Source organism: Callospermophilus lateralis, chromosome 6, assembly GCF_048772815.1.
Source record: "Callospermophilus lateralis isolate mCalLat2 chromosome 6, mCalLat2.hap1, whole genome shotgun sequence".
Classification (NCBI taxonomy): Eukaryota; Metazoa; Chordata; class Mammalia; order Rodentia; family Sciuridae; genus Callospermophilus; species Callospermophilus lateralis.
In genome coordinates this window covers 127,883,228-127,955,316 of record NC_135310.1, presented here as the reverse complement: position 1 = coordinate 127,955,316, position 72,089 = coordinate 127,883,228, and the positions used below count along the sequence as shown (strand labels likewise).

The 72,089-nt window shown below is 40.4% G+C and overlaps 3 pseudogenes; 1 reads left to right on the top strand and 2 right to left on the bottom strand.

Annotated features, from left to right (window-relative positions):
* Positions 1-14,338: 14,338 nt before the first annotated feature.
* Positions 14,339-20,871, top strand: LOC143402060 (saoe class I histocompatibility antigen, A alpha chain-like; annotated as a pseudogene).
* An 18,600-nt stretch (positions 20,872-39,471) lies between these two features.
* Positions 39,472-44,475, bottom strand: LOC143402059 (class I histocompatibility antigen, B alpha chain-like; annotated as a pseudogene).
* Positions 44,476-51,930: 7,455 nt separating this feature from the next.
* On the bottom strand, positions 51,931-57,076 carry LOC143402057 (class I histocompatibility antigen, Gogo-OKO alpha chain-like; annotated as a pseudogene).
* Positions 57,077-72,089: the final 15,013 nt, after the last annotated feature.

Sequence of the window (72,089 nt, the reverse complement as noted above, 5' to 3'; positions counted from 1 at the left end):
CCCTATTTACCTCTCTTATTGTTTCTTTTGCTGAGAAAAAACTTTTTAGTTTGAGTAAGTCCCATTTGTTAATTCTAGTTATTAACTCTTGTGCTATGGGTGTCCTATTGAGGAATTTGGAGCCTGACCCCACACTATGTAGATCATAGCCAACTTTTTCTTCTAACAGACGCCATGTCTCTGATTTGATATCCAGTTCCTTGATCTACTTTGAGTTAACTTTTGTGCATGGCGAGAGAAAGGGATTCAGTTTCATTTTGTTGCATATGGATTTCCAGTTTTCCCAACACCATTTGTTGAAGATGCTATCCTTCCTCCATTGCATGCTTTTAGCCTCTTTATCAAATATAAGATAGTTGTAATTTTGTGGATTGGTTTCTGTGTCCTCTATTCTGTACCATTGGTCCACCCGCCTGTTTTGGTACCAGTACCATGCTGTTTTTGTTACTATTGCTCTGTAGTATAGTTTGAAGTCTGGTATAGCTATACTGCCTGATTCACACTTCCTGCTTAGCATTGTTTTTGCTATTCTGGGTCTTTTATTTTTCCATATGAATTTCATGATTGTTTTCTCTATTTCTATAAGAAATGCCATTGGGATTTTGATTGGCATTGCATTAAACCTATAGAGAACTTTTGGTAATATCGCCATTTTGATGATGTTAGATCTACCTATCCATGAACAGGGTACATTTTTCCATCTTCTAAGATCTTCTTCTATTTCTCTCTAAAGGGTTCTGTAGTTTTCATTGTATAAGTCTTTCACCTCTTTTGTTAGGTTGATTCCCAAGTATTTTTTTTTTTTTTTGAGGATATTGTGAATGGAGTGGTTGTCCTCATTTCCTTTTCAGAGGATTTGTCGCTGATATACAGGAATGCCTTTGATTTATGCGTGTTGATTTTATATCCTGCCACTTTGCTGAATTCATTTATTAGCTCTACTAGTTTCTTTGTAGACCCTTTTGGGTCTGCTAGGTATAGAATCATGTCATCTGCAAATAGTGATAATTTGAGTTCTTCTTTTCCTATTTTTATGCCTTTAATTTCTTTCATCTGTCTAATTGCTCTGGCCAGTGATTCGAGAACTATGTTGAACAGAAGTGGTGAGAGAGGGCATCCCTGTCTTGTTCCAGATTTTAGAGGGAATGCCTTCAGTTTTTCTCCATTCAGAATGATGCTAGCCTGAGGCTTAGCATAGATTGCTTTTACAATATTGAGGTATGTTCCTGTTATCCCTAGTTTTTCTAGAGTTTTGAACATAAAGGGATGCTGTACTTTGTCGAATGCTTTTTCCGCATCTATCGAGATGATCATATGGTTCTTCGTTTTAAGCCTATTGATGTGGTGAATAACATTTATTGATTTCCATATATTGAACCAAACTTGCATCCCAGGGATAAATCCTACCTGATCATGGTGCACAATTTTTTTGATATGTTTTTGTATCCGGTTCGCCAGAATTTTATTGAGGATTTTTGCATCTAGGTTCATTAGAGATATTGGTCTGTAGTTTTCTTTCTTTGAAGTGTCTTTGTCTGGTTTAGGAATCAGGGTGATGTTGGCCTCGTAGAATGAATTTGGAAGTTCTCCCTCTTTTTATATTTCCTGAAGTAGCTTGAAAAGTATTGGTATTAGCTCCTCTTGTGACTCCAGATCATCTGAAGCATGTATATCCTGAATTCTTTATCTGACATTCCATCTGCTGCAGATATTATCTCTTCTAAAGTTGAGTTGACCTACATTGCTTGTGGTCCTTTCTTTCCTTTGTCTTTTCATACTGATCGCATTTCTTTCTACTTGGTGAAACTGTTGTGTTATTGATTTTTCCCCCTATATATTTATATTGCTCTTGTATAGTTGCAAAGTCTCCCTCGCAGGCTTTGGCGGTGGTTCTGCCCCTCCTCCAATTGGGGCAATGTGCCTACCACGCCGGCAGGCCGCTGGGCCTGTACTTTCGGTGGGCCTGTTCTTTTGGTGGTCGCAGGTCCGCCTACCTTGCAGGTGCTGGCGGCGGCTCAGACCCTCTGCAGGCCACTGGGCCTGTTCTTCCAGTGGGTCGCAGGTCTGCCTACCTTGCAGGCGCGAGCAGCGGCTCTGCCCCTCTGCTGGCCGCTAGGCCTGTTCTGTCTGTCGGTTGCAGGTCTGTCTACCTGGCAGGCGCTGGTGGCGGCCCTGCCCCTCCCCCAACCGGGGTGATGTGTCTGGCGGGCCACTGGGCCTGTTTTGTCGGTGGTGACGGTTCCGCCTACCTTGAAGGCGCATGGAGCAGCGGTGCCCCTTCATGGGTTGCTGGGCCTGACCTGCCAGTGTGTGGCAGGTGCGCCTACCTTGCCGGCCCGGGGGTGGCTCTGCCGCTCTGTGGGTCGCTGGGCCTGATCTGCTGGTGAGTCGCAGGTCTGCCTACCTTGCAGGCGCAGCGGCTCTGCTGCTCCCCCAACCGGGGAGATGTGTCTGGCCGGCCGCTGGGCCTGTTCTGTCGGTGGTCACAGTTCGGCCTACCTTGCAGGCACGTGGGGCAGCTGTGCCCCTCAGCAGGTTGCTGGGCTTGACCTGCCAGTGGGTCGCAGGTCCGCCTACCTTGCAGGCGCGGGGGGTGGCTCTGCCGCTCTGTGGATTGCTGTGCCTGTTCTAAAATTCTATTATTAATACATTATTAATTATTAAGAATTGTAATGCAAAAAAATAAATAAATATATTTTTTAAAAAAAAAACTGTAATGCAAAAAAAATACTGTTACCTTAGATTAAGTAGAGGGAAGTGAAAGGAGGGAAAGGCAGTAGATGTGGGGATAAGAAAGACAGTAGAATGAAGCAGACATTATTACTTTATGTATGTATGTGACTGTATGACCAATGTGATTCTACAATATGTTTATTCAGAAAAATGAAAAATTATATCCCACATATGTATGATATATCAAAGTATATAAGTGCATTCTACTGTCATGTATAACTAATCAAAACAAATAAAATTTAAAAAAAGCAAAAATAAATAAATAAAATCCTATTCTTATTCTGTATGCTAGGCATTTTCATTATAATGTGACTTGGTGTGGGTCTGTTGTAATTTTGTATACTTGGAGGTTCTTTAAGCCTCTTAATCTGATTTTCCATTTCATTCTTTAAGTTTGGGACATTTTCTGATATTATTTCATTGAAAAGATTGTGCATTCCTTTGTTTTATATCTCTGTGCACTAATCTATCCTGATAAATTTGGTCTTTTAATGTTATTCCATAGTTCTTGAAAGTCCTGTTCATGGTTTCTTAATATCTCTCCATGGTTGACTCTGTTTTCAAGATTATATATTTTTGTCTTCATTGCCTGAGGTTCTGTCTTCCAAGTGATCTAATCTGTTGGTGATACTTTCTACTGAATTTTTAATTTGGTTTATTGTTTCCATCATTTCAAGGATTTCTGCTTTTTTCCCTCCAAATCTCTGCCTTGTCATTGAAATGATTTTTCACTTCCTGTATTTTCTCTCTGATTTAATTTCTTATACAAAATTTTACTTCACAGATCAGTTTAGCTATGGAAGTTCTGAACTCCTTCTTTGACATTTCTTCCACTTTGATGTCAATGGATTCTGTTATTAAAGTATCTTGGTTTGTTTTGGACAAATTGTTCCCTTGCTTTTTCATACTGTTTGTGTGTCCACCCATGTAATGTTATGGATCTGAGGCAGTAGAGTTTTTATCTGTGGACTTATACTGTCCCTGAAGGTTTCCACTACCTCATTGTTTAAGCAGAGACAAATAATAACAACAACCAATGCAAACAATATACAGCACTAAACCAAATAGTTCCTACTATTTCCTGTTCTCCACATTTCTTGGTCTTGGGTTCAGTCTCCAATCTCTCCTGCCCCTGTCCTTTGAGTTCCCAGACAGATTTTTTGTTTTTCTCAGCCAGTTCTGAAAGCAGTTAGATTGGAGGGAAAAGGGTCCAGGTGGGTTTCCACCACCAGTTGTCCCCTGTGTAAACCTCTTTCCACATTTGATTTCTCCTGGTCATTTAAGCATGCTCTATGCCATTCAGTGTGTTTACTGGGCCTGTTTTTCAGGCCAAACTCAGGTTTGCCAAGAATTGGGCCCCCTGTACTGCCAGGCCCCATGCCATGGCTGCAAAAGTCCTTTATCTCTAAATGCTCCATATTCCCTGCCTCAGGCCTCCCCAAAATGTGGGTTCCTTTAATTTCCATTTCCCTCCACTATGCTCATGGAGGAAACTCTCTGGCTGGTGCTTTTTGCCTGGCCACTGCAGCTGCTGTGCTGCTGGGTTTTTTCCCCCTTACTTTTTTATATCCAACCTCTTGTGTCCCTGGTCTGCTTTGAATGTCCAGTTTTAGGTTCCAGTAAAGTCCCTCCCTTTTTTTTTTCACTCACCTTGCAGAGAAGCTGTCTGCTTTCTTGGTTTCACACCACAGAACAGCCCAGAAAGCAACCTCCTCTATTCCACCATCTTGGGAAAAAAACCCTGCTTTGGCTAATCTTGATTTTCCTTCCAAAATAATTTCAGGACCATTTTTTTTTTCGTTCTTTGAAGAAAGTCACTGATGTTTTAATGGAGATAGCACTTCATCTGTATAGCAAAAAAAACATGAGAGATCTTTCCAAATCCTAAGTTCTTCTTCACTTTTTTCTTCAGGATTTTCAGTTTTCATTGCAGAGATCTTCACTTCCTTTTTAGATTTATTCCTAAGTATATTGTTTTTAGGTTATTATGAAAGGGATGGTGTTCCTGATCTTTTTCTTATTAAAGGAGTATTGGGAAACTATTGATGTATGTATGTTATCTAGTATCCTGCTACTTTGATGAATTTACTTATCAGCTCTAGAAATATTCTGGTGGAGTTTTGGGAGTCTTCTAGATATAGGATCATGTCAACCACAGATAATTTGATGTTTTTCCTATTTATATTATTTAATTTCCTTTTCTTACCTGATTGCTATGGCTAGAGTTTCATGTATATGTTGAATAGGAGCAGTAAGAGTGGACAACTTGTCTCATTTCCGATTAAAAAAAAAATGCTTTCAGTTTTTCTCCATATGGGATGATGTAGGCCTTAAGTTTGTCATATATAACTTCTATAATGTTTAGGTGGGCTGGGGATGTGGCTCAAGGGTAGCACGCTCGCCTGGTTCGATCCTCATCACCACATACAAAGATGTTGTGTCTGCCGAAAACTAAAAATAAATATTAAAAATTCTCTCTCTCTCTCTCTCTCTCTCTCTCTCTCTCTCTCTTTAAAAAAAATGTTTAGGTAATTTCCTTTTATCACTAGTTTCTTCAGCATTTCTAACATGAATGGGTGCTGGATTTTATCAAAGCCTTTTCCTGTATCTATGGAAATGGTCATGTGATTCTTGACCTTAATTCTACTTATGTGGTGAATTACATTTATTGATTTGCATATGTTGAACCAGCCTTGAATCCTGAGATAATAACAAGGATGCTTCCCTTTAGCTAAAGGTTCCAGTCATTCCTTTGCCTAAAGCCCCAACTGAAGCCTTTCCTCTATATTACAGTTCACATGCCTTGATTTTGGTTCTACCCTCAGTGAGTCAAAAGTTCCCATCCCTCATAAGTACGGGGATCACTGACCCTTCTCCTTCAGGCTGAGCTCAAGTGTCACCTCACAGTAAAGCCTATGCTGAGGATAATCATAAAAAATGATAACCATCTCCCCCATCTTCCCTATTTTGCTTTTTTTTCTCTAAATCAGTCTACTTTCCGATGCTCCTAATTTTGACTACAGGCATGTTATTATTAATGTTTGTGTCTTCTATCTGAAGGTAAGTTCCACCAGGGCAGGATTTGTTACCTTGGTTTGGTTCGATGTCTCTTCCATGTGACTTGAATAGGGCTAGGCATATAATAAACACTCAAACACTTGATATGTGTGAATAATTCCAAGGACCAGAACACCTTAAATCTGAGTATAAGGTAGGATATGTATGGATAGTCCTGGATGTAGTTGGGGGTCCTCTTTGTGCATGCATATATGGGTGGCTACTTACTACCTAATTCCATACCAGGAGACCCTCACTCAGCCAACTCTACAGCATTCTCCACATACTGGGCACAGCATCAAGTCTGTGGCCAAGAGAGAAAATGTGACCAATAGTTGGGATGTCAGCCTCCTGCAGTCAGAAGGAGTAGCTCCAAACAAGTTGCAGGATGCAGAGGGGTGAAATCCTTTCAGTGAATCCTTCCAGAATTTATTACTTCCTTCTTCACAGCTGTGGGCCACTGCATCATGTGGAACATCAGGAAGCTCCCAGGCCACAATCTCCAAACTCTGGGGCCACACAGCAAAGGTCAAAATAAGATTTGGATTCAGGATCACAGGATGATTGATTTGGGGGAATGCAGATGCCAAGAGGATGAGGGCTGAGGATTGTAGACAACAGGCTCTTGTCTGGTTGGGTCTCAAAGGGAAATAAAAAGAGGAAGGCTGCCTGTGTTCTGGACTCTCAGAGCTGTGTTCGAGCAGCCCTCCATGCTCAGAGATAATGAGTGATTGTCAACCAGGAGAAGGGTGTACCTCTGGTATCCAGGAATGTGGTGGTTGGAAACCTGGGTAATGGAGATCTGGAGAGGTAGAGAGGAACCACTTTTAGATTTCATATGAGAAACTGGACAGAAAACTGGGTTCACAATCATCAGAGACCTGGTGATTGTAGAGAAATATTATCTTCAGTTTCTGACACTTCTACTGTGGACCCTCCAGGTATACTCTTTCCATGACCACTAGAAAAGTTGTCAACTCCCAGTAAAAGCCCAAGTTTCCAGTAGAAGCTCCCACTGACTAAGATATCTGAGAAGCCAAGGCTTAATGCAGGTTTCCTGGGGCCAGATTTGGAAACAACCATGACATCATACCACATCGAGAGTGACTCTGGGAACCCCAGAATGAGGAACCAGGGTAGAACACTTCATCATGTGGTACAGTTTTTAACCTTTCCTCGTCCTTGATTCTTCGTGCCCACCCAGCATGAGGGGGCCCTGGCTCTAGAAGAGGAGAAATCCCCCAAACCAATTCCCCTCTCTCATCTTCTTTTCCCATTTATCCCATGTGTGTGTTTGAATTATACCTGTAAATACAGAGCACTGCTTAAAAATTACTATAGCCTACTGATGAATGACAGAGCTCATAACTATGTAAGTACCACCCTAGTGATAACCAGAGACCTCCTCTGGCACACAACCCAAAACCCCTGAGCCTGTCCCCAATCAGAACTCATCCCTCCCCGACAAGAGTTCACTAGGCTGTGCTACTGTCCCAGGTTCAACCAAACTAGGACCAGCCATTGTCACCAGGTGGTTACTTGGCTTGGAAGTGAAGTCCTGTTTGTGGTATTCAGAAAAGATATCTTGGTCATCTTTAAGGCCCAGATGGCCTCAGATTGAAACTCTGTTTTTTATAAAATGGATGTTTAATAAAGAGATTTTTTCTTGGTTGTGTTCACAGCACTAGGATTGTGTTTTCTTGTATAGTTTATATTTTAAAACCTTTAATAGGAGTGCAGTGCTCCTTACACAAATACAAAGGGAAGAAAAACTAACATTTCAGGCTATGCCTTAGTTGTAGTGCTGGTGACAGATTAACAACAACAACAACCAATTTATAGGCTGCCTCTTTCCATGGACTTTTACAGTATAATTCCTGCCCATCCCTCTTTGGCTTCCATTGCCTTAATGTCCTGATTTCCTCCCTGTTTTAACATCTTCATGGGGCTCCCTCATCTTCCTAGACCAACACTACAGGGGGTCCTTTTATACCTGCTTCATTCTAGGGTTGATGAATCCAGGTTTTATTCTTTGAATGGTGCCCCTTTATCCCAGGAACAGCAGCAGAAAGAACTGTCAGGGACTCAGATGGTCCATGGCCACATCTAGGAGACCAAGAGAATCCACTGTGTGTGATCCCCTGTAATCCTGGATACCAGAGAACTGTTTGTGATATTCAGAAAAGATACCTTGGTCATCTTTAAGGCCCAGATGGCCTCAGATTGAAACCCTATAGGGAGAGTTTCAATGGGGAGGAAGTATTCTTCATCTGTGTTTGTGGTAACAGTTGGGACTCTGGAAACTGACACAGTATGAAGTATGTAAAGCATCTGGGAGCTCAAATAGATCAGGCATTTTCCCAGGTAAGGACAGAAAAAACAAGCTCAGATCTTCTGTACTCTGCCTTGTAGCCACATAGGGGAACTGCTGGACTACATTTGAAAGTGTCTGAACAACTCTGGAGAGGACCAAGCTGTGGAAGGAATGAGGCAGAGATGTCTGATCCAGGGGGTGCATCAATGTGGGGATGAAGATGCTTCTGAGCAGTTCTGGGACCGTACAGGTATTATTTCCCACAAGGAATCCTTCAGACTCCTCATTCTTCTTCTCAAATTCTTTTCTGTGTTTTCTTGATAATAGCCTGGAAAACTGAGAGCTTCACAGATTTCTTCTCTGTGAGACTAATTTTTTTACCCCCCCCCTTTTTCATACTGTAATCTTTGGAAGTCACTATGTGAAGCTCACACTTATGAGGTATCCTGCTATAAATATTTGCATGTAGATTTTTGTTTGAACATAATTATTCAAATTAGTTGGGAAAGACCTAAAAGAGTATGGTCACTGGGCTGTACAGCAAGTTTACATTTAGTTCTAGAAGAAAATGTTAAATGTCTCCTATTATGGCTATACCATTTTGCATCCCTGCCAGCAAAGAATGAGAGTTAATGTTGCTCTGCATGTTCATCAGCATGTAGTATTACCAGTTTTTAAAAATTTTACACATACTATTGTGTGTGTGATGGTATATCGTTTCTGTTTGCATTTCCCTAATTACTAATGACGATGCACATATTTTCATGCATTTATCTGTCATCTGTAAATATTCCTGGGAGAAATGTTTTTTTTTCAGACTTTTGCCCATTTTTCCTCATATTTTTTGTTAGTCCATTATAATTCTACATAATCATGAAATTTGTTTTTACGTAGTTGTCATGCATACAAAATAATAATATAATTTGTTTTGCCTAGTTTAAAATAAGTTTTTTTTTTCCTTATCGATCAGCTTTTAAGGTATACTTTCTGTATTCTAGATACAAATCTCTTATTAGATATGTCATCGTCAAACATTGTATCCCAGTATGTGGTCTTTACTGACATAACAACACTAACAATAGACATATATTTTGGGAATAGAAATGAAAAATTGCTAACTGGAATAGTTTCATGGTAGGTGAACTCAAGGACAAGGGATGACATTGGAATGGGGAGCAACATGAATAACTTATCTTTGTATATTCTGGAGTACCTTTTGAAATTTTTTTTGTGTGCATAAATCCTATTTTTTAAAATAAATACCATTAACATCCTTTTCATTTGTGACATGAATAAGACTAGGTGTGTCATAGGCTATGCCATCTGTGTTCGTGGAAGTATACTCTAGGATGCTTGCACAATGATGAAATGACATAACAACATATTTGTTTTTCTTATTTATTGGTGCATTATAATTGTATCTAATAGTGAGATTCATTATGCTATAATTATACATGCACATAACTTGATCAATCTCATTCCCCACTATCTCTTCTTTCCCTCTCCTTCTCTGTCCCCCTGATCCTCTTGTTCTACTCTATTGGTCTCTCTTCTGCTGTTAGTATTGTTTCTAAGTTACTGCATTATACTTATATTACAAAAGCAGGATTCATTGTTCTATAGCTGGACATGGACATAACCTAAATTTGGTAATTTCATTTCCCAGTACTTCCCCATGTCCTCTCCTTCTCCCTTCCTCTTAATCCCTCTTTTCTGCTCTGTTCATTTTCCCTTCTATTGATTCCATCTTTTTTTCTCTCCAGTTTTTTACCTTTCAGAGAATATTTTCACTTCTTCTTGAGTTTCACTTAGAATGATGTTCTTTGGTTCCAACCATTTTCTGGAAATGACAATGACTGAGTAAAACTCCATTGTCTATATAAAGCACATTTTCCATCCATTCAACTAATACACACCTAGGCTGGTTCTATAACTTATGCATTATGAATTATGCTGCTATAAACATTGGTATACATGTCCCAATAGAGTATGCTGATTTTAGTTCTTTTGGATACACATCAAGGATTGGATAGCTGAGTCATATGGTGATAAGGAATCTCACAAAGTGGTTGTATTAATTTGCAGTCCCACCAACAATGTTTTAAGGTGTCTTTCCCCCTGCATCCTCACTAGCATTTGTTGTTATTTGTATTCTTGATGATTGCCATCTACTAGGAGTAAGATGAAATCCCCGTGTCGTTTTGATTTGCATTTCCCTGATTACTAAGAATGTTGAATATTTTTAATATATTTGTTACCTTTTGTATTTCTTCTCTTGAGAAATGTCTGTTTTTATTTATTTTGCCCATTTATTGACTGGGCTATTTTTTTCTGCTGTTAAGTTTTTTGAGTTGTTTATATGTTCTCAATATTAATCTATAAGAGTATCTGGCAAAGATTTTCTCTCATTCTGAAGGCTTTCTCTTCATATTCTTGTTTCCTTTGATGTGCAGAAGGTTTTTGATTTGATGCCACTTATGAATCCTTGGTATTATTTCTTGAGCTTTAGATATATTATTAAGGAGGTTGATGCCTGAACCAATATGTTAGAGTGTTGGCCCTGTTTTTTTCTAGCAGTTGCAGGGCTTCTTGTCTAATTCCTAAGTCTTTGATCCACTTTTGGTTGATTTTGTGCAGGGTGAGAGAGAAGGATTTATTTTCATTCTTCCATATATGGATATCCTTTTCTCCTAGTACCATTTGTTTAAAAAGCTAGTTTTCTCCAACTTGTATTTTTTTGACATGTTTGTCAAGTATCAAATGACTTTATTTCTGTAGTTTTGTCTCTGTACCATCTATTCTATTCCATTGGTCGTCATATCTGTTTTGGCTCCAATACCATGCTGTCTTGTTACAATAGTTCTGTAATATAATTTGAGATTGGATATTATGCTGCCTCCAACATTGCTCTTATTGCTCAGAATTGTTTTCACTATTCTGAGTCTTCTATTCTTCCATGTGAAATTTAGGACCATTTTTCCTAGTTCTTTGAAGAACGGCATTGGTATTCTGATGGAGATTACATTGAATCCATAGATCACTTTGGGTAATATGACCATTTTGACAATATTAATTCTGCCTCTTCAAGAATGCAGAAAGTCTTTCCAACTTCTAGTGTCATCTTCAATTTCCTTCTTCAATGTTTTATAATTTTCTCCTTTTTTGCATGCTAATAATTTAAAATTTTAATTTTCCTTATAACGGTATTAAGTAGCAAATAGAAACTGTCATCATAACAAGCTGTACGAGACCATAGAGGAAGGTAAAAACACATTTAATATCTTTAATGGTACTGTTTTTCTAATTTTTGAACAAGAAGTACACAACTTCATTATGTGTATTATGTAACCAGTCCTGTTTTTTCATCACTCTTCCTTCTGAGGCAAGTCTCAAGCCTTTCTTTATCCTAAACCCCTTCCTTATACAGTCTTTGGAGGATTCCTATTAATTGCCACTGTTTTGAAGGGCACCACTACTCTCCTGCTTCCTCTATTGCTTCTCTTATGGAATCTAGAGCTGAACCAAAACTGAATTAATGGGCTCCACAGGTACTAGAGGAAGGCCATCTGCAACTATGGAGGATGACTTAATTCTCAGTTTCCTTCTAACCTTGACTTGTCTTGGAGAAGAAGTCAAATGCTGGAATGATGCTGTTGAATTTCCCTTGAATCGTTGCATATTTATAAATGCTCAAAATGTAATGACTTAATTAATTTAAAATGGGAAAAACATTTAAATTAGGGAAAATTTGATACAGCATGTCATTGTTATAAAGCATACAAACAAAAATTTAAATAACGAGGCTGAACTATAAATGGTTAGCTGTGGAACTGCAAAGGTTAGAGGTGCTGCTATTTTAAACATTTTTCATTAGAAGTGAACCAGTATAGATGTTGTACTGGCATATTTAAAGCAACTAAATATGCTATTAACATGAAGCTCAGATTATGCTACTAAAGGCATTGTTTTCTTTTGGGGAGGCCATGTTAAGGATGAAACCTTGGGTGTCTTGCATACTATGCCAGCACACTACCACTGAGCCACATCCTTAGGCCTCCAAAGACTTTAGAGCACTAATATTTCAAGACAGCTCTCACCTTCTTGTTTAGATGTTCTCTCAGGTTTGTTTGTTTGTTTTTTCAGGCTATTTTGAGTGAAATTGTTATCCTTATTTATTTCTCTGTAGATTCATTATTAATATAGAGGAATATATTGATTTTTGTATGTCGATCTTTTGTCTTGACACTTAGCTAAAGTTATCAACTCTAGAAATGTGGTGTTTTGCATCTTGTAAGTATAGAATCAAATCATCAGCAAATAGACATTATTTGACTTCTTTTCCTATTTGTGTTCCTTTAAATTATGTCTCTTGCCTAATTGCTCTGGCTAGAGTTTTAAGTACTACATTGAATAGGGATGTTCAGAATGAACATCCTTGTCTTATTCCTGATTTTAGAGGAAATACTTTCAGTTTTTCACCACTTACTATGACGTTGGCTTTGAGTTTGACATATATACAAGTAACTTACCTCAGCAAATCCCTTTAAGTTCCTCAATCCTTAGTTTCTTCAGTGTTTTTAACATGAATGGACACTGGATTCTGTTGAAGGTTTTTCCTGAATCTATTGAGATAATCATGTGATCTTTGTCTTTAGTTCTACTTATATGATGTATTTATTGATTTTCATATGTTGAACCAAACTTGCAATTCTTGATGGAGTGCACTTGATTGTGGTGTACAATTTTCTAAATGTGTTTTTTAATACAGATTGATAATATTTTATTAAGGATTTTTGCATCTATGTTCATCAAGCATATTGATGTATAGTTTTGTTTTCTTGATATGTCTTTGTCTGTTTTGGTATCAGGGTAATACTGACTTCATAGAATAAGAACACATTTCTTCAAAAGTATTCCTGTTGGATGGATGTATCACCATAATGTATATTCAATACAGAAAAATTATAAAATTCTGATAAGTATAAATGACAAGTTAAAAATAATCCATACACTTAGACCAGAAATTTTTTGTTGTATTTCTTTCTAGTCTCTTATCACGCTTCTCCTACAGACTGAATGCTGCATGTTTCTCTTTCTCTCTCTCTCTCTCTTTCCCTCAGATAATGAACACTAGCTTTAGTGGTCCTAGCACTGCCCTCTTCAAATGCCATTTCCCAGGTCAGTGGTTCTGTGGTCCTCTGAGGGGGCAATTTCTCTGATTCTCCTCCCTTATCACACCTCAGTACTATTTCCCCATTTCTTACTCCCAGAGGAGGAACTTTCTCTTTTCACTTGGAAAAAAAGTAGTTCTCAAGTAATAACTTCCTCATAATCCCTCATCACAGCTGAAACTGTCTCCTCCATCTTCACACCAGTGATAATGGATGATCTGTTGCTGCCTCAGGCCACCCCAGCACTTAGGAACAAGATTGGTTCCTCCCTCCTCTGCATCATCACCTTCTAACTCTCTGGGCAAATTAATTCTTATATTCAATTATGATGCAATATTTCCCATTAGAAGAAACACAGATAAACTCAGTAAATAAAACAAAATCCCTTCCTAAAAATCTACCACCTGATCACATGTCTTCCTCTAAGTACTACATCATTTATTTTAATTTTTAATTTTTAATTATTATTTATTTGTTTGTTTAAATACATGACAACAGTGGAATGCATTACAATTTTTATTACACATATAGAACACGATTTTTCGTATCTCTGTATATACAGTATGTTCACACCAATTTATACCATTATACATATACTTTTTTTGCATTACAATTCTTAATACACATATATACCACAATTTTTCTTATCTCTGTTTGTAAATAAGGTATGCTGACACCCAATTCAAGTCCTCAAACATGTATTTTGTATAATGATGACCATCAGATTCCACCATCTTCCTCTAATTATTGCCTCATTTATTTTTATTTTTAATTTTGTATCAGAGATTGAACTCAAGGGCCACTGAGCCACATCTACAGACCTTTTTTATTCTTCATTTTGAGAAAGCATCTCTCTAACTTCTTTAGGGACTCAATAAGTTGCTGAGTCTGGCTTTGTACTTGAGATCCTCCTGCCTCAGCCTCCCAAGCCACTAGGATTATAGGTATACACCACAATGCTGAGCACTGCCCATTCCTCCGATATACCTTACAGAGTGATATCTGAGTCTATTCTCTCTCATTGTCTTTTTAAACACTGAATTTTAATTTTTATAGTGGAATCATGGATGTTTTGAAATTTAAAATATTTCTACAAGGCTCGGTAAAGAGACAAATTATCATAATCTTCCAAAGCCCTATTTTCTGATTCTTAAAGGCAACCTGCTTTACTTTCTTTATCTGATGCTTTTATTGTTACCTTTGTGCCCCTAAATAAAATGCTAACAGGATTCCTCTGTTTTTCAGTTTCATGTTGCACTATTAGTGGACAACTGCCATTCACATGCCCTTATCCTCACAACAGTCATTTTATCATTTTGGTTAAATCAGTGTTTTTATATTGTTCTGACTATGCAAACGCTATTCATGACTAGACTTATAGCCATGATTCCTTTTATTTTCTTAAACTGCTTTTTAACTTCCCTGCAGTTAATAAAAATGTTGTTACTTCATTTGCCTAGTTGTTTTTGTTTGTTTCTTTTTGGGGGGGGTTAAGGGGGGGAAGGGTACTTATTAATGGAAGTTTCACAAACTCTCCCCTTGGGTCTCTGCTATGGTTTCAATGTGTGCTCCAAAGTTCATGTGTTGGAAAATTGATATTTAATGTGGTGGTGTGCGGGGATGTGTCCTAATGGGAGGTGGGTGTGTCATGAGGGTTGTGCTCTCCTAAACAGATCAGTACTGTTATCTTAGGAATGGGTTGGCCCCTCCTGCCTCTCTTGCTCTCTTTCTTGCCCTTACACCTTCTACCTTTGAGAAAACAGAAGAGGGGCCCTAGTTAGTTGCCAGTGCATTGAACTTGAATTTCCCAACCTTAATAATGGTGAGAAAGTGCATTTCTCTTCTTCATGATTTACTTAATATGTGGTGTTCTGTTAGAACAGTCAAATAAACTAAAACAGTCTCCTTGAGTATATTCAAGCATATGCAGTGTTCCACCAATTTGGTCTTGGTGAAACACCTACCCTAGAGCCCTTAGTCCTGCCACACCTGGACTGGATTTCTTCACACCTAGAGAGGGGGTACTGACACCATGGTCTCTTTCATTTCATCAGGGAAGCTTGGCTTCCCTCTCTGGTGCTGTCTCCCTTCTTACCTGCATATCATGTTTCCCCTTTCCATCATTTTCTCCATCATTTTTGTTTCTTACTTCATTTAGCCATATCCTACAGGAACATGGAACAGAACATATTGAAACCAAAACATCTAGCTCTTAGGTCAACTTCATCTTAGTGGAATTCTGTGTTGTTGAAAATATTTTTGCTTGGAATGCACATGATATTACTTTGTTTAGCTACCAAAGCTGTTTTTCCTGTCTTACAATGTACAGGATCTCTTCTTTTCTATGAACTTTATGAAATTTTATTTAATGCATCTTGGCATACATCTGTGTCTGTTTGTTTTGAGGTCATTCAAATATAATTGAGGGGGTTGTAATTGCTAGGAGAATTTATTGAGATTTAAAAATCTTTTCTTATTCTCAATTATTGTGGAATTCCTATTATTCAGTTTTGGGAAATCCTTTATTGATAGCTAATGCTCTTAGAGTTCTTCTGTTTTCCTTACCATTATTTTTTATATTGTATAACTTCTTTTCTGATACAGATTTTAGTCATCAAAATCATCTATAGATTTATCATGTATATGATCAGTATTTAATTCCTAAAAACTTCTTTTTTTTCTGTATATAATTGAGCATAAGTCCATTATTTAAAAAATATCATATATTTTACATGTTATAGCAATTATTGAGAATAGTTGTAGTGGATCAAGCAAAGAAGTTGGGACCAGTTGGTCCACAGTTTACTTAGAACAGCAGTTCTCAAAGTGTAACTGTGGAGTCCTTGGAGCTATTCAGATTTTTGCACATGATTCACATGATTAAAAACTATTTTATAATGCCATTAAAACATCACTTACACTGAAGTAAAACTTGGCAAGATGGAAGCCAGGGTACAAAACTGCAATAGTAGTTATTGTATTTCTGAGCATCTTTTAACTGCACAAGGGAAAATGCCAGTTCACTTGAACATGTCCTATTTGAAGTAATAAAAATTATTAACTTTATTAAATCTCCGTTCGAGTTCACACTACAAAAATATTTATTCAATAGAATGGGAAGTACAAATAAAACACTTCTGCTACATTACAAAGTAGGGTGTCTGTGTAAACAAAAGTCATTTGGTGAGTTGTACTAGCCCCATTTTTATGGGATACCATTTCTGCTACATAGAATGAATGACAGAGAAACTATTCCTTGGACTTCAATATATGACCAACATTCTAAAAAATGACCTGAGCCTGTCCCTTCTAGATTGTCCACTAACAGTAATATTTTCAATGATAAAATGTACAGTCTTAGAAGAAAATCAGAATCTGGGAAAATCTGAATCTACTATTATGAACTTGACAGAGTCCCCGATGCTTATAACACTTTCTGGTGAAATCTGTGATATTATCAACATGTGACCTCTTGATTAGTTGCACTGTAATGTATGTACACTAGAAGGTGTATATAACTTTATAGAATAATACATCTTTTAAAAAATATATCATGCATTAGCACAAGAGGAATTCATTATACAAGACACACCCACAGTGTTTCATGCAGCAAAATATAAACTATTCAAAGATTATGTTTCAGGGTCTATATGGCAAAGAACTTCTAAGAAGCTAACACGTGTATCAATATAATGTGGTATCAAAGATGAAGAGCCAGAATTGCCTAAAACATTATTTTAAAAGATTCCCCCCCCCAGATATTAGTGTGAGGCTGCATGTTTTTGTCTCAAACAAAATCATTAAATGCAGAAGATATGAACATGTAGCAGTTTTCTAAAATAGACAAATTAAAAGGACTTTCAAAACTGTAAAAAATAAAAAAGATCCACTCTTCTAATTAAATCTTTGTTTTGGAAAACAGTTATTTCTCTTGCAAACTATTCTATTGACATGAAATTGTTTATGAATACTCTGAAGAATAAAGTACCTTCTTTAAAATGGAATTAATTTCTAATTGTTAAACATACTCCACATAAACATGTTTACCTTTTAAGCATACAAATATCCTGAAACCAAACCCTTCTAGAACTCCCTGAAACAGGAATCAGAGTACCTTGTGATGAAGAGCACTCTGTGAAGGAGAAGTGGTCCGGGCAAAGTCCCAGGTCCCTAGGTGTGACTCTCAGGGTCTAGAGCTGTGTCTGGGGTGTGGATGCAGAGCACTGAGGATTCCCCTTTTCCCTGGCATTTTTCTTCTCCCTCTCCCAACCTGAGCCAGGTTGTTCGGCCCAGACATTCCTGAAGTGGCCCCAGGTCTGGCTCCCATTGTGCTTTAAGCTCCCAGAGAAGCCAATCAGCATTACAGCGGTTTGGGTTTTGAAGTCCCCACCCACTGTCCAGGACTTAGAACCTCCACAGAAGTGCAGGCTGGAGGTGATGGCGTCCCAAACCCTGTTCCTGCTGCTATTGGGGGCCCTGTCCCTGATGGAGACCTGGGCGGGTGAGTGTGGGGTCAGGAAGGAACCTGATTAAGCTAGGGAGTACTGTCCCCTTGCTCCTCCTGCCCAGGGAAGCCTGTCCCTTGCTCCTGTCCCAGACCATCCCCAGTGTGGTGCAGCTAGTCCTGGCTCTTCACTCAGCCTCTAAATCCTTCTCTCTTTAGTCCCACCTCCCTCTTTGCTTCTCTGGAGCCAATTCCTCTCCTCCTGGATCCTGGAGCAGGGTGCTGGGAGGAGGATGGACTTGGTCTCAGTATCCCCGCCTACAGGCTCCCACTCTTTGAAGTATTTCAACACCTCCATGTCCCGACTGGGCCGCAGCGAGCCCTGCTTCATCTCTGAGCAGTTACAGCACTTTGACAGCGACTCTGAGACCCAGAGGATGGAGCCAAGGTCGCCCTGGGTGGAGCAGGAGGAGCAGGAGCATTGGGATCGGAACACTTGGAATTCCAAGGACTCCACAAAGAATTTCCAAGTGTGCTTGAACAACCTGCTGAGCCACCACAAGGAGAGCGAGGGCGGTTAGTGGCCCAGGGCCCCTGTCTGAGTGAGGTCTGAACCTCTTCCTGTCCCGAAAGCACCATCCCAAGTCCACAGGGATTCCCCGATTCTGAGGGAGCCATGGAGTCCCCTGACCCAGAAAGCATCCACTGGGACTGTGATGGGTTTTGTTTACATTTGGGGGGCAGGGGAGGGTGCTTCAGTCTGGCTGTGCACAAAATAACCAAGCCGCCACACAGCCTTGTAGGTTCAAAAGAGGAACTCCTTCATTCTCGCACTCCCTCACCACTCATGCCACCTTCTTCTGGGACACACCACACACCAACTGGAAATCCTCCTCCCGCACTTCCCCAACCAATGGGAACTCTCCCCAGGAATCCCTTCGACAACTCCAAAGTAGCAGGCTGAGGCGGACTGCAGGGATCTAATATACAATTGAATAGACAGCTTAACATAACCATTATCATCTCAATGGCTTGCTGGCATCACCTCTCAACCACTCCATTCTGGCAAAAATGCTGTGGCTCTCAGCAGGAGGGGAACACACGGGTTGGTTGGGGTGAGGATGCCCCTGACAGTGGGGGTGGGGACAGGCTCTTACACCATCCCGAGGACCTATGGCTGTGAAGTGGGGCAAGATTGGTGCCTGCTCCGCAGGTTCTACTGGTTGGCATATGATGGGGAGGATTACCTCGCCCTGAATGAGGACCTGAGCTCCTGGACTGTGGCAGACTTGGTGGCTCAGATCATCTAGCGATACTGGAAGGCACCTGGTGTCACGGAGCTCCACAAGGTCTACCTGGAAAACACTTGTATGGAGAAGCTCCTCAGATATCTGGAGAGCAGGAAAGAGTCCTGCAGTGCTTAAGTATGAGGGGCTGCAGGACACCTGGCTGAGCTCCTTTAGATCTCTCCACCTGCTTCCCAAAAGAAGTCAAGGAGAATCATGGCACCCACTCTAGAACACTGCCCTGTTCCTTTTCCAGAGGGAAGTGGGTCTGCCTGGATTGCAAGGTACTCTACTAGAGAAGAACTGAAGGCTGCTTTCTCTCAGGATAAGTAAAGGATCCAGTCTCTCCCCTGGCTGGTGGGAAAGACAATAAATAACTGACCACAGTTCCTTGGCAGCAGTCTTGGCATCAAGGATAGATTGGAGGTCCATTCTAGCCTAGTGTCTTTGGAGGTCTGACTCCAGCATTTCTATATCACTCAGTCTCCACCCAGAGATTTAAGTTCCTCTGAGACACTCGTAACCTCTTCCATTGGGTTGTCTTAACCTGATTCTAGAACTTTGCAAGGAATGCCATCATGCCAGAAGACTGAGTCCAAGCTATGTCTAGGTTTTGTGCTTGCTCCCTCCCTGACCCTAATTGTGCTGACCATTCTCTGGATGATGGCCAACTGGAGGTAATGTCCAAATGTCTGAATTTCCTTGTTCTTTCATTCAGATCCCCCAGAGACACAAGTGACTCACCACCCTAGCCCTGAAGGGGATGTCACTCTAAAGTGCTGGGCCCTGGGCTTCTACCCTAAGGAGGTCATCCTGAACTGGCAACAAGATGGGGAGGACCAGACCCAGGACATGGAGCTTGTGGAGACCAGGTCTACAGGGGATGGAAACTTCCAGAAATGGGTGACTGTGGTGGTGTCTGCTGGAGAAGAGCAGAGATGCACATGCCATGTGCATCATGAGGGGCTGCCTGAGCCCCTCACCCTGAGATGGGGTAAGGAGGGGATGAGGGCACAGAGCCTGTTGTCAGGAAAGCAAGAGGCTTTCTGGAGACCCTCAGCAGGGTAGGGACTGAGAGCTGGAGATCAGGGCCTTTCATCTAACTTCACTTCCTCTCCCAGAGCCACCATTCAGTCTACCATCCCCACCATGGGAGCTGTTGCTGGTCTGGTTGTCCTTGGAACTATTGTCATTGGAGATGTGGTAGCTTTTGTTTTTGGGAAGAAGAAAAACACAGATAGTGAAAATGCAAGGTCTGAAGTTTTCTCCCACTGGTGATTTGAAGCACTTGGGAGAAGTAAGCCTTAGCTTTTTAAAGGGAAGTAATATCTTCACACACGTTTCCCCAGGCTAGGAACCTATTTATTCTTTGTAAAGCAGGTAGAAAATATAGGACAAATTTATTCCTCTGAAACTTGTGATGATGTGACCTGATTCCCAGCATTTGGAGGCCACCAGGGAATTTCCCTGCTGAGGACAGACACCCAGGAGAGCAGTTGGCTCCATCTTTACCCATATCCTTTCTTCTTGTCTCCTGATCCTTCCCTACATCTGCAGTCACAGTTCTGGAAACTTTCCTGAGGTCCAGAAAATACCAGTACCTCTAAGACCTGCCTCCAATTTGCTCTCTCACAGGATGTTTTCTTCCCACAGATGGAAAAGAAAGGACCTATGCTCCAGCTGCCCGTAAGTTTTATTAACAGTGATCCCTGGGACCTTCAGTGTAGTGTAGAAGGGAGTGATGAGAGAGCTGATCCATCTCATAATTCCTCCATTAGCCACATCTCCTTGGGCTCTGACCAGGATGACTTTTTGTTCCCAGGTAATGACAGTGCTCAGGGCTCTGATGTGTCTCTCAATGCTTAAAAAGGTGAGACCTGGGAATAACTGAAAAGGGAATGGAATTGAAGCATGGGGAAACTCTTGGGTTACAGGCCTCTCTGTATTTGGACTGTTGAGCATGCAATGGGTCATTCATAGTGTATCCACTTAGAAAGACTGAGATAAATTTGCTCCTAATATTTTATATTTTATTTTTTGTCCTTCTATTTTTTAAAATTTTTTGTTTATTTTTTATTATTAGTTGTTCAAAACATTACAAAGCTCTTGACATATTATATTTCATACATTTGATTCAAGCGGATTATGAACTCCTGTTTTTACCCTGTATACAGATTGCAGAATCACATCGGTTACACATCCACTTTTTTACATACTGCCATACTAGTGTATGTTGAGTGTGAGCAGGCTTCTGTGTGACTGAGCGACATAGGATTTGTTTGGTTCTCTTCCTGCTCCCTACTATGACTTCAAGAGATACCGACTACTTTTTGTGCTACTGGCATCTAATCGTATCTATGTATCTGTTTTCCTATCAGCTTAAAGTGAGGAAATGGAAAGAAGAACCTCTCCCTGGGTACCAAGACCCCTCCCCACACCATCCTGTTCTCTTCTTCAATCAACTTTCCTATATACCAGATGTGGGGCTGGAACATCTCCATTCTTCACTTTTCTTTGTTGCCCTGAGCTGTAGCTTCTTCCTGCCCTACTGAAAAACAGGATCCGGATATTGATTTGTATTTCAAATTTGTGCCATAAAATGTGGTTGATGGATCAGTTAAATGAAAAGAGGAGTCCTAAAATTTCAGAGAAAATAAAGTCTGAAACCTTGAGAATCCACATGTTTGCTGTGCTGAGGATATTGCAGGTGAGGACAAGAGAGGGTTTGAAAAAGCTGAGGGTGGACAAGGTGGCACCCAGTCTGCACTCAGTACATCCTGGGCATGGATGTGGTTACTCCTCAGCTGGTTCATCTTCCCTGCTCCTTGGTCATTGTCCCTTCAGTTGAACTTCATCCCACCAGGACCTCTGATGACAGGGGCTTATGTAAAGAGGTTAGAATATGCTCAAACATGAGTCTGACCTGCTCTCATCTTTATGTTTGTTTGTTTGTTTCTCAGTTTCTATAGAGAATTATCACTGTCCTTGTTATTAAAACTCAGAGCAGTTTCCTGTATTGTGTTTTCCACCACATTTCTCTAGTATTTTAAAAGGAACCAGATTATAAGAATAGTAGAGAGGAAAAATATCATGATTTCTTATCTTAGATAAATTCTTCCTAGTGTCCCATTTTCTCTACTCAGCAGTTTCATTGCCCTGAGCTCTACTACTCCATTTCAGATTCCTGGATTGATAAACAGAGTCTTATAGAAATTTCTTTTAGCTGAAAATTATGACTCATTAGTCAAGAATCATCTTTCCTGAAGATCAAAACATACGTGGGTGGTGTGGAGTGCTAGAGGGCTGGTGTGGAGGGAGGGAGGGCACCATGTGTGAGAAAAGCCCAGTGACTCTGACCTCAGTGTGAGAAGCCTTGTGCTGCAGATGCCACAGCAGCATTTGGTCTGAGGCTCCATTAATAAAGATGGTGTCTCTAGAAGAGGGAGGGGCTGACACTGAACATTCATTCAGCTCTCATTTGTTGAGTACTGAGTAGATGACACACATTTTGTATCCAGGATACATAAGGGAACTGAAAATAAGCCCAAACTTCCACCCTTGTAGAGCCTGTGTTCTATAGGAAAGAGGAAGAAGATACACTCTAAACACCATAAATGAGGACACTTGTTCATATGAGGTGGTGAATGTTGCAGGGCAGGTGTCAGAGTGGGTGTGTGTGGATAGGGAAGATGGCTGTTTTACTGGGGTGCTCAGCATATATCAGAGTTTTTAGCCTCCCCCCCTTTCCTCCTGACCTGTGGGAGAGATGGGGAAAGCACACCCCGACCAGGAGGATCAAGAAAGGCAAAGGTTGACCGCCGCCCGCACCCAACCCTCCCTCACCAGAGGACAATCAGACGCACCAGGAAGACGAGTCAAAGCAGGATCTCAAAGCAGGATCTCCTTTATTGAGAAAACACACACAGCTAATATAATGTTCAGGAACCAATCAGGGTAAAGGTCAGCAGGGTGGGGAGAGTTCACGTGTACACCCATCCTACAGGCAGTAATGGGAGATACACAAGCTGTCCATGAGGGCAGAAGGGTTCTGAGCCTATCCTAGAGGTGGTCCAATTTCCTTCACAACAATTGATTGGCACAAAAGAACCTTCTTCATAGCTCATACCTCCTGGCCATATAGGAATCTCCTCAGATGATTAGCCACTAACATGGCAGATGCTTACCCAGGAATGACTGGCCCAAGAGAGAACAGAGCAAACAGAAAACCCCAGTTCTTTCTCTGTGTGTATGCATACTGTCACTTCTGGTTTATTTTCTCTACTAGAGGTGAGTTTATTAAGCCCAGACTCATTCATGAGAAAGGAAATTGTCTCCTGCCCTTGGGTATCAAGGGCTTCATTTTCAGTTTTTGAAAACTACCAAGTCATCCTTTGACCACAAAATTTTAATATTCCTTCCACATGTACCCTAAACTGTCTTCTATCAAATGCCTCCAAAAATCTCATTCCATCTCATACTTAGTGTGAAGTCCAGACTCTCATCATCTGAATGAGGTCCAGGTACAGATGCAGCTCCTAGGATGAAGTGACATGAGTGCAGCTCTTCACACATGCTTCATAAAAGTTCACTCTCTAACTCACACGATATGCAATGTTGGGGCATAGGAAATCACCATGGACTTTCTAATAGAGGGTAAGTGAGAGGCACAAAGGAGCCCCAGGTCTGCAACATTGTTCAAATACAGAAAGGCAAACATTGGAGGTTTCTTGATTAGGTCTTAGTGTTATTTCTTCTGAGAATAGTTCCTGGTTCTTGACTCTATACTCAGATCTATTTTTGTGCTCTTGGTGATGCTATGCTTGTTTGTTTGTTTGTTTGTTTAAAATGCATTCTATGTTTGCAGGTACATAATTTCTTCACAGCTTTATGCTAATAGAACTTGATGACTTTCTAAATTTCTTTTCATTTCATACTGTCTCTGTCCCTTGCATTGATAAGTCACAGTGTTTCTTTTACTCTAGTTCTCCTAAAGAGTCCCCTCAAAGTCCTTCTAAGTCTACTAATTGCCCAGTTCCAAAGCCACTCCATGCTTTTAAAGTTTTGTTATGGCAGCACCCATTTCAAGTGTTAATGTCTTTTGTAGGTATCTAATGCTGTGGAACAAATATTCACAAATATTTATTATATTTATTATATTTATTCAGTCTTATTATTTAAAAGAAAATTTCTCATTGGTAATAACATGGATGAAACATGGGACTTTATGGTAAGTGAATTAAACCAGGTCCAAAAAGACTGCATGATCTCACCCTATGTGGAATCTGGTGTAGGGCAAGGTACTGGTCAAAGAGAACAACCTCCAAGATAAGGAAGATGAAGAAGTACTGGAGATGTAATCTGTGAACATACAGCATGGTGATTGTAGTTAATAATACTCCATTTTTTTCATAAAATATTCAAAGAAGGAAGATCTTAAAAATTCTAACCACACACAAACACATGAATAGAAACAGGTAAAATCTGTTAGTACTTATTCAGTTGAATTTGTCATTTTATTATTATTTTCTATGTGTCTCACATTTTTGTTCCTCAATACTTACTGTGTTTATTCTTTATGTGCCAAGTGGATATTTTATAGTATGTTAAGTTCCTTAGTAGATTTTCCCTAGAGTTTTCTTAATGCTTGCTTGGAGGACTTACCAAATACATTTGTCTTACTAGAAACCACTTTGGAAACTACTATATAGGAATAGAGGATGCTACCTCCATACCTAGTTTCTCTTCCTCCTCAGTCTCTGATTATTGTTAAAATGTTCTACCTGAATATGTCAGACACATCATTTATGTTGTAAAAATTATATCTTTGTATAATTAAGGAAAGTTTTTGTTTATATGCCATCAAAGACAATGATCTTTTCTACAATACAGGGTCTACCATTAATCTATCTTATATTCAGCATATTTTATATCTCAGACATTTCATTCCTTGAAGTTTGACTTTGATTTTTATGTATTTTTGGTGTTTCATTTAACTTATTGAACATACATTATGTACTTACAATAAACATTTAAAATTATCAGCTTCTAATTTTAACCTTAGTATCAGATCTAGGTTGGTTCTAATTGATGTTTTCTCTGTCTTCTGAATTGCATTTTCTTGTTTTCATTGTATTCTTGGTGACTTTTTATTTGATGCCAGACATTATGACTTGACCAAGTTAGGTGCCAAATATTTTTGCATGCCATATTTTTTTTTTTTTTTAGAAAATAAAATCATGTGAGAACTATTTGGTCCTTTTTGCTCTTTTAGCATCTCTCAGGTAAATCAGAAAGAGTTGAGGTCAGTCTTATTATTCACCACTACAGACATGAGACCCCTCTGAGTATTTTATCTAGTGCCTAGAAAACTGTGAGCTTTTCCAGTCTTGCTAGTGGAAATAGACACTGTCATTAACCCTGTGTACCCCAAGGTACCATTGTTCCCTCTAGGCATTTTGGATAATTCTTTCCCTCTCCTTGAGTAGTTTTCTAATGCTCATTTACTGATGAGATGACAACTGAGGGGAGCTCTCTGAGGACCTCCATTGCTTTTATTTTTAGGGACCTTCTCTAGGTGCCTTCAGTTTGCATATTCTGGCTGCCCTGCAATCTCCAAATTCACAACTCTCACCCTCAACTCCCTGATCTGGCTGGGCTGTGTAGGGCTCCTCCTCCCTGCACTGTGTCCTGGAAACTCCAAAGAAAGGAAGAGGGACAATGGCAGGCCTCACCTCCTTCATTCCCTTTGTCTCAGAAATTTCAGTCTTTGGGGTAGGGGCACAGAGCAGGTGTTGTACAATCTGAATAGCTGCCTATTTTTGCATATATTTTCTGTATTGTGTTTAAGGTGTGAGAGTAAATCTGGATTTTGTCCTTCCATCATGGTGTTAGCTGCTAGGGAGGCTCTTTTAGGGCAGCACCTGCACTTGTGGGGAAAAAACCTCTGCCCATTTATATGACTGCAAATATATTTTTTTTTCTTTTTTGTTTTTGTTTCTTTATTTCAGAAAGGCCCTCAAGAGTAACCAAGAGGAACATATTAAACCACCCAAAGCTGCCCAGCCCCTCCTGTAGGTGACTTAGAATAAACTTTACTCACTATAATACTAAATTTTTTACCCTCTTTGTTACAGGCCAGAAGAGGTACATGCAGAAATGGTGAGCATAATCAAGAAAGCTTCTACCTTACCTTAGGGAACAGTCAAGCAAACTTGTGCACATATATCAAGTCCTTGAGTCTGCTAAGAACAGTTTGAACATCAGATGTCAATACACCAGTTTGGGTAGAAAGGAAATTACACCAGCAGGGTGTTTAGAGTTTGTGGGCGGTCAAGGAAAAATAACGAATGAATGTTATTAACACAGACCATTCATGGATCCTTAGCTATCTTCCAGACTTGGGTTTTCAAATCCTAGCAAAATAAAAAAGCAGGAAGAAAATTCATGGAATAATAATTTTACTATGCCACTGTGTCACTCTGAGAACATAAATTGGAGTAGAAGAAGAAACCTGGACTCCAAATTGAACTATTAGAGGAATAATTTGGTAGATATTATATAGAACTTAGTCAATGGAACTCTGGTGACTGTGACATGCTGGATCAAGTTCCTTCAGTTCACTGTTCCAGGATCTGAAATTAGTGATTCCATCCTTCAACCCTCTGCTCTAGCACTTGAACTCACTTCTTAGAGAAATTCCACACATACACAATAGCAGTAGGAGGCAGAAATCTTTTCCTTGCAAAAAAAGACAAAAATCCACTTTTCTTAACATTATTGCATTTGAGCATTGTACCAGGCTTGGGATCTACTGGTCAGGTGACACATGTACCAGGCTCATGACCATGATGGGTAGACACAGAACAGCTGGCACTGTGCACAATGATTTGCAAAGGTGGCATTAGTGGCAAGAATTGTGCCTAGATTCCATGAGCAGTAATGGCAGCAGTCTTTGCTGCAGAGTCCAGTGGCCAGTATAAGGTCTCAGTGGCATCTGAGTCTGGCACCAGGGTCAGTGGTTCCCAAAAGAGGGAAGGTTTGTGGATTGTTTCTGGCTATGAAGCTTCAAGCCTGGTTGTCTGACCTAATTCAAAATTATATCAGCTCCCTTAACACATGTAAATTCCTTTATGTTTAAACTAGAAAAACTGGCACTCTTTTTTCTTTCTGAAAGAAGGGACAGATAAATCATGTCTGGGGATTGGTTTCAGAGGTCAGCATTGGGAGTTATACATTATGCTGAGTTGAGTCACCTCTTTAATCTTCCATCTGCCGGTACACAAAATGGCACTTATCTGCTACATTGTGTATAATAATTGATTAGATTTATCTTCCATTTCCTTTATAGGGAAAACCACCACATTTAAATGCAAATGTAAGACCCCTCTCCACCCTGAACACTCTGATCAATGACCTCAGAAGTTCCCACCTGTCCTAGTAGCACAATTGTTGGTGGGCTCAGCACGGAACACTCAGCCCTCTCCCCAGACCTTTAATCTCAATATGATGCACAAGCCTAAGAACTGCTTATTGAGGGGCTGGGGATGTGGCTCAAGTGGTAGCGCACTCGCGTGCGTGCATGCGGCCCGGGTTCAATCCTCAGCACCACATACAAACAAAGATGTTGTGTCCGCCGAAAACTACAAAATAAATATTGAAAAATTCTCTCTCATCTCTCTCTCTCTCTCTCTCTCTCTAAAAAAAAAGAGAAAGAACTGCTTATTGAACAAGCATGAAATGAGTTTTCCACTCACAGTCTGGGAATCCTCCTGTGCCTCCTTACCACTGCAGTAAGAAGTGTGACCACAGACCAGCAGCATCAGCACCACTTTGTCTTAAATATGCAATCTATTGCTTAATTTTAGACCATCTACTTGTTAAGAGGACATACAGGTGATTCCCATGCAGGAAAGTCTGGAACTCCCTGGTCTACCTGCTTCTTGACATGGTGCCAGTACTGTGCCGTATGCTCTGGGCATGGGGTCTGATCAGGTCACTTGCACTGGAGCTCTAGGTCTCAGTCCTTGTTCCTTTCCCCTCTGTACCCAATCACTTCCTTGATGACCTCATCAGTTCTCAAGGCTTTAACTATCATTTATATGGAGGCACCTCCCAGATATAATCATCCAGTCTAGAAATTTCTCCTAAATGTTTCCACGTTGTCTATCCCAATGCCAGTCAGCCACCCAACCTGCATTTATGGTGCACATCTCAGCACAGTATCTCCTGCACTGAGTGCTTTGAATATATTCAGTTATCTCCACCTGTGCTCCGACAGAGTCCTCCCCTTATCTGCTAAGAGCAGTTCCATATTTCTCCAAGCATAGTCCAAAATCCTTGACTGCTCTTTCTCACACCACAGATGTAGTCTATCAGGAAATGCTGTCAAGTCCATCTTCAATGTTGTGTAGAATGCAGTCACTTCCAGTGTTTTCACTGCCACAACCCAGGTGAAGTGATGCACATGTCCATCCCAAAGGACTCCTTAGTTTCCTCCACTTTTCCCCACCTTCTCACCTCTACCTGTCCTCTCCATACTGTTCTCAGCAGAGCAGCCAGAGTGAGTCCTTGAAAGGAGAAGTTGTCCCTGTCTGTCTTTGCTCCAGACTGCCTCACTCACAGTAAGAATCCTTCCAACATCTCCAGGTCCATATGTTCTGTTTATACTGATAGCCTCCTCTTGAAAACCCTGCTCAAATCACACAAGCCTCCTTCTTCTTCCAGAATGCATAGACACAATCTTTCCCTAGTGCATTAGCACTGACAGTTCCCCTGCCTAGAAAACAACTCCCTAGAGCCCTCATAAAAGAGCTCTTCATGTTTTTCAAATCTGTCACTTCCCATCAGGCCCACACTGACCCTAGTGAAACTGTCATCCTCCCTGTCCCCCTGCACTGCACTCTGGTTCACACTCCCTGTAACACTGACCACCTTCTAACATGAACAGAATAACTTTCCTCACTCTGCTTATGGTAGATCATCTCCCTCTTCCCAGTAAAACACAAGTTCCATAAAAAATAGAAATTTTTCTCTGTTTTTAGTTCCAAGATAAGTTGGAAATGCAAAATTTTTTTTTTGCCATATACACAGTACTCAAAAATGCCAGTTAAATGGTCACTGTAGAGCACCTCCCTAACCTAGTGACATAGCTTCATTGAAGGAACCTCACACCAAAAGCTTCTCTATGGCAGCTGCAGCACAAGGTCCTCTCACACTGAGGTCAGGATCACCTGGGATTTTTCTCACCAGTGATGCTCGCCCTCCCTCTACATCCCCTCCTACATCTAGGCTCATGGGTCCTGATTTCCAGACAAATAAAAATCTAAATTAGACTCTGATTCATAAATTATGGATTTGGATAGGAGCCAGCAGGAAGATTACTAGGATTATGGGCAGGAAGAGGTATAAATGAGCAGAGAAGATGGAACCCTGGAAGAAATTTATCTAAGTAAGAAATTATGGCATGCTTCCTCTATGCAAGTCTCACAATCTGGTTGATTTAAAAAGATTGGGGAAAAGATGGGAAACACAGTCTAGAAAACAGTCCTGGAAGGAGGGCCAACGCTGGCCAATAAAAATTCAGTTCTTGATATCAGTGAGACCTGTGTGTACAGAGGCTTCTCCGGGCTTTGTGGGGACCATTTTGGGGAAAATGACTCCAGGGTCAGTCATAGGCAGGGGACACCAGAGGAGAATGACACCAGAAGTCACAAAAGAACAAGAACAGGAAATATCTTCCCTGAAAGAAACAAAGAAAATAAATATCAACCCAGGAAAGTTGGCAGCAAAGAGCCAGAGTCAGGACTGATCCTAGGCTGACCTGACCATACAAAGTTCTTGCTGCCAAGGTTCTGGAGACTGGGCAAGGCCTGGACAATGTCAAAGTCCCTGTGTTCACAGTGTGGTGGGACAAAGTTCTACAGAGGGACAAGTACAAAGCAGAATGGGTGATGACCCCTGAGGACTGACTCATAGGTCACAATGGACTAAAAACCAACTGGGCACAACCCATCAATATTTGGCTCCTCACAGCCATCACCTGTCCTCACCTGCAAAGAACTCAGCACAGAAAGCACATGGGTTCTAGAAAGTCCTCAGGTTCAATTCTTCCCTCAAGTTTTAGGAGTCTTTCTTCATTTCAATTAACCCATCAACCACATCTCGTGACAAGAATTTTACTTTTAGTAGATGAGTAGAAGTTGCAGCTCAGTGCACCATGAAATTGAGTCAGGGATGGAGACAACCCAGCCATGTGAATGCTGGAACAGGAAGGTTGAAAACAGGCAGGGATCTATGTGGGGAGTGGGTCTTCTTGCTCTGGGACAACTTCTCATTTCATACTGACAGACAGACAGACAGACAGACACACACACACACACACACACACACATATGGGAGTTGCAAAAGAATTCAGGAGCTCTTCATGTCACAGTAGGGATTGGAACAGACTTCACCAAATCTTGTGTTGTTCAGATACTACAAGGCAGCTGTCTCACAGTATAAGAAAAATAATCCTGAATGAATTCAGATCAGTCTCTATAAGAGCTGACACTATGAACAGCCCATCACATAAAAGTCCATACCCAGAGTCCCCTTTACAGAACTGTGTTCCCTTTACCCCACCTGTGTGGGAGGCCAACCTTATGGGTGACTGAGTTACACTCCCCAGCTGGGTGCTGAAGTGCTCAGTCACAGAAATGGGTGTGTCTTGCTACAGCCCCATGGGTGAAGCTATGCTCACCTGTTCCTTTGTAATATAACCCCTTGCCCTGTTTAGGATAGAATCTTCCATGGAAGTGCCTTATGTGTGTCCCCTTTTCTTACTGTGCCCTTGGGGTGTGGTCTACCCAGGTGTCAGTCAACCTGCTGACAGCTGACATCATGAAGATAGACTCAGCCCCCTGAAACCTGACCTCTTGCCTTATTTGAATAGCTTCTCCTCAGTAAAAGGGAGAGCTTGTGCTCTCTCTCTCTCTCTCTTTCTGCAGACCCTTAAGGTCAGAGGAACCTTCACAGCAACCCCAAAGAAAAAGGTATTTGTGTCTCTTGTGTGGTTATTTTGTGCAGCCCAGTTAGCCCAGTTTAACTAGAGTGACCCCTGAGCTTTTTAGTCCTGAGAACAGAAACCTGGAACACCTGCCCTCCCCCTTCAGAACCTCCAAGGACTCACATTTACAAGCCATTAGAGAGGCTTTGGAATGAAAGCCACTGTCACTATCTGGGGTAGAAGAGATTTGGTCAGAGCCCACCAAAGATATTATTAAAGGAAGAATTGCTGGGTGGTTGAACACCCCCAGGGGCTCCCATCTAACTCACTCAGAGGATCAGGATCAACTCTACTCACTCAGGTAGCCTGTCCATGGCTCCCCTTTTTTCCATCTGTGAGAAGAAAACAACTTGGGAGAAGCCAGGGAGGAGGCAGGCCATGAGGGCCTAGAGGAACCAGAAGATTCTGAACCCCAGGGAATTTCACAGAACTGTGACTGCAGACCCATAAAAGGAACAGAAAATATGAGGGAAGAAATGTGAAGGTGATATCTCTGGATACCAGTGACGAGTTCTGCTTCCTCACATGTTGAAGTATAACATTAGAGAAGCATGCTGAGGCAAGCATATAAAGCAGGGTTTATTTCAAAAGGGGTCACATTCTGGCTGGAGTGAGATGAAATCTTTGGGTGGTTTTGATTTGCATTTCTCTACTTACTAGAGACATTGAACATTTTTTTCATGTATTTGTTGGTCAATTGCGTATCTTCTGAGATGTGTCTGTTCAGTTCCTTAGTCCATTTATTGACTGGTTTATTTATTTTTTTCGTGTTAAGATTTTTGAATTCTTTGTATATCTTGGAGATTAGTGCTCTATCTGATATGTGTGTGGTAAAGATAAATCTCCCACTTTGTGAGCTCTCTCTTCACAATATTGATGGTTTTCTTTGCTGAGAAGAAGATTTTTGATTTGAATCCATCTTATTTATTAATACTTGATTTTATTCCTTGCACTTTAGGAGTCTGGTTAAGGAAGTTAGGACCTAATCTGACATGATGAAGATTTGGTCTACTTTTTCTTTTATTAGGTGCAGGGTCTCTATGCAAACTAAGACACTGCTAACTGGAGGTAGTGTGAAAAATTAATATGACTACTTTAATCCTAAGGAAAACTCCTATAAAACAGTGCAAAAATAAAGCCAGCAATAAAATTAAAATGAGATTCTAAAACCACTGAAGTAATTTAAGAGATCACTTTTGAAGGACAGTTTCAGTGGATAAGAAGTCATTTGGCATTTTTTTTTAAATCAATTATGTACACACATCACTCCAATTTCTTCTGGACTCCTCCATTTGTTTCTAAATGAAAGAAAAACACCCTTGATTGCATAGCTGTTTCTTGTGGATTTGTTACTTACTGATTTGAAATAATCACTCCAAAATAGAGCAGCTTAAATTTACTAGGGTTTATCATCCTGCGACTTTCCTATGGGTGAATAAAGAAGGCTGGAAGACTGGTTGGCAGGGAAATATTTCATTCACAGCTTATTCCTGTAGCTCTTGGCCACATCCCTCAGTTTCTGGCCATGGGGGACTGCCTTTAGATGATTGTGTAGTAGAAGATGACTTGGCCAAGGGTGAATGATCCAAGAGAGAGCAGAACAAGCAGGAAACCCCAGTGTGTTTTTGTCTGTGGCCACACACCATCGATTCTGCTTTGTCTCTTCACTAGAGGTGAATTTCAAGTCCAGCCATGTTCATAGGGAGGGAAACTAGTTCCCCTTTCTGAGTATCAAGGAACTTGTGTTCAGTTGAAAACCACCTTAGTCATTCTTCTGACCACAAATTATTCATATTCCTTCACATGCACATTAAACTGCTTTCCATTCAAGATTTCCCAAAGTCTCATTTCATCACCTACCAGTGTCAACTCCAGAGCTTCATCATCTAAATCAGGTCCAGGTGCAGATGAGTCTCCTTGAATAAACTGAGGTCAGCACTGCTCTCCACCTACAGTTCACAAAATCTCACTCTGTGGACTAAGAGAGGAGCTATCTGCACCCTGACAAAGCTCGTATACAATGATGAGGCACAGATGTTGGTCCCAGGAAGTCCTGGCTCCTTTTGATAAGAGGAGAAGGCTTTAGGGACTCAGAAATAGGGAAAACCTGTAAAATTTCTCTAGGCCACAAAGACTCCTAAGGAGGTAAAGCCTGTGAAATTTCTGTGTTTCTTCCTAATGTCTTTCTTCCACTTTTAAAAGCTTTGCTTGTTCCAGGAGTTTCTGACATGGAACTTTTGAAACAATTATGTTTCATCCATCTTCCTTCAGGCTTTGAATGAAGCCTGTTTTCCTTTGTTTTGGTTTAGATATGAGATATCCCCCAAAAGGTCCTGTGTGAGGCAATGCAGCCACATTCATAGGTGAAATGATGTTATTATGAGAGTTATAACCTAATAAATGAATTGATCCACTGAGAGGGATTAACTCAATGGTAATTGTAGGCAAGTAGGGTGTGGGGAGGAGGTAGGCCCCTGGGTGTGCTTGCATTCATGGTGTATATTTTGTCCTGCTTCCTGATGGCCATGTCCTGAGCTGCTTTTCTCCTCCACACCCTTCTGCCCTGATGTTCTGCTCACCTCAGGCCCAGAGCAATGGAGTTGGCTGTCCAGGCTCTGAGACCACTGAGTCCCAAAAACACAAAAAAACTTTTCCTCTTTTATGTTGTTCTTATTAGTTGTTTTGGTCACAGTGACTGAAAGCTCACTAAAACACCTTACAATTTTGAATTAGAGTAAGTTTGGAGGACACCTGCTCACTAAATTCAGAATACATTTCTTCTGCAGAGAGAACAAAGCTGAAGGCCAAGTCCCTGACCCTGCAGTCTCCACAGAAGATGGGAGAGAGATGCCCACTCAGGCCTGCTCACTGCAGGGTCACTAAGTCTGCATAGGTACATTTCCTGCCCTTGTCACTTCCCTCCCTCTTCTTTAAAATTAGGCTAATTTTCAAGATTTTGGAAATGGGACTTTTGAAAGAATTAAGTTTCTTTCATCTTTCTTCAAAGGTGGCTGTAAATAAAACCCATATTCCCACCAATCTAATTTGACAATGTTCTGGAGCAGAGAGCATTATGGCCTGGCTTCCTTCCTCCCAGATAGTATCACAGCTGCCCAATAACAACTTGAGTCCTAACCTCTTCTTCCCAGAGTGGAATGTTGTGCTTCTTAGTAAAAATTTATCCTCTTTTTTTGTGTGTTAGTGAAAGAGAGAGAAGGAGAAGGAAAAGGAGAAGAAGAAGGATCTCTTTTACTTATCTTATGAGGCACCAATTTTACTTGTTTGGGGCTGCATCCTCCCCTCCCCTCTTCTCCCCCTCCTCCCTTTTTCTCCTTCTCTTCCTTTTCTTTCCCTCTCTCCCTCCCTCCCTTCCTTCCTTCCCTCCTCTCCACTCTCATGACCATATGTAGTCTCAATCATCCCTTAAATACCTTATCTCCAAACAGTTACATTGGGATTAGAACTGCAACAAATGAATTTTTCTGGGTGGGGTTGTATAAGCACTTGGTCCTCCCCCAGGCTCTTGTTGCATACAGAGCATTCATCTCTCCAATACCCCCCAAATTTTGACTCAATCCAGCATCATTTAGAATATTTTATAACCATATTCTCCGCTAAATATTATTTAAATTAGATATGGGTCATGCCTGCACATGGTACAATTCATCTTGAAGCAGATGTCTCTCCAGCTGTGATCCTGGGAAATCAGACACCACCAGGGCTCAGCTGGGCAGTCCTGACTCCCAGGCTCCAGGAAGCAACAGCCTGGCCTGTGGAAACCACAGTGTGTCTCCCTCTTTGAGTCCTATTTGGAGGCTGTCTTGTCCCCAGTCCCGTGCATCTGATGGAGTGGTAGCCTGTGCTGGGAGCGGCAGCCTTGATTTTCTAATTTAATTGAAATTCTCTTAGTTAATTCCCTTAAAATTTTCCACTATATTTTCATTAGTGGTTGCTCTAGGATTTACTACGTAAGAAACTACTTCATATTTATTACTAACTTAATTTCTGCAAGATATGAAAAATCTATTTTTTAGTTAATTAATTTTAATTAGGTATATATGACAGCAGAATGCATTTTGATTCATTGTACAAAATTGTGACACAACTTTTTATTTCTGTGGTTGTACACAACATAGCATTTCACCATATGTGCAATCATACATGTACCTAGGGTAATGACGTCCATCTCATTCCACCATCTTTCCTGCCCCATGCCCAAGATACAAAAAAAAATCTTGATAGTTGTATTTTCTGTTCTTTTTAGTGCTTTTATCTTTAAATACATATCTGAATGTTATAAACCCAACAATATATTTTAAGTATTCCTTTGTGTATAAGATTATGTTTCTTTGTTTTCAAGCTCACTGATTTTTATTCTCCAGTGCAGGGTCTACCATTTATCCTACTTCACATCTCAGATACTTTCATGTTTGGAAACTTGTGATCTCTTCTATTTATTTATCTATTTTGTGATACTAGGGATCAAACTCAGGGCCCTGTGCATGGTAGGCAAGAATTGTAACCCTGGATCATTTTATTTATTTTGAGACATGTTCTAACTAAGTTTCACTTGAACTTGTAATCCTCCTCCCTCAGTCTCCTGAGTAGCTGGAATTATAAGCTTTTGTTACCATGCCTGATTTTTTTTGGTCTCTTATGTAACCTTCTGAGCATGAGGAATTCATTTACAATAATTGTCTTAATATTAAGCTTTCTGGATTGTTTTTTTCTGCTGCGTGTATGTTGCATTTTTTGTCTTCATTGCATTGCTAACTTTGTGTTTGATGCCACACATTATTCACTGATAGCATCACAGACCCTTCTGCATATCTTTCTAATGTCTAGCAAATTTTAGGCTTTCCAGCTTTATGTTTCCAGTGAGAACAGAAACTTTTTCTAGTCTTGTGTATACCAACCTAATATTTCTCCTTCTGTGCTTTTGGACTCTCTTTTCCCTGCCCTTGGATGGTGTTCTCTCATGCGTGTACTGATGAATGGAGGACTTGAGAGGTGCCCTCTGAAGACCTCCAGTGCTGTTATTTCCAGCAGGCTTCTCTATGTGCCTTCATCTTGCATATTCTGCTATTGTGGCCTGTTCAAATGCATGTGTCTGTCTCCTCAACTCTTTGAGGCTTCTGGGCTGTGTAGGGCTCCTCCTCCCTGTCCTGAGAACTGCATCCAGGAAAGAAGATGGACACTGAAGGCCTCACCTCTTTAATTTTTTTTCTCTCAGATATTTCAATCTCTGTCATACTTGCCCAAAGACTGAATGTCTCTCTATATTTTCATGTGCTTTTTAAAAATTGTATTTCTTAGTTGTAGATGGACACAATATCTTTATTTTATTTTTATGTGGTACTAAGGACTAAACCCAGGGACTTGCACATGCTAGGTGAGCACTCTACCACTGAGCTACAATACCAGCCCAATATTTTCAGTGCTTTTATGAATTTATAGTTTTGCTTAGTCCAGTATAACTCAAAGCAAATGTCAATGAATCAAAGTTTTAAAACAACTGTTGTGATTTTATTTTCTAATAACTAAATTTGATGTCTTTGAAAAATGGTGAATTCGTTGTTAGTTTCCTACTTCTGCAGGCCGTGTGAAGGTTGTCATATTTTTCGTTATACATAATACTGGTTATGATACTTAATTTTCTATTTCTTAATTCACATATGGATATATATAAACCTGATTCTACCAGCTGTTGTTTTGCAGATTTTCATTCCTGTTGTTGTTTTCCATTTATATTTACACTTTTCTCTTTTTTTCTATTATGTGTAAATAAGCACTTTTTTTATCAAACAGTTCAGCATCAGAACAAGATTTCCAATTCTAAAAGATTTTTCTTTACATAGCATTACACTCTGAGATTATATTAGAAGAAACTGATACTGTGTCCTGTTCCAGTTTCTCTTTTGCAATTGGGTAACTTGCTTTGACCTAAAAAGTCTCAATTTCTCTCACACTTGTTAATGCAGTATTAGTTTTATTTCAGATAATACAATTATACCAGTGCCAGTTTAAGAGACCTGTTTTATAGCGACATATGGCCAACTACAACAAAAACTCATAATCATTTTTACTTACAAAGGCAAATCATCCTTAATATAAAGAAAAGAAAGGACTTTACAGAAGTATGTAAGGCAGATGAACCCAGAAATAACATTCATTGAAAGGTAATACTACATATCCAATAATCCCATAGGATAAATTAATTACTCAGAGTAACGTGAAATTTAAATTACCCCTTGGGCCTTTGACAATGTAATTGCTAAGGCTTTTTGTAAATTCTAATTAATGATCTAAATTAGCCACTATTTATCAGAATGATTTAACCAGAAGATTATAAACCTCAATAATTACAAGAGGCTTTAACTTTATCCTGTGTAACTTCTTTATCCAGTATTCCACAAATAAAGCTGTTCTTAGATTGCCCTTAAGATTTATAATCAATTAATTGAGTGCCTATTAAGTGCAAGGCACTGTGCTCGGTGCTGAGAATGTAGTGGTGACAGCATTCTTTGCCTAGAGCAGTGATATCAGCCTGCTGAATAACGGAATACTTGGCTAGAGGAGCATGCACCAATATTCCAAGAATCAAAGCTGTCCAATTTCAGTGATTCAAAAAGCAAATGGTAAATATAAGACATTTGCATTGTTTTGCTTGAGTGCAGTTGCATCAGATGAGAGTATTCAATGCTTTCTCTGTAAATTTTAGTTTTAGGCAGACAGAGAAGACTGATTCACATTCTTCTAACAGAACATAAAAATTCAGCCAAAAGTAGTTCATTATAAATACTGCTAATTGAAGTGAAGCTATTCACCACTATTTTCATTGCATGAAAAATGGAAAGGTTCAAAAACTCTTCTTTTCCACAAATGGGATCCCCTCCCTCTTCTAGAGACACTGTCTTTATTAATGGAGCCTCAGATCAAATGCTTTTGTAGCATCTGCAGCACAAGGGCTTCTCACACTGAGGCCAATGCCATTTGTGCTTTCTCACAAGTGCTGTCATCCCTCCCTCCACATCAGCCCTCCTGCTCTCCACAGCAGTGAAGGTCATTTTGATCTTCAGAACAAGATGATCCTTGACCAATGGGTCATGTTTTCCAACTAAACAGAAACCTCTATTAGACTCTGTTTTATCCATGCAGGAATCTGTAATGGAGCAAGTGCTAGGATTAGTAGAGCTCAGGGAACACACAGAGCTGAGTGGAGAAGATGGGAACCTAAGAGGAATTTATCTAAGATGAGAAATCATGAGCTCCTCCTCTCTGCTATTCCCATTCTCTGGTTCCTTTAAAAATATTGGAGGATTGATGCGAAATACAATCCAATATCCACTCTGGGTTTTGTGGGAATATGACAAGAAAAGTGACTCCTGCTGTCATCAAAAATTAGAGATACCCAGAGGAGATGAGACCAGAACTCCTACTTATTAACAAGAACAGGGATAAATCTCTAACTGAGGAACCAAAAAAGATAAGAGCAGAAGGTCACACTCAGGTCTTAGCCTATGGTAACCCAGTGGCATGATGCCCTCCCTGCCCATGGTCCGGGAGACAGGAGCAGCCCTGGTGATGCCTGAGTCCCTGTCATCATAGATGCTGGTGGGTTGAGGTTCAACTGAAGGGACAAGAAGTAAAGATAATGGAAGACAATCCGGATGAGGAGTGACCACATCAAAGCCCAGGATGGACTGGACACAGACTGGGAGCCACCTCTCCACCATCAGCTCCTTTCATCTTTCTCCTGTCCCCACCTGAGGCAGATTCAGCAGAGCAGATATATGGATTATGGAAGGTTTCAAGTTTTCTCTCTGAAGTTTTAGGAATCTTCCTTTCATTTATTCACTCATCAGCCACATTTCATGGCATCAATGTGAAATACAAATCAATATCCTGATTCAGGTTTTCAAGGTGGAAGGAAGAATCTACAGCTCAGGGGACTATTTAGAGCTAAGCCAGGAGTGGAGATGTCCCTGCCCCACCTCTGCTACACAGGACAGTTGATTGAGGAAGAGAACAGGACAGTGTGGGAGGCGTCTTTGTGCTCACAGATGTGCTCTTCTCACCCATTCCTCACATTATGATGATAGGAGCACAGACTTACAGACATATGGTTAGATACCAGTTGCTCAAGGAGAAGTCAGGACCTCTTAAAACTGTAGTAGGGAGCAGGAAGAGAATTGAAAAAAAAAAAATCCCTGTAGCACTCAATCCCGCAGAATGCAGCTGTCTCACGCTGTTAAAAAAAAGTATTATGAACAAAAATTCAGATCCCTACTTGTAATGGAGACCCTCTGAACAACCCATTAAACACTCAAAATGTCAAAAATCCAGACAGTGCCTGTAACTCAGGAGTCTTTCCATTCCCCAATCGCTCTTCCTCTCTGGCTCTCCAGGGTCTCACCTTTTTAAGCAGTGAGAGACACATCAGAGTCCTGGGCACTGTCATTACCTGAGCAGAACAAATACAGAAATGGGTCAGAGCCCACAGGAGATGAGTCTAGTGGAGGAATTATGGGATGGATCAGTTCCTCCATTGCTCCCCTCTATACTACCCAAAAGGTCTCAGGGATCACTCTTCTTCATACTTACAGGCAGCTGGAGCATAGGGCCCCCCCTTTTTTTTACTCCTGTGGGAAGAAAGCATCCTGTGAGAGAGCAGGTTGGAGATAGATCTTAGAGGTGCCCCCTAGTGCTGGACACTGGGGAAGTCTCCAGAACTGTGACTGCAGATGTAGGGAAGGATCTGGAGACAAGAAGAAAGTAGCTGGGTAAAGATGGAGCCAATTGTTCTTCTGGAGGTCTGTCTTCAGCAGGGAAATTCCCCTCTGATCTCTAAATGCTGGAAATCAATTCCCCTTCACCACAAGCATCACAAGGATAAAATTGTCCTTTAATTCTTATGTGCTTTACAAAGAGCAAACATGGTCCAGGTTGGGTAAGCATGTTTATGTAGATATCACTTCCCATTAACAAGGCAGGGCACACTTCTACCAGGTGCTTGAAACCACCAATGGTTCAAAAATTCAGACCCTGAACTTTTTCTACCATGTTTTTTTCTTTTCCACAAGACAAAAGTGACCACAGTTCCAGTGACAACAGCTTCAAGAAGGACCAGCAACAATTCCCATGATGGGGATGGTGGGCTGAGGGGTGACTCTGTGAGGAGAAGGGAAGTCAGGTGAGGGGTCCTGATCCCCAGCTCTCAGTCTCCACACTGCTGAGGGTCTCCAGAAATTCTCCTGCTTTCCTGACAACAGGCTCTGTGCCCTCAACCCCTCCTTACCCCATCTCAGGGTGAGGAGCTCAGGCAGTCCCTCATGGTGCACAGGACATGTGTCTCTTTCCTCCTCTCCAACAAGCACCACCATAGCTTCCCATTTCTGGAAGTTTCCATTCCCTACAGGCCTGGTCTCCCCAAGCTCCATGTCCTGGGTCTAATGCCCCCCATCTGTTGCCAGTTCAGGATGATCTCCTTAGGGTAGAAGCTGAGGGCCCAGCACCTCAGAGCACTTCAGGGCTAGGGTGGTGAGTCACCTTTGACTTTGGGGGATCTGGAAGGAAGAATGGGGAAATTCAGACATTTTTGCATTACCTCTTCAGGGCCACCATCCAAAGAATGCACAACACGATTGGGATGGGCAAGGGAGCATAGAGCCTACACACTATCCTGGACCAAGGCCTCTGACATAATCTACTATTCCTTTAAAAGTTCTAGAACGAGGCTGAGACAACTCAGTGTAAGAGGCTTCTGGTGTCTGAGAGGGACTTCAGGTTCTGGTCTTGGTAGAGGCTGAGATTGGAAAAGCTGGAGTCAGACCTCTAAACACACTAGGTTGAAGTGGACCTGACATTCTGTCCTTGAGTCCAAGATTGCTGCCAGAGACCTGTGGTCAGTTATTTATTGTCTTTCTCAGTAGCCAAGGGTAGACTGGACCCCTTACTTATTCTCAGTGAAAGAGGCCTTCAGTTTCTCTCTAGTATAACTCCTGGGAATCCAGGCTGACTCTCTCCCCTCTGGAGAGAAGCAGGGCGGTTTTCTACAGTGGGTGCCATTCTCCTCCCCTCCTTGTGCGAAGCAGAAAGAGGGATCTACAGGAGATCAAGTAGTTGTTCAGCTGCTGCTCATATCTAAGTGCTGCAGTGTCTCCTTCCTATTCTCGAGGTATCTGGTGAGCCACTCCACACAGATGCCCTTCAGGTAGGTCCTGAGGTGGTCCCTGAAACCAGCCACCTCCCACTTGCACTGTGTGATCTGAGCCGCCAAGTCTCCAGGAGCATAGGGACTCCTTCTGGGAGATGTAATCCATGCCATCATCCGTGAGCTGCTCATACAGGGAGCAGGTGCCCATCTGCCTGGATCTCGCAACCAAACATCAGCTGGAGTGTATGAGAGCCTGTCCCTGCCTGGCGGTAAGCCATGTCCCACCACCGCCCACCCGACGGTTTTCCCCCTCAACTGAGGAGGGAACCTGGCCCCAGTCCTCACGGGTGCTTTCTGGATTGAGGATCTCAGCCATCCTGCATCTTTGGATCCCTCAGCCTCGGGGTGAAGCCGGCTGGGGACTCTCTGCTGGACTAGGGACCTTCCGTGAGGGAAATGAGCAGTTGTGCCCTCCTACAGGCCCGGGGTTACTCTCTGCCTTCACTCTGGTTGTAGTAGCCCCTCAGGGTGTTGAAGTCCACTCGGTCACTCTGTGCAAAGAACTGGGGCTCTGTCAGGAGTGTCCAAGCAGAAAGACCTGATCCAGGCTGGGAGAATGAGAAGCCAAACTCCAGGGTGATGGGGAATCCCCAGTGATGTGTCCATACTCCAGACCCGGAGAGCCATGCCCTGGGGACTTGAGACTTTGCCCTGAGTGTGCTTCAGTACCAATCGATCTTTTTTATTTTTTTATTATTTTTTTTATTTCAAAATGCACTTTGATTCATTGTACATTGTCTCGAGTCATCCATGGACACTGTGTATGTGTGTGTGTGTGTGTATGTGTGTGTGTGTTACGCACATTTGAGCATATGAGGGAACTGGACTGACTTGCTGCCTGATTGGACTGTGCAATATATTTGTGCCTTTTCTCTCCTTCCTGTGATCCTACACAACACCTGAGATGGGTGTGACCACAAAACACCACCAAGCAAGACTCCACCTTCTGAAATTCAATTTCTTGCCTTATTTGGGTGGTTCTTTCTATTCGGTGACTTTTCCCCAATAAATTCCAGGGTTTAGGGCATGTTCTCTCTCTTGCCTGCCTCTTGCCTCACTTGCTCCCCTTGCCTTCAGGGTGGGAGCTTAATTGTGAGGCTGCAGAACTGTCCTGAACACTAAAAAAGGTATTTTCTGTGTTTGTGTGTTTTTTTTCATTGCCAGCCCAATCCACCTGGAGTGACCCTGATTCCACCACATATGACCCTGGTTCCATTGCACAATGTAACAGTACATGATGTAGCATTGTACCACATGTGCAATCATACATGGACTTAGGGTAATGAAGTTCAACTCATTCCACCATCTTTCCTGCCTCAATACCCCCTTCCCAACCCTCCTCCCCTTTGCCCAATCAGTTACCAATCACTCTTTGTCACACTGTCCCCTTGTTTCCTGCTTCAGTGGTCAATCAGCAGTTCTTAAACGTTTTGGTTTCAGGATCTTTATATGCTCTTAGAAAGTAGTGTGCACTCCAGAGGTAATCTGTTTATGTGGATTATGTCTATCAATATTTTGCATAAATTTCATTTATTTGTTGATATTTTATTCCTCAGAGTATTGATAATTATTTGCATATTGACAGAAATAATAGTTTCAAAGAGAAATAACAGTTTTCCAAAATAAAAATATTTAGTTGGACAACGGATCATTTTGCTTTTTACAATTTTGAAAGTCCTTCTTATTTGTCATTAGAAAACCACTATATAGGCATATCTTCTGCATTTAAGTTGTGATTTTGGTTGAATAAAAAAATGCAGCCTCACTAAAATGTCTTGAAAGAATTTTTTAATAACATTTTCAATAGCTGTGGCTATTCATCTTTGAGATTACACCAAATTGACATAAACATTAGCTTCTTGAAGATTCTTTATTATATGCACTCTGAAACATTATCATTAAATAGTTCATATTCTGTTGCACTAAAGTCTGTGTCTTACACATTAAATTGATATCTTGATGTTTTTTGAAATCATGAACTATTTGATGAAGTTATTTAGACCTTCTAGTGTTAACATATATAAGTGAAAATAATTAAGAAGTCATATGTTGATATTACCACAGTTCACCAGAAAGTGTTTTAGGTACTTGGGAATTTGACAAGTTGATGGTGGTGGATTCAGGTTTTCCTAGATTCTGATTTTCTCTCGAAAGCATAAATTTTATCATTAAATATACTGCTGTCTGTGGATTGTCTTGAAGGAACAGGCTCAGGTCATTTTTTAGAATGTTGGTCAAATATTAAAGTCTAAGGAATATGTTCTCTGTCAATTCATTTTTTTGAGGGGTGTGGGCAATTGAACTCAGGAGCACTCTACCACTGACTCACAGCCTCAGCCCTCTTTTGTATTTTTTTTAAACAAATCCCAGGCTACCATCATTTGAGGATTTAAAAAAATACATTTTATTGGTTGTTGGTGGACGTTTATTTATTTATATGTGGTGCTGAAAATCCATAGTCAGTGCCTCACACATGCTAGGTAAGCACTCTTCCACTGAGCCACAACCCCAGCCCTCCTCTTTTGTATTTTATTTAGAGAGAGGGTCTCACTAAATTGCTTAGTACTTCACTTTTGTTCAGGCTGGCTTTCAATTTACAATCCTACTGCATCAACCTCCTGATTCTCTGGGATTAGAGATGTGGGCCCCCCTGCCCCACCTTTCTGCCATTTGTTTTTTTTAAGCAGGAGTGGTATTACACAAAAATGGGGAAGGAACAACTCACCAAATTGGTTTTTAAAACACAAATACCCTCCTTTTTAATGTAGCAAAAGTGCTTTGTGTGTACTTCCCATTCTATCAAACAACTGTTTCTATAATGTGGATTCTACTATACACATTCTACTATATAAATCTGGTCTTACTAGAAACCACATGGAAACTACTATATAAGAAAATAAGAATGCTACCTCTATACTTCTGTTTTATCTTCTTCTTTCTGTGATTATTTTTAAACATAGACTATCCAAATACATCGGACACATGACTTGTGCAGAATTGAGAAACAGAGAGATATGAGACGCATGGTGAACACACAGGAAAATGACAGACAAATTTTACTGAAAAAATATGAACATTAAGTGAAAATGGAGTAACCAAGCCAATCACAAGGCAGAGTGTGTTGCCTTGGGTAAAAGAATATGACCAGACTATGCTGGAGGAGATTCACTTCACAGCCACAAATATATTAAAATCTAACCTGAACCATTGGCACATTCAAGGGAACCATAGGAAATCTGAAGTACTTACACAAATGTCAAACAAAACTATTTTTTTTAAATAACAGGGACATTTTGTAATGATATGCTAGTCAGCTTTCCGTCACTGTGACTACACACCTAAGACAATCAATTTATAAGGTAGAACGGCTTATTTCACTCAAGGTTTCAGAGATTACAGTGCACTGGTTGTTGGACCTGCTGCCCTGGGGCCAGTGGCCCAGTGAGCATCACTCTGGGGAAGACTTGGTGACCAAAGTGCTCACTTCAGATTGGCCAGGAAGAAAAGACAGGCAAGAAAGGGTCAGGTACCAACATTCTCTTCAGGGTCCAGCCCCAAATGAGGTGACTTTCTCTCACCAGGCTCCTCCACTTAAAGGCTTCACCTTCTTCCCATAGTGCCACGAGCTAGTGACCAAGCCTTTAACACCTATGTTTGTGGGGGGACACTTAACCAAATCATAGCAAATGATGAAAGTATCAATCCTTCAGAAAGACAGATTAATTCAAAATATATGTGTACCTAATCACCAAGCACCAAAAATATAGTCATATACCACAGAATAGTGTTTTGGTCAACAATGTTCCTGTAAATCATATCACCTAGCAGCATCTTGGCTCTCTTAGCTTGTGTAATGTACGTGCACTCTGTGATGTCACACAACACTGAAATGACCAAATGATGCATTTCTCAGTATCCCTGTTGGTAAGCAACACATGATTACACAAGAAAACAAACCTAGTAGAAATGAAAAGAGAAATGCCAAATGCAGAAATACTAGTTGGAGACCTCCTCAATATTCCACATCTGGTGATGGATAAAATACTAAGCAAAAGATAAAAACAGATTTGACCAACACTATACACCACATAAACCTAGTGGACATCTATAAACACTGTGTTCAACAACAGCTGAATATACATTTTTAAAAAACATTTATTTTTTAGGTGTAGTTGGACACAGTACCTTTATTTTATTCATTTATTTTTATGTGGTGCTGAGGATTGAACCCAGGGCCTCTCAAGTGCTAGATGAACTCTCTACCACTAAGCCACAATTCCAACCCCTGAATACACATTTTTTTTTTCAAATGCATGTGGAGGATTCTTCAGGATGCACCATATGCTAGTCTGTAAGATTAACATTAATCCCTTTGACAGCATAGAAATAATACAAACACATTCTCTGACCAGAATGGAATGAAATTAGTAAATAATCATATACTAAAAGAAATTAGGAAAAGTCACAAGTGTATGGAAAATTTTAAAACACTCCAGAAGAATAAATGACTTGAAAAAATTAAAACAATGTTAGAAAACACTCTCAAATTAATGAAAATGAAAGAACAATTCACCAAATCTGTGAGATACTAATCAAGGGGTAGTTAGGAGAAGATTAATAGCAGTAAATTTGTAGCTATAAATGCCTGCATTAAAAAAGAGAAGTATTTCAAATGAATAACCAAACCTTGCACCTAAAGGCACAGGAAAAAGAAGAGCAAACTAAAACCCAAACAACCATAGAGAAGGAAATAGTAAATAAATAGTAGACAGAAAAGTAGGAAATATTAGAAAATAATGAAGTAGACAATAGTAAAGCAGTCAGTGAAAGCAAATATGATGCTTTGGAAAGATGAACAAATTGACAAATTGTTAGCTGGACACAGTAAATAAAATAAGACTAAAATATTTAGAATCAAAAAGAAAGAGAGGCAATAGTATTTACAACAATAGAGACAGTTTATAGTACAACGTGAACAGTGGTAGGCAAAACATTGTATAATATCTGTAAAGTGGACAAATTATAAGTAGACAAAAAAAACCTAATTATGTTGACTCAGGAAGAAATAGACATTATGAATATACCTAGAACAAGTGAAGACATTCAATTAGTACTAATATATTTTACAAAACTACCCCAAAATAAAAGTCCTTCTCCAAATGATTTTACTGGTGATTTTTAGCAAATAGGTAAAGGAGAATTATTGACTGCAGCTCAGGCTACTGGCTAATTAAGGGAATTCTAGAGTTTGCTTAGGTTTGAATTTTGACTCTATCATTTAAGGATTGTGAGAATTTGGGAAAGTTTTTGAACCATCTGTGTCTCTGATTCACCTTCTGTAACATGGGGATGACAGTGCTTGTTGTACTGAACATTCATGAACTTGTTAGAACAATGCTAGGCATATAATAAACCTGCATACTTGTTTGTTAAGTCAGTAAATGAATGGTTTCTTAAATATGAGAATTAAAGAATTAATTCCAATTCTTCACAAATTCTTCCAAGAGGAGGAGGGAATAATTCTATGAGGCCAGTAATACTCTGATACTACAGTCAAAGACATTGCATTGAAAAAAGAAGGATTGCAGAGCAAAGTCTCATGAAAAGAGATTCAAAAATCCTGAACAAATCCTACTTAACAAAAATTAGCAACACAAAATAATCCTACACTACAACCAAAATGGAATTTATCCCAGGAAACGGTAGTTTGTTTTAACATCCCCAATTTAATTAATGTAATACATCATAATATTACAATGAAAACCAAAAGCCACAAAATCATCTTAATAAGCACAGAAAAACATTGCACACAAGTAAAACTCATTCATATTGTAAAGAAAATACATAATTCTCTCCAGTTGCAGATGATAAGATTTACCATACGAAAACATTTAAGAAAATCAATAAACAATTATTAAAACTAAGAGTTCACCTGTTTCAGGATATAAGACTCTTTGTTCTTGGATATACTTGTAATGAACAATCTTCAAATGAAAATAAGAAAATCATTCTATGTTCAACATCATTTAAGGATGAAATATGAATGACATCAGCAAGATGGTTGAGTAAGAGATATCAGCCTTCATCTCCCTCCAGGGGGAAAAATAAAGATCACTAACCATGAACAAAAGTATTATTGATGTTCCAATTAAGAATATGTGCCAATTTGCAGGTAATGGATGAAGTTAGAGAAGATAATGCTAATCAAAGTTAGCCAATCCCACAAAACTAAATGCCAAATGTTTTCTTTGATATAAGGACACTGATTCATTATGGAATAGGGAGTGGGAGCAAGAGAGGAACAGACAAACTCTAGATAGGGCAGAGGGTTTAGAGGGGAAGGGAGGGGTCATGGGGTTATTAATGATGGTAAAATGTGATGATCATTATTATACAAAGAACATGTATGAAAACATGAATTGGTGTGAATATACCACAGATATGAAAAATTGTACTCTACATATGTAATAAGAATTGTAATGCATTCCACTATCATGTATAAATAAAAATAAAGTAAAAAAGCTCTTTCCGTTAGAAAAGACTGTATCCCAACAAGATAAAAAATAAATAAAATGAGAAAATAAGCACACAGCAAGGATCACTGTAGGACAGCATCCTTGGGACATCAGGAGATGGCTAAGAGTCAAGAAGAAAGGGCTACCAGTTTCAGGAATGTGGGAGGTTCTACTCTGGTCCTCTGAGGTCTGCTCTGCAGAAGACATCAGTAGCATTTGTCACTGGAGTAACCAATAGAGGGCACGTGTCTGACTTGCCCTGACAGATATTTTCTCTATTCAGTCCTGAGAAAATAACATGCAATCAGGAAGATGAAGCTACAGAAAGCTATAAATGTCAGAAAATGTTAGGACTTGCAGGTGGTAAAAACTGTAAGCTTTATCCTACATTTAATAGTGAGAGTAAGTTAAGTATCAAAAGCCAAAGCCTGGTGCAATGGCACTTACCTGTCATCCCACTTCTCAGGAGGCTGAGGAAAGAGGATCACAGGTTCAAGTCCAGCCTTGGCAACTTAACAAGATCATGTGTAAAATAAAACAATTTTAAAAATGGGCTGAGGATGAAGCTCAGTGGCAGAGCTCTAGGTTAGTTTAAGAGTGACCCAGGGGTCAATTCCAGTACTGCTGAAGAGAGCAAGGAAGGAAGAGGGCAGATGTCAGGAAGGTCATTCAGTGGCTAAACTTGTGTGTGACTGCAAATTTCAGGCTCCTGACTCCTCCTCTAACACAATTTCCATTATACCATGGGAAGGACAAACTGAAGATGCCTGGAAAAGGGCTGAGACTCATCTCCTTCTGGTGCATTTACTCACAGAAAATGAAGGATTCACATGAAGCCAAACATAAAGGACACAAGAAGCAACAGGTCTGTCCCAGACAGGTCTGTTCTTGCACTGGGGATGATACAGCATGGGTGTCTCTCAGGAGTACAGAGAAGAAAGGGAGGATCTCCTTCTGCCAGGAGAGGATCTGAACTGTTAAGGTCACCAGGGAGAAATTTTCGGTTCTCACAACACTGAGCCTGGATGAAAATTCCCTGATGGTATAGTGACCTTGATTTTTTGGTCATGGCAGTTAACATTTGCTAATGCAGAAAAAGGGGCTACTATTTTTCTTTTCAGGATTCTTTCCAATGGCAAACAGTCCCATTGTTTAAACTGTACGAAATCAGGCCCTAGCTGACCCTATGTACCTGAGATGTACACAACTTTCCTATGACTTTTTGTGAAAACCTGCCAAGCAGTGGGTTTTTAGTTATTAGAACCTGTGATTGCCATCACTCACTGGCCGTCAGTGAGGGGTCAGAGGTGATAATCTCCTGTATGGCATTATTTGATTCTAGTCATGGCCAGGGGTCTGTCATTGTCACCATCCACTGGATCTGCCCCACTGACTTCCAGCAAGAGCTGGGGCGTGGTGTTCCATATCTTCACTATCAACATTCCACTTTGGTCCTGCAGTCCTTGCCTGCCTAAATTTCCCACCATGTGCAGCAGGGTTCAAAAACCTGAGTATGCAAAAGAATTGAGGACACTTGCCAAAAATGCAGATTCCTGCCTCCACACCAGGGACCCTCTGTGGCAGAGATGGAGAAATTTCTTTATAAGGAGAGCTCCTGGTGTTTTGGGATCACACTTAGAGAAAGATGTTCCTAGAGCATGCTTCTGAAACTTGTCGGGACACTTTTTTCAAGTGCATATACAGATTCTATCATGGGACAGTGGGCCATTCTATATTTATTCATATTTATTTATTTATTTATTCATTCTTTCATTCATTTATATCATATACTAGAGGGGGCTGGGGATATAGCTCAGTTGGTAGAGTGCTTGCCTCACATGCACAAGGCCCTTGGTTCAATCCCCAGCACCACAAAAAAACTAATAAACAAACAAACAAAAAGCTTCTTTGCTATATCATATACCAGAGGAAGTTGATGCTGCTGGTGACACTTTGAGTTGCCATGACCCAAAGATTTCTAACCTTTTCCTGGTCCTCAGGGAACAAAATTGCCAAGAACAAATTTGGTCCTCAACTTCCCCAATTCATGTGGAGTAGAAACTGTTCTCTCACCTTCACTCTGGACAGGTCCCCATGGAGGAGAGGGCACTGCTCTGGCTTGCCGGATACTATGTCTTTAGTTTAGCATATTCTCACTGTGGAGAGACCAACACATTGGGTCACTGAGAACTCTGGCTAACAGCCAAGGGCATGAGCTTGAACACAGATCCTCACTCTGGCCCAGCTGCACATTGTTGCCACTTGAGCCACCATCTTTATTGCAGCCAAATGAGAAAATTGTAGTCAAGTCTACCTAGCCTACTTGCTCCTAGAGTCCTGCTCTTCAACAACTAATTGTTGTTATCAGTTACCAAAATATTTGCATGTATGTGTTCCACATACAACTTAATGATTTGTTTTGTGCCTGCATTGTGAAATGATCACCAAAATCAAAATAGTTGACATATCTATCACCTCACATAGTTAACATTTTCTTTCCATCTTTCTTTTCATGTGTCTGTGTGTATGGTTAGAAAACTTAAGATCTTCCCTCTTAGCATATTTCAAGTCTACAGCGCAGTATTACTAGCTATAGTCACCATACTGAATATTAATACATTACATCTCCAGTACTTCTTCATCTTGCATCCCTTAAATTTAATACTCTCTGACCAGGACCTTGTTTCTACATCAGATTCAACAGACAGTGAGATTATGCAGACTTTCTGTACCTGGCTTATTTTATTTAGCACAATGTCCTCCTGATTCATTCATGTTATTGCAAATGAGAATATTTCTGAATATTAATTTTTAATTAATGAAAATATTTAAAAATTATATAGTTTATTGGGCTGAAAAATATTTTGTTACAATTGATTTCAAGCAGTAAATAACTACAACAGATATTAGCAACCAAAATGAGGTTCAATTTAAAAAATAAAAACAAACTGTAAAAGGATGGAGTTGAATTGGTGCTGGGTAATGGAACTTTGAGAACTTCAAAGAGAGTTTCTAGGAGAACTTGATTAGAAGAACTATTATAAATATTCTTCTTTATTTTCTTTTCTTTTGGTACCAGGGGCACTCATCAAGTTGGCCATATCTCTGGTCCTTTTTTTGTGAAAGGCTGCCACATATGTGACCTACATTCTCATCTTCTGATTGGTTTGAGGTGCTGCCGGTCACTTCCAGTGATCTGGCCACTTTCAAATGGCTACAGACTGTAGCTCTGATCTTGAGAGTAGTTATATACAAATGGGAAGATTTAACATTTTTACTTTGTTGCTGGTCCCCAAAAGAAAATGTTGAGCCTTTCATGACTGAGACAGTTAGTTGCTGGCGATAGAATTATATTACTCTCCCTAATCTTATTGAGAATGTTTTTTTCTTTACTAGAGTTCTAGAGATTTTGCCATGAAATGATGTAAATGCAAACAAATGCTTTTCTTGCATCTCTTTTAATGAACCAATGGCTTTTCACCTTGATTCTATTAATGTGATGATATGGATTTGGATTCTGTACTAAAAAGACCAAAATTGACTTCCTATAATATGATAAAATCAGGGGGAATAGGCATAGGTTTCTTTATGCATAGTTTTGTATTTGATTTCCTAATGTCTTTTTAAAATAGTTGTTTCCTCTTTTTATTATGTACAGACTTCTAATGATGAGTCCAAAATGGAACAACTAAAATTACCAGGGTTTATTTTCCTTCCCTTTCCTATAGACAATATTCAAGGCCAGCACTGGAAGGCTGATTGGCAGGGAAGGACCTCATTCACAGCTCATTTCTGGAGCACTTGGCCACAGCCCTCAGTTCCTTGCCATGGGGGACTCCCTTTAGGTGACTGTCCAGTCAAAGATGACTTAGCCAGGAACGAATGATACAACACAGAGCAGAGCAAGCAGGAAACCCCAGTGTCTTTATGACTGTGGCTGCACACCATCAATTCTGCTTTGTCTCATCACTAGAGGTGAATTTAAGAAGTCCAATCATGTTTATGGGGATAGGAAGGAGGTTTCTATTCTTGAGTATCAAGGAATTTGTGACCTTTGAAAACTACCATAGTAGACCACAAATTATTCCTATTCATTCCACATGTACAATAAACTGCTTTCCATTCAAGACTTCCAAAAACTCATTTCATCACCTAACCAGTGTCAACTCCAGAGTCTCATCATGTGAATCAGATCCAGGTATAGATGAGTCTCCTTGAAAAAACTGATGTTAGTGTAGCTCTACGTATACAGTTCATGAAAGCTCACCCTGTGGACTAAAGAGAAGAGCTAGCTGCACCCTGACAATCCTAATATACAATGGTGAGGCACAGATGCTGGTCTCAGGAAGTTCTGGCTCTTGTTGGTATGAAGAGGGCTCCAGGGCCTCAAAATAAATGAAATCTGTAAAATTTCTTTGGGCCACAGTGACTCCTACCCATAAAATTTCTTTCATTCTAATGCACCTGTCCCTGCTTTTAAATGTTTTCCTTGACCCAGAGCTTTTATGACATGGAACTTTTGAAATAATTAAATGTCTTCCATCTCCCATGTGGGAAGCTGCCCTAAATAAACACACACCATCAAGTCCTGACACAGGGGGCTGTGACCAATTACTACATTTTGTAGTGACTTGGGTGATGTCCCATGTCAGATAGCAATGTGTGGCTTCAAGTGTAGGCATACCCACTGGGGTTGAGTTAGGCTCACCTAATCCTTAGTAATCCTGCCCCTTTGTCCTTTTTGAGATAGAATATTCCATGGAAAGGTCTCCCTCAAAAAAAAGATGTGTTCAAAATCTGCTCTTTCTCTTTTTCTTTCCTGCCTCCCCCCCCCCGCCCCCCGTGGGAGGTATAGCTGAGGACTAGTCACTGACCCCAAAGAAAGGGTACTTTCTGTGTCTGTATCTTTATTTATTCCCCAAATTTAGTTGGAATGACCCTGATTGGTTCAGTCATGTGACGTGACATTCCATCAAAGCTGCCTTTGTATAAAACCTATTTTCCTACTGTTATGGTTTAGATATGACATGTCCCCAAAAATGTCCCATGTGAGACAATGCAAGAACATTCATAGGTGAAATGATACTATTAAGAGAGTTGTAACCTAGGAAGTGGGTTGATTCACTGAGAGGGTTTATTTGGGTGGTAATAGTATCAAGTAGGATGTGGGCAGAGGAGGTAGGTCACTGGAGTGTGTGCCTTTAGGGTGCATATTTTGTCTCCTGTAAGTGTAGCTCTCTCTCCTTCCTGGTTGCCATGTACTGAGCTGATTTTCTCCTCCACACCCTTCTACCCTGATGTTGTGTCTCACTCAGGCCCAGAGCAGTTTAGTTGGCCATCTATGGACTGTGATCTCTGAACCCCAAAAACACAAATAAACTTTTTCTTGTCAGTTCTTTTGGTCACAGTGACTCTAAGTTCATTCAAACATCTTCCAATTTAGAAACAGACTAAGATTATGGGCCATTCCCTCATTGAATTGGGAATACATTTTTTCTGTTGAAAGAAGGAAGCTGAAGGCCAGATAACTTAACCCTGGAAGTCTCCATAGAAGGATGGGAGCAGAGACGCCCACTCAGGACTGTCTAACTGCAGGATCCCTAAATCTGCACAGGTTCATTTCGTGCCTGTGTCACTTCTCTGCCTCTTTTGTACAAATTCTGCAAATTTCAGGGAGTTTGGAGATAGAACTTTTGAAACAATTAAGTCTTCTTTCATCTTTCTTCAAAGTTAGCTTTGAATAAAACCCATTTTCTCACCATTTTGTTTTCAAAATGTTTTGGAGCAGAGAGCATCATGGCCTGGCTTCCTTCCTCCCAGGCAGTACTACAGCTGCCCAACATCAACTTGACTCTGAATATTTATGGAACAAGAAGCCTATGGCCTAAACTTTTCCTTCCTGGGCAGAATGTTGTGTGTTCTGGTTACAATTTGGCGTGTGTGTGTGTGTGTGTGTTTGTGTGTGTGTGTGTGTGTTGATGGAGAGAGATAAAAAGAGAAGGAGAAGGAGAAAGAGTAGGACATTTTATTTTATTTTATTTACTTTGGTACTGAGAATTGAACCCAGGGGCACTTAACCACTGAGCCATATTTCCAGATTTTTTCTTTCTATTTTATGTATTGACAGGGTCTTGCTGAGTGGCTTAGGGCCTCACTAACTTGCTGAGGCTGACTTTGAACTTGTGATCTTGTGATCCTTGTGAGTCATTGGGAGCAAAAGACACCCTGAACAGTCAATTAAATACTCAAAATTTCTAAATTCAGAGAGTCCTTGTAACCCCGGAGTCTCCCCATACCCCTGATCCCCAGCTCTCAGTTCCCACAATGCTGAGAGTCTCCAGAAAGCCTACTGCTTTTCTGAAAAGAGACTCTATACCCTCATCCCCTTCTTACCCCATCTCAGGGTGAGGGGCTCAGGCATCCCCTCATGGTGCACATGGCACATGTATCTCTGCTTATCTCCAGCAGGCACCACCACAGCTGCCCATTTCTGGAAGTTTCCATCCCCTGCAAGTCTGGTCTCCACAAGCTCCATGTCCTGGGTCTGGTCCTCCCCATCCCGTTGCCAGTTTAGGGTGATCTCCTTGGTGTAGAAGCCCAGGGCCCAACACCTCAGAGTGATGTCCCCTTCAGGGTTAGTGTGGTGAGTCACACGTGTGAGAGGAAGAACAGGGAAATTCAGACATTCTTGCATTATGACTCCTGGGCCACTGAAGCAGTGCTCACGTGTTCATCCAGAGAATGCACAACAGGATTGGAGTGGAGGAGGGAGCATAAAACCAAAACATAAGTCTGGACTCGGGCTTCTGGCATAATCTTCTATACCTTGGAAAGTTCAAGAATCAGTTTGAGACAACCCTCTTACAAGGCTCCACATGTCTGACAGGGATTTCAGGTTTTGGCTGGGTGAAGGCTGATAAGTTGCAGTCAGACCTCCAAAGACCCTAGACTGGAGCTGAGACAAACACCTGATAGAAAGTCCCTTATTAGGTGTTGGGTGGGGGCAAAATTGCAAAATATGCAGTCAAAGGAAGAAATAAAGAATGTCACATGCTTCTGCCCTTTTCAATGCTTTAATCACTAAAATCACTCAATACAATTTCACTTTATAGGTTGTTAATCAAGAAAATGACAATCCTTAATGCTAGGTACTGCAATAGACATAATCAATTCACAGCAAATGATTCTAGATTAATTAATTACCCAGCAAAAATTCTAGATTAATTCTAAGCACTGCAAAACATACTTAATCATGATGGGCTAATGACAGACATTCCCTCTGCATGCTGAGTTCAAAAGTCTTAAGCCTTGGGCTTTATGTCCAGAAGATGCACACTCACTTGGACTGCGGTGATCAGGTCTGGAACCAAGGCAGGTTTTCCTGGCGTGGAGTGGAGTTCGGTTGAGGAGAGGGTTGCAGGGAGAAGTTGCTGCTCTCACCAGGGTCCAGATGAGGCAGTAGAGTTTGAGAGTGGTGAGGATCTCGCAGAGGATCAGAAATGATGACAAATGATGGCATGTCAGCCCAGGTCCTTATCAGCCTCTCCAGCTAGAGTGCATCTTTGTTTTGGCTAGCTGAATCCCCTGTTCATCAACTCTATTATTTATACTAAATTTTGGGCCTTTTGACCCCCATTTCAATCCTTATCAGCTACCACTGGATTTCTCAGTGACATTTACTCTGGGGTCAGAAACATCTGGTCTGGAGGTCTCCATCCTGATCTTTTCACCTTTCCCTCTTATCAGGCAAGGACAGCTTGCCAGGGGCTTCACTCTGTTTATCAGGGTGAGGGGAAATAACTTGTTTGGGGCCATACTGGAGGGCCCTGTGTGTGTGTGCCTGGTGAGACTGCAGGTTTCAAACTGGAGTTTTTAAAATGGAGTTGCTTAGGTTCAGGTCTAAGGCCATCCTCACAGTAAGGAATGTGGTGAGTTACTTAATGTCTTTCCCACCAGCCAGGGAAAGAGACTGGCTCTCTTACTTGTCCACAGAGCAGCCTTCAGTTCCTCTCTAGTATAGCACCTGGGACTCCAGGCTGACTCACTTCCTTCTGGAATGGAGCGGGTGGTGTTCTAGCATGGGTGTCTTTCTCTTCCCCTCCTTGTGGGAAGTGGGCAGAGAGATCCTAGGAGCTCAGGCAGATGTCCCACAATCCCTCATAGCTAAGCACTGCAGAGTCTCCTTTCCTTTCTCCAGATGTCTGGCGAGGGACTCTGCACACTCCCCTTCCAGGTACACCTGAAATCCCTGTGCCACACCAGCCTTCTCCCACATGTGCTGGGTAATCTGATCTGCAGAGTCCACAGTGGTCCAGGAGCTCAAGTTCTTGTTCAGGGTGAGGTAATCCTCCCCATCCTGGGCTTACTGGGTGAACCTGTGATGGAAGTGTCTATCAGGCCCCAATTCACATCCAGACATCCTCTGGAGGGTGTGAGAGCCTGTCAGGGTCTCCAAGGTCAGGAGCATCCCCAGTTTGCCCCCCCCCCTCGAGATTTTCCCTTAAACTGAAAAAGAAACCTGGTCGCAGTCCCTGGGGTGGCTTTCTGGGTGGACAGTATATGCAGGTTCCTCAGCCTTGGGGTGAACCACAGACAGGGGAATCCCTAATGACTGGGGACCATGCATGAGGTACTTGAGGGGTGTGACCTTTGCCAGGGGTCAGGGTCACTCACCTCCCTTGCTCTGGTTGTAGGAGCCAAGCATGGTGTTAAACTCCACCCTGTAATTCTTTGCAGTGCTCTTGCAAATCCATGTTAGTGTCCCAATACTTTGACCCCTTCCTGCTCCATCCACCAAGCTTGCAGCTCCTCCCTGGGATTCTCAGCGAGCTGTAGAAGCTCAAATTGCATGTTGTCCATGAAACCCACGAAGATGAAGTGGGGTCCCTGAGGCCAGGAAGATACATGACAGTGTGGAAATACCTCATGGAGTGGGAGCCTGAGGGGCAGGAGAGGCTGAGACTCCATGACCTTCTTTCTGCAGCCAGATGCCAGGTCCCAGGTTGAGGACACCAGGAGGAGAAGAGGGGGGTTCTAGAGACGATAAGGGGGTGAAGGCACGCGTGAGGGCAGAATTAGGGGCAGAGTGGAGGTATCAGGATGAGCATCTGCACGCTGGGGAGGATCTGGACCAAATTAGAGAGGACGCTAATTTCAGAGTCCTGTATGCTTAGGGTAATGCACCTACACTCCTTCCCTGGAGTCTGGTTCCCTCCTGACCCCGCACTTACCTGCCCAGGTCTCAGTCAGGGACAGGGCCCCCAGTAGTAGCAGGAGCAGAGTTCCTGGAGCCATTACCCTCATTCTCCACTACTGTGGGTATTCTTCATCCTGGCCAGTGGGTGGGGATTTTGAAACCTGAACCGTGGTCATGCTGATTGGCTTCTCTGGGAGCTAGACCTTACAAGCAATGGAGTGAGACCTTGGGCTGTTTCAGGAGTGTGCAGGCAGAAGGACCTGGCCCAGGTTGGGAGAGGGAGAAGAAAAATGCCAGGGAGAAGGTGAATCTCCAATGCTCCACATCCACACCCCAGACACAGCTGGAGACCCTGAGAGCCAGGCCCAGGGACCTGGAACTTTGCCCTGACCACTCTTCTCCTGAAAAGAGTGCTCTTTATCACAAAGTTCTCTGATGCCTGCTTCAGGGAAATCTGGAAGGGATTGGTCACAGGATCTTTTTGTGCTCCAAAGGTAAACATGTTCATGTGGAGTTGTTTAGGAATTAGAAATTAATTCCATTTTAAAAATAATATTTTATTCACTCAGAGTATTAATAAAAAATTGCATATCAAAAGAAACAATAGCTTGAAAGAGAAATAACTGTTTTCCAAAATAAAGATTTAATCAGAAGAGTGGATCTTTTTATTTTTCACAGTTTTGAAAGTCCTTTTAATTTGTCATTTTAGAAAACTGCTACATGTTCATAACTTCTGCATTTAGCTATTAATTTTGTTTGAAACCAAAAATGCAGCCTCACACTAATATGTGAGAGGAATCTTTTTAAAATAATGTTTTACGTTAATCTAGTTCTTCATCTTTGATAGCACACTAAATTCGCACCATATTAGCTTCTGAAAAGTTCTTTGCCAAATGGACCCTGAAACATTATTCTTGAATAGTTCATATTCTGTTGCATGAAAGGCTGTGGATGTGTCTTGCACATTGATTGCTTTTGTGCTAATGCATGATATTTTTTAAAATGACGCATTGTTCTATAAAGTTATATAGATCTTCTAGTGTACACACATTACAATTCGAGTAATCAAGAGGTCACATGTTGATAATACCACAGATTTCACCAGAAAGTGTTTTAAACATTGGGCAGTCCATCAAGTTCATAGTGGTGGATTCAGATTTTCCCAGACTCTGATTTTCTTCTAAGAGTGTACATTTTATCATTGAAAATATTGCTGTTAGTGGACAATCTAGAAGGGGGAGGTTCAGGTCATTTTTAAAAAAAAATTGGTCAAATATTGAAGCCTAAGGAATGGTTTCTCTATCATTCATTCTATATATCAGAAATAGATTTTTATGGTATCCCATAAAAATGGGGCTCGTCCAATTCACCACATGACTTTTGCTGACACAGATACCCTACTTTGCAATGTATCAGAAGTGTTTTATTTGTATTTACCATTCTATCAAGTAAGTTTTTTATAATGTGGATTTGAATGAAGATTTAATAAAGTCAGTAAGTTTTATTACTTCTAACAGGACATGTTTAAGTGAACTGGCATTTTCTCTCGTGCAGTTAAAACATGCTCAGAAATACAATAACTACTATTGCAGTTTGGTTCCTTGGTTTCAATCTTGCCAAGTTTTACTTCAGTGTAAGTAATGTTTTAGTGACATTATAAAATAGTTTTTGGTCATATGACTCCTGTGCAAAAATCTGAATAGATCCAAGGACTCCACAGATCACACTTTGGGAGCTGCTATTCTGAGTAAACTGTGAAGAGATCCCAACTGGTCCCAAGTTCTTTGCTTGATCCTCTACCACTATTCTCAATAATTGAAAAAAAAAAAAAAAACCTGTAAAATATATGATATTTTTGAACAAGTAATGGATTTATGCACAAGTATACACAAAAACAAAAGAAGTTCTTAGAAATTAAAAACTGATCATATACATGATAAATCTATAGATGATTTGGATGATTAAATGTAATACCAGAAAAGAAGTTATATAAAAAAATAATGGTAAGGAAAACAGAAGAACTCTAAGAGCCTGAGGCTATCAATGAAGGATTTCTAAAAACTTAATGATAGGAGTTCCACAATCATTGAGAATAAGGGAAGATTTTTAAATCTCAAGAAATTCTCTCAGCAATTACAACCCCCCGCCAAATTACATTTGAAAGGTGTCAAAACAAATGAACACAGACCCATGCCAAGATGCATCAAATAAAATTTCAGAAAATCCATAGAAAAGAAGAGATCCTAAACATTTCAAGAGGTAGGAACAACAGCTTTGGTAGCTAAACAATTTGAAGTAATGTTACCACTGTTTACCTGTGCTGAAGTATAACACCAGAGAAGCACATGGAAGCAAGTTAGGGTGGAAAGTAGAAGCTTTATTCAGGACAGCAGAAAAGACTTCTCCTTGGAGGAAGAAGGGGACCCAAGAGGTGGAATCCATGGAAGGGGAAGGTCTTCCCTCTTTTATAGCTAAGGTCTTCTTTTAGCTTTTGCACATTCCTGAGTTCCTGTCCTTTGTTCTGTTATCTTGCAGTGATAGAATGTAGGTGGGAAGACCCAAAAGGTGAGGGGCAAATGGGATGGAGGAGTAATCTGGGCAGGCAGGGCCTGGGGTGGCTTTTGATTAGCACTTCCCTGTTTGCTGCCAGCTGCTTCATTAACATTTCCTTAGAATTGACTCTGGGCCTTGGGAACATTAACATTTCAATATCCCCTGAAGTGCTGCTCTCCTTTCCTGGGCAGCATTCTCAGAAAGGCCTTTTCATTCTCAATTTTTCTCAATATTAGACTACACTAACTACCTATCTTTAAATTTGGCTTCAGTAATATTATGTGCATTCCAAGCAAAAATACTTTCAACAACACAGAATTCCATGAAGTTGAAGATGAACTAAGAGACAACATGTCCTAAAGACATTTCAGATGTTCTGGGTTTCAATATTTTCTGTTCCATGTTCCTGTAGGATATGGTTAAATGAAGTAAGAAACAAAAATGATGGAGAAAATGATGGAAAGGGGAGACATGATATGTTGGTAAGAAGGAATACAGCACCAGAGAGGGAAGCCAAGGTTCCCTGATGAAATGAAGGAGACCCTGGTGTCAGCACCCCCTCCCCAGATGCAAAGGAATACAGTCCAGGTGTGGCAATACTAAGGGCTCTAGTATAAGTGTTTTTGCCAAGTTAGTGGAATCCTGGATATCACTAGCTAGCCGGTATGGTGACCTGTGCTGGCTTCACAAGAGCTGGCCTCAACCTCAAGCCTAGGAAACAGTGAAGAAAGCATGCAAAACATGGAAATACCTTTTGCTTGTGAGAATCAGGAATAGCTTTTGACCTTAAGGGTTCATTGGTAAGAGAGCAAGCCACATAAAAATGCTGTATTTATTGGGGAGAAGATATTAGAATATTCCACCCAAATAAGGCAAGGGGTCTTGTGTCAGGGGGTTGAATCCAACCTCTTGATGTCTTAAGGTCAGAAGACTGACATCTTTTCAAGTAGGGGCCCTGTGGGAACATAGGCAGAGTGAGAGGAAAGTGCACATGTGTGTCGAATAACCAAAGAGCATGCAATGCCAGGCCAGTCCTCCCATACACTCAAAATACGCATAGCTCACACACAGCCCATAGATGGCCTGGACACCTGCATATGCTTGAATATACACGAGGAGACTGTCTTAGTCTGCTTGGCTGCTCTAACAGAACACCACATATTAACTAAATTATGAAGAACAGAAATGTATTACCTCACCATTTTTAAGGTTGGGAAATTTGAATTCAATGCACTGGCATCTAACTGGGGCCCTCCTGGTGTTTCCTCATATGGTACAAGGTGTAAGGGCAAAAGAGATGGCAAGAGAGGCAGGAGGGGCCAACCCATTCCTAAGATAACTGTACTGATCTTTTTAGGAGAGCACAACCTTCATGACACACCCACCTCACATTAGGCCCCATCTCCTCACTGCAACACATTGAATATCAAGTTCTCAACTCATGAACTTTGGAGCACACATTCAAACCATAGCAGAGACCCTGGGAGAGAGTTTGGAAAACTTCCAGTAATGAGTACCAAAACAACAACAATAAAAGAAACTAAGCAAATGAAGGAGGAACACTTTTATTACCCTCAGGGAATTTAAAAATTAGTTCAAGGAAAGAAAAGGAAACATGGCTACAAGCCTGGTTGTGAATAGCATTTGCATAGTCAGAACAATATAAAAACATTGGTTTAACCAAAATTATAAATTGACTGTTTTGATTATATGGGAACGGGAATGGATGCTGTCCACTGAAAGTGCAACATAAAACTGAAAAAGAAAGAAGGAGCCCTGAGCATTCTATTTAGGGGCACAGTGGTAACAATACAAACATCAGATAAAAAAATTAAAGCAGGCTGCCTCTGGGGATCAGGAAATGGGGCTACATGGAAGATTGGGATAATTTAATTTTTGACCAAGCCTTGTAGGAGTATTTGAAATTTCAAATACATTCATGGTTTCACTAGAAAAATTAAAATTTAGTGTTTAAAAAACAACATGAGAGAATAGACTCAGATAGCACTCTGTAAGGCATATCAGAGAAATGGGCAGTGCTTGGCATTGTGCCTCATGCCTATAATCCCAGTGGCTTGGGAGGCTGAGGCAGGAGAATCTCAAGTTCAAGGCCAGACTCAGCAATTTACAAAGTCCCTAAGCAAGTTAGTGAGTTGCTGAGGGAGGCATTCATGTCATGTGACCAGTGTTTTCCTCTCCTGATTGGTTGAGGCACTGTAGGTCACTCCCCATGATCTGGATGCTTTTAAGTAGCAGGAGACCATCTTGAGAGTAGTAAAAATGCAACCAAATGTGTCTTCATGAATAGGCATGCTGTCTTGTAGCCCCATGGGTTGAGCTATGCTCACCTGTTCCTTTATGATATTACCCCTTTGCCCTGTTTGGGATAGAATGTTCCATGGAAACACCCTTTGTGTGTCCCCTTCTTCTAATCTGCCCTTGAGTGTGGTCTTCCTAGATGTCAGTCAACCTGCTGACAGCAGACATCATGAAGCTAGACTCAGCCCCTTGAAACCTGACCCCTTGCCTAATTTGAATGGCTTCTCCTCAATAAAAGGAGTAAGCACATGCTCTCTCTCTGTCTCTCTCTGTCTCTCTCTCTCTCTTTCTCTCTTCTCTCTCTCTCTCTCTCTCTCTCTCTCTCTCTCTCTCTCTCTCTCTCTCTCTCTCTCTCTCGACCCTGAAGTGCAGAGGAGCCATCACAACACCCCCTAGTAAAAGCTATTTCTGTCTCTTGTGTGGTTATTTTATGCAGCCCAGTTCCCCTGGAGTGACCCTGAGTGTTTTAGTTGCTTGGAATGTGGAAGATGCTGTCTCAAAATAAAAAATAAAAAAGGCCTGTAGATGTGATTCAGTGGTTTACTGCCCTTGGGTTCAATCTCCGATACCAAAAATTAAAAATAAAAATAAATGAAGCAGTAATCAGAGGGAGACATATGATTAGGTGATAGATTTTTATGAAGGGATTTTGTTTTATTTAGTGAGTTCATCTGTGTTTCTTTTAATGGGAAATATTACATTATGATTGAATGTAAGAATTAATGGTCCCAGAGGATAGAAGATGATGATGCAGGAGAGCGTGGGACCTATCTTGTTCCCAAGTGCAGGGGTGACCTCAGACAGCAACAGACAATCCATCATCACTGGTGTGAAGATTGAGGAGACAGTTTCAGCTGTGGGCTGTGGTGGGATTTTTTTCCAAGTAAAAAGAGAAATTTCATCCTCTAGGAGTAAGAAATAGGGAAGTAGTAGTGGGGTGTGAGAAGGGAGGAGAAAGTGAGAAATTGCCCACTCAGTGGGACAGAGAGACAAATGACCTGGGAAATGGCATTTGGAGAAGGCAGTGCAGTGGGCTACTGAAACCTTCATTCATCATCTGAAGGGAAGAGAGGGAGAGAAACAGAAATTTGCAGCAGTCAGGCTGTAGGAAGAGGAGACTAACAAATTTAAAGAAAATGCAACAAAAATGTCCTGGTCTAAGCATATGGGTTATTTTTTTTTTTTTTATTGGTTGTTCAAAACCCTACAAAGCTCTTGACATATCATATTTCATACATTAGCATACATTAGCTTCAAGTGAGTTATGAACTCCCTTTTTTACCCCAAGTACAGATTGCAGAATCACATGGGTTACACATCCACATTTTTACATAATACCATAATAGTAACTGTTGTATTCTGCTACCTTTCCTATCCTCTACTATCCCCCCTCCCCTCCCCTCCCATCTTCTCTCTCTACCCCTTCTACTGTAATTCATTTCTCACCTTGTTTATTTTCCCATTCCACTTACAACCTCTTATATGTAATTTAGTATAACAATGAGGGTCTCCCTCCGTTTCCATGCAATTCCCCTTTTCTCTCCCTTTCCCTCCCACCTCATGTCTCTGTTTAATGTTAATCTTTTCATCCTGCTCTTCCTCCCTGCTTTATTCTTAGTTGCTCTCATTATATCAAAGATGACATTTGGTATTTGTTTTTTAGGGATTGGCTAGCTTCACTAAGCATAATCTGCTCTAGTGCCATCCATTTCCCTGCAAATTCCAAGATTTTGTCATTTTTTAGTGGTGCATAATACTCCATGGTGTATAGATGCCACATTTTTTTAATCCATTCATCCATTGAAGGGCATCTGGGTTGGTTCCACAATCTAGCTATTGTAAATTGTGCTGCTATGAACATCGATGTGGCAGTATCCCTGTAATACGCTCTTTTAAGGTCTTCAGGGAATAGTCCGAGAAGGGCAATAGCTGGGTCAAATGGTGGTTCCATTCCCAGCTTTCCCAGGAATCTCCATACTGCTTTCCAAATTGGCCGCACCAATTTGCAGCCCCACCAGCAATGTACAAGAGAACCCTTTTCCCCACATCCTCGCCAGCACTTGTTGTTGTTTGATTTCATAATGGCTGCCAATCTTACTGGAGTGAGATGGTATCTTAGGGTGGTTTTGATTTGCATTTCTCTGACTGCTAGAGATGATGAGCATTTTTTCATGTACTTGTTGATTGATTGTATGTCCTCCTCTGAGAAGTTTCTGTTCAGGTCCTTGGCCCATTTGTTGATTGGGTTATTTGTTATCTTATTGTCTAATTTTTTGAGTTCTTTGTATATTCTGGATATTAGGGCTCTATCTGATGTGTGAGGAGTAAATATTTGTTCCCATGATGTAGGCTCCCTATTTACTTCTCTTATTGTTTCTCTTGCTGTGAAAAAACTTTTTAGTTTGAGTAAGTCCCATTTGTTGATTCTTGCTATTAACTCTTGTGCTATGGGTGTCCTATTAAGGAATTTGGAGCCCGACCCCACTCTATGTAGATCGTAGCCAACTCTTTCTTCTATCAGACGCAGAGTCTCTGATTTGATATCAAGGTCTTTGATCCATTTTGAGTTAACTTTTGTGCATGGTGAGAGGAGGGGGTTCAGTTTCATTTTGTTGCATATGGATTTCCAGTTTTCCCAACACCATTTGTTGAAGATGCTATCCTTCCTCCATTGCATGTTTTTAGCCCCTTTATCAAATATAAGATAGTTGTAAATTTGTGGATTGGTCTCTGTGTCCTCTATTCTGTACCATTGGTCCACCCGCCTGTTTTGGTACCAGTACCATGCTGTCTTTGTTACTATTGCTCTGTAATATAGTTTGAAATCTGGTATCGCTATACCGCCTGATTCGCACTTCCTGCTTAGAATTGCTTTTGCTATTCTGGGTCTTTTATTTTTCCATATGAATTTCATGATTGCTTTATCTATTTCTACAAGCAATGCCTTTGGGATTTTGATTGGCATTGCATTAAACCTATATAGAACTTTTGGTAATATCGCCATTTTGATGATGTTAGTTCTGCCTATCCATGAACAGGGTATATTTTTCCATCTTCTAAGATCTTCTTCTACTTCTCTCTTTAGGGTTCTGTAGTTTTCATTGTATAAATCTTTCACCTCTTTTGTTAGGTTGATTCCCAAGTATTTTATTTTTTTTGAGGATATTGTGAATGGAGTGGTTTTCCTCATTTCCATTTCAGAAGTTTTGTTGCTGATATACAGGAATGCCTTTGATTTATGCGTGTTGATTTTATATCCTGCTACTTTGCTGAATTCATTTATTAGTTCTAGTAGTTTTTTTGTAGACCCTTTTGGGTCTTCTAGGTATAAAATCATGTCATCCGCAAATAATGATAATTTAAGTTCTTCTTTTCCAATTTTTATGCCTTTAATTTCTTTTGTCTGTCTAATTGCTCTGGCCAGTGTTTCGAGAACTATATTGAATAGAAGTGGTGATAGAGGGCATCCCTGTCTTGTTCCAGATTTTAGAGATTTTTAGAGATTTTCCAGATTTTTCTCCATTCAGAATGATGCTAGCCTGAGGCTTAGCATAGATAGCTTTTACAATGTCAAGGTAATTTCCTGTTATCCCTAGTTTTTCTAATGTTTTGAACATAAAGGGATGCTGTATTTTGTCGAATGCTTTTTCTGCGTCTATCGAGATGATCATATGGTTCTTATCTTTAAGTCTATTGATGTGGTGAATAACATTTATTGATTTCCGTATATTGAACCATCCTTGCATCCCAGGGATGAATCCTACTTGATCATGGTGCACAATTTTTTTGATGTGCCTTTGTATCCGATTCGCCAGAATTTTATTGAGGATTTTTGCATCTAGGTTCATCAGGGATATTGGTCTGTAATTTTCTTTCTTTGAGGTGTCTTTGTCTGGTTTCGGAATCAACGTGATGTTGGCCTCATAGAATGAATTTGGAAGAGCTCCCTCTTTTTCTATTTCCTGAAATAACTTGAAAAGTATTGGTATTAATTCTTCTTTAAAAGTTTTGTAAAACTCCGCTGTATACCCATCCGGTCCTGGGCTTTTCTTGGTGGGTAGTCTCTTGATTGCTTCTTCAATTTCCTCCATTGATATTGGTCTGTTCAAATTGTGTGTATCCTCCTGACTCAGTCTGGGCAAATCATATGTCTTAAGAAATTTATCGATGTCTTCACTATCTTCTATTTTATTGGAATATAGGTTTTCAAAATAATTTCTAATTGTCTTCTGTATTTCTGTAGCATCTGTTGTGATATTGCCTTTTTCATCCCATATGCTAGTAATTTGAGTTCTCTCTCTTCTTCTCTTCGTTAGCATGGCTAAGGGTCTGTCAATCTTGTTTATTTTTTCGAAGAACCAACTTTTAGTTTTGTTGATTTTTTCAATAGTTTCTTTTGTTTCAATTTCGTTGATTTCCGCTCTGATTTTAATTATTTCTTGCCTTCTGCTGCATTTGCTGTTGTTTTGTTCTTCCTTTTCCAGGGCTTTGAGATGAAGTGTGAGCTCATTTATTTGTTGGTTTTTCTTTTTTTTGAGGAATGACCTCCAGGCGATGAATTTCCCTCTTAAAACTGCTTTCATTGTGTCCCATAGATTCCGATAAGTTGTGTCTGTATTTTCATTTACCTCTAAGAATTTTTTTATTTCCTCCTTTATGTCTTCTGTAACCCATTGATCATTCAGTAACATATTGTTCATTTTCCATGTGATAGGATTTTCCCATCCTTCTTTTATCATTGATTTCCAGTTTCATTCCATTATGATCAGATAAAATGCATGGTATTATCTCCACCCCTTTATATTTACTGAGGTTTGCCCTATGGCATAATATATGGTCTATTTTTGAGAAGGATCCACGTGCTGCTGAGAAAAAAGTATATCCACTTGATGATGGTTGATATATTCTATATACGTCAGTTAAGTCTAGGTTATTGATTGTGTTATTTAGATCTATAGTTTCTTTATTCAACTTTTGTTTGGAGGATCTGTCCAATGGTGAGAGAGGTGTGTTGAAGTCACCCATAATTATTGTATTGTGGTCTATTTGATTCTTGAACTTGAGGAGAATTTGTTTTATGAACGTCGCAGCACCATTATTTGGTGCATAAATATTGATAATTGTTATGTCTTGTTGGTGAATGGTTCCTTTTAACAATATATAATGGCCTTCCTTATCCCTTTGGATTAACTTAGTCTTGAAGTTGATTTTGTTCGATATGAGGATGGCCACACCTGCTTGTTTGCGAGGACCGTGTGCATGGTATATTTTTTCCCAACCTTTCACCTTCAGCCTGTGTATGTCTTTTCCTGTCAAATGTGTCTCCTGGAGGCAGCATATTGTTGGATTTGTTTTTTTAATCCATGTTACCAGTCTATGTTGCTTTATTGGAGAGTTTAAACCATTAATGTTTAGAGTTACTATTGCTATATGGTTTGTACTTCCATCCATGTTTGATTATTTGTCTCTCTCTCTTTTTTTTTTTTTAATTTAGTTTATTTCTCCATGATTAGCTTTCCCCCCTCCGTCAGTCTTTACTGGGGCACTTCCCACTGTTGGCTTTGGTTATTGTTTCTCATTTCTTCCTCGTGTAGTGTTTTGCTCAAGATATTCTGCAATGCTGGTTTTCTGGCTGCAAATTCTTTTAGCTTTTGTTTATCATGAAAGATTTTTATTTCATTGTCGTACCTGAAGCTTAATTTTGCTGGATACAGAATTCTTGGTTGGCATCCATTGTCTTTCAGTGTTTGAAATACGTTGTTCCAGGATCTTCTCACTTTCAGTGTCTGAGATGAAAAATCCGCTGTTAACCTTATTGGTTTACCCCTGAATGTAATCTGCCTCCTTTCTCTTGTAGCTTTTAATATTTTCTCTTTGTTCTGTATATTGGATATCTTCATAACAATGTGTCTTGGTGTTGGTCTACTTTGATTTTGTATGCTCGGTGTTCTGTATGCATCTACAATTTGTATATCTGTTTCCTTTTTTATTTCTGGAAAGTTTTCTGTAATTATTTCATGTAGTAGATTACACATTCCCTTGGTTTGAATCTCTGTGCCTTCCTCTATCCCGATCACTCTTAAATTTGGTTTTTTAATGTTATCACATATCTCTTGGATGCTTCTCTCGTGATTTTTAACCAGCCTATCAGAGTTGGCTAGACTCTTTTCAAGATGATATATTTTGTCTTCATTATCTGACGTTCTGGCTTCTACTTGCTCCACTCTGTTAGTGATACTCTCATTTGAGTTTTTAATTTGGTTTATAAGTTCCTTCATTTCTAAGATTATTGTCTGATTCTTTTTTATAATCTCTATCTCCTGATAAAGATGCTTAACTTCTTCTTTTATCTGTTTTTGTAATTCGTTCTCAATGTGTTCTTTTGCTGCTTGAATTTGCTGTCTCGTATCCTCTTTAAGGTTCCATTCCATCTGTCTAAGGTATTCCTTGAGGTCTTTATATGACCATTTTTCTGATGAATCTATATTCTCCTGGATATTTAGGCCTTCCTGCATTGTTTGTACTCCTTTCCTTCCTTGCTTTTTCATATTGCTTCTTGTTCTGTTTGACTACTGAGTTGTTGATTACTCCTATAAATTTATTTGCTGCTTGGGAGGAAAGGTATTATAGGGGGAGGGAATAAGTCACCAAAGAGAATGAGAGTAAGCAAGCAGAATTCAAGGAAGGGGGAATATGAGAATTGAAAATAAATGCAAAGACAGAAGAAAAGAAGAGAGAGAGAAAGGAAACAGAAAATTAAAAAGAATTAAAAAGAAATCATAATTGCAATAATAAAAATGAAAATTAGTATTAAAAAATAAGATAAAATGAATTAAAAAAATTTGGGGAAAACAACAACAAAAACAAAACAAAACCAATAAAAAAAATTGTAATACATGCAGTCTTTTAGACTCATCAATTCAGATTGTTAACTACAATTCTGGTATGAGAGAGATCATCCATAGTGTGAATAAAACAGGAGACCAGAGAAAAGAAAAAAAAAGGAAATGCAGTCTTAGAGTTCGATTCCCTATTCTTCCAGTAGGTGGAGCTGTGCCCACCGGGCCATGCTTCTCCTCTCAGTAGGCGGGAGCCAATCGCTGTGCAGCAGCTCTTCCTCCTGGACTGGGCGGGTCTCTAATCCTGAGTGCACCGGTGATGCTCACCACAATATTGGCTACACACCAAGTCTGCTGTTCCTGTGAGCCCTGTTTTCAAGAACGCCTGGGCACATTCTCCCTGTTTGCCATTCCCTTGGACCCTAAGTTTGTAGAGCTTGGGGCTGAGAACCCCCAGCGAATTTGCTTGCCCTCTGGTAGCCACGCCCCTGGAAGCTGGTGCAAGAGACCTCAGTTGTCAGCACTGGTGATAGCGGTAGCCGGAATTCCGCGCCGCGGGTCCCGCGCCACTCCTGATTCCCCCGTGCAAGAGCCGGGCGGGCGGGGCTTTTAGCAGCGCCCGGCAGGCGGGGAGTGTCCACACGAGCGCGGGGTTGGGGGTTGGGGTGGTTGTTTCCAGTGCCGAACCGCCAAAGGCGGCTCACAGAGCTGGGAAGGCAGGACCCAGCCTTCCATATGCTCGCTGCAATGTGTGAGCAGCGGTTTTTCGGCTGGGCAGGCGGGACTGCGCCCCAGTAGGAGCTGTTTACACGAGCGCGGAGGGGCAGGGGTGGGGGGTGGGGGTTGTTGTTCACAGCGCCAAGCCGGCGGGGGGGAGGGGGTGATCGGAGGGGGTGGTCGTTTGCAGCGCCGAGCCGCCTCTGCGCTAGGCCGGCTGGGGCCCAAGCAGGCTGTGGCCGTTTGTAAGTATGCTGCAAAGTGTGGGCAGTAGCGGGAGTTCGGTGTTGGCCGTGAGTTCCTGCTGAGTTTCACTCGCTGAGATTCACTCGTCTGGGACAAAGTGACCCCTCTAATAGACTTACTAGTTCCCGGCAGGTCTCCTTTCTGCGGAATTTTGCTAGAAGTCCCTCAGCAGGCCGTATGCAGGTGAATTAATGGTCCTCTCTGCTCCCCTTCCTGCGGAGGCATTGAAAGTGCTGCCTCCTTGCCGGCAGCCATGTTGGGTCCCCCATATGGGTTATTTTTAACTTGTCATTTATCCTTGTCAGCATTTTATAATTTTTCTATATTGAATACACTTTATAGTCATGTACCACCTAATGACAGGAATTCTTATTCTATTAAATCAGTATCACACTGATACCAAAACCGACAGACATATTAACAAAAGTATACATCAATATGCCTGATCAACATAGATGCAAAAATCCTTAATAAAATATTAGCAATATGTATTCAAAAACACATTGAAAAGATTGTATACAAGGATTCCATCAAGAAATGCAAGTTTGGTTTAACATATACAAATCAATAAATGCAAAACTTGACATAAAGAGAACTAAGGACAAAGATCACATGATCATCTCAGTAGAGTCAGAAAAAAACCTTCAACAGAACCCAGTGCCCATTCCTGTTAAAAACACTGAGTAAACTAAAGATAGAGAAACTTAAAAAAAACTGGCCTAGGTAATTTCTTGTGTATAAGTTAAACCCAAAGCCAACGTCATAGTAAATGGCTAAAAACTGAATGTATTTTCTCTAAAATCAGGAATAAGAAAAGGGTGTTCATTCTCAACTTTCCTATTCAATGTAGTACTTAAAAACTCTAGCCAGAGAAATTAGACAAGAAACAGAATTTAAAGGAACACAAATAGGAAAAAAATGTCAAATTCTCTCTATTTGCTGATGACTTGATTCTATACTTAGAAGACCCCCCAAACACCACACAACTACAGCTGATAACTTTAGCAAAGTATCAAGATAAAAGATCAACATACGAAAATCAAGAGCTGTCCTATACATCAATAATGAACTTGGGGAGAAAGAAATCAGAAAAACAACTCCCTCAAAATAGCCTAAAAAATAAAGGGGGTATGGAAACAGAAAGAAAAACAGGGCATACATCCATCTAAATAAGGAAGTGAGAGATGTCTTGAAATACTAGTGCTGTAAAGTCTTTGGAGGGCTAAGGATGTGGCTCAGTGGTAGTGTGCTGGCATAGCATGCAAGAGGCCCAGGGTTCCATGCTCAACATGGCCTCCCCCAAAGAAAATAATGTCATTGGTAGCATAGTCTGAGCTTCATGTTAACAGCATATTCAGTTGCTTTAACTATGCCAGTACAACAGCTATACTGGTTCACTTCTAATGGAAAATGTTTAAAATAGTGGTACCTCTAATGTTTGTGGTTCCATAGCTAGCCATTTATAATTAAGCTTGTTACTTAAATTTTTTGTTAACAATGACATTTTGTATCAAATTTTCCCTAATTAAATGTTTTTTCTCATTTAGATTAATTATTACATTTTGAGCATTTATAAATATGCAACAATTCAAGGGAAATCCAATAAATCATTCCAACATTTGCCTGCTTCTCCAAGACAAGTCAAGATTAGAAGGAAACTGAGAATCAAGTCATCCTCCATTGTTGCAGATGGCCTTCCTCTAGTATCCATGGAGATCATGAATTCAGTTTTGGTTCAGTTCTAGATTCTATAACTGAAGCAACAGAGAAACCAGGAGAGCAGTTATGTTCTTCAAAGCAATGACAATGGGAGTCCTCCAAAGATTGTAGAAGGAAGGGGATTAGGATAAAGAAGGCTTGAAGGAAGGAACAGTGATGAAAAATCAGGGCTGGTTGCACAATATGCAGGACCCAGTGCACAATGAAGATGTGGACCTGTTGTTCAAAAATTAGAAAAACACTACGATTAAAGATATTAAATGTATTATTTATTTCTTTCATGGTCTCCTACAACTTGTATGGTAATGTTTTATATTTTCTACTTAATACTGTTTATGATGAAAATTAAAATCGTAATTATTAGCATGCAAAAAATTATAAAACACTGAAGAAAAAATTGAAGATGACACTAGAAATTGGAAAGACCTTCCACATTCTTAAATAGGCAGAATTAATATTGTCAAAATGGCCATATTACCAAAAATGATCTACAGATTCAATGTAATCTCCATCAAAATGCCAATGTGATTCTTCAAAAAAACTAGGAAAAATGGTCCTAAATTTTACATGGAAGATTAAATTACTCTGAATAACCAAAGTAATTTTGATCAATAAGACCAATGGTGGAGGCAGCATTATATCCAATCTCAAATTATACTACAGAACTATAGTAATGAGACAGCATGATATTGGCATCAAAACAGATATGATGACCAAT